At 36.8% G+C, this 71,822-nt stretch overlaps 6 protein-coding genes across 8 annotated transcripts; 4 read left to right on the plus strand and 2 right to left on the minus strand.

Annotated features, from left to right (window-relative positions):
- Positions 1-12,494: 12,494 nt before the first annotated feature.
- LOC107789648 (GCN5-related N-acetyltransferase 1, chloroplastic-like) lies at positions 12,495-13,284 on the minus strand. Its single transcript, XM_016611510.2, has one exon. It carries the CDS (start codon positions 13,200-13,202, stop codon positions 12,612-12,614), a length of 591 nt encoding a protein of 196 aa, XP_016466996.1. The 5' UTR covers positions 13,203-13,284; the 3' UTR covers positions 12,495-12,611.
- Positions 13,285-16,565: 3,281 nt separating this feature from the next.
- LOC107789656 (6-phosphogluconate dehydrogenase, decarboxylating 2) lies at positions 16,566-19,633 on the plus strand. 3 transcript variants are annotated; one of them, XM_016611518.2, is made up of 2 exons: positions 16,566-16,711; positions 17,910-19,633. In XM_016611518.2, the coding sequence occupies exon 2, from the start codon at positions 17,918-17,920 to the stop codon at positions 19,373-19,375; it is 1,458 nt and encodes a 485-aa protein (XP_016467004.1). In that variant the 5' UTR covers positions 16,566-16,711; positions 17,910-17,917; the 3' UTR covers positions 19,376-19,633. The 3 variants fall into 3 exon arrangements, with proteins under 3 accessions (XP_016467004.1, XP_016467016.1, XP_016467009.1); XM_016611530.2 differs by having other exon boundaries at positions 16,566-16,707; XM_016611523.2 differs by having other exon boundaries at positions 16,632-16,822.
- Positions 19,634-21,940: 2,307 nt separating this feature from the next.
- Positions 21,941-22,805, minus strand: LOC107789677 (uncharacterized). Its single transcript, XM_016611539.2, has 2 exons — positions 22,659-22,805; positions 21,941-22,573 (listed from the first exon to the last, which is right to left on the minus strand). Exons 1-2 carry the CDS (start codon positions 22,669-22,671, stop codon positions 22,158-22,160), a joined length of 429 nt encoding a protein of 142 aa, XP_016467025.1. The 5' UTR covers positions 22,672-22,805; the 3' UTR covers positions 21,941-22,157.
- Positions 22,806-33,626: 10,821 nt separating this feature from the next.
- On the plus strand, positions 33,627-42,527 carry LOC107789687 (ASC1-like protein). The gene is made up of 7 exons (XM_016611545.2): positions 33,627-33,901; positions 35,662-35,891; positions 36,239-36,394; positions 39,082-39,267; positions 39,750-39,934; positions 41,680-41,746; positions 42,138-42,527. The coding sequence occupies exons 1-6, from the start codon at positions 33,764-33,766 to the stop codon at positions 41,703-41,705; spliced, it is 921 nt and encodes a 306-aa protein (XP_016467031.1). The 5' UTR covers positions 33,627-33,763; the 3' UTR covers positions 41,706-41,746; positions 42,138-42,527.
- A 6,326-nt stretch (positions 42,528-48,853) lies between these two features.
- Positions 48,854-53,323, plus strand: LOC107789696 (uncharacterized). The gene is made up of 2 exons (XM_016611553.2): positions 48,854-48,990; positions 52,341-53,323. The coding sequence occupies exon 2, from the start codon at positions 52,363-52,365 to the stop codon at positions 53,173-53,175; it is 813 nt and encodes a 270-aa protein (XP_016467039.2). The 5' UTR covers positions 48,854-48,990; positions 52,341-52,362; the 3' UTR covers positions 53,176-53,323.
- Positions 53,324-55,349: 2,026 nt separating this feature from the next.
- LOC107789704 (DNA-directed RNA polymerases II, IV and V subunit 3-like) lies at positions 55,350-59,737 on the plus strand. Its single transcript, XM_016611562.2, has 3 exons — positions 55,350-55,865; positions 57,294-57,528; positions 59,219-59,737. The coding sequence occupies exons 1-3, from the start codon at positions 55,417-55,419 to the stop codon at positions 59,489-59,491; spliced, it is 957 nt and encodes a 318-aa protein (XP_016467048.1). The 5' UTR covers positions 55,350-55,416; the 3' UTR covers positions 59,492-59,737.
- Positions 59,738-71,822: the final 12,085 nt, after the last annotated feature.

The following is a 71,822-nucleotide window of genomic DNA, read 5'->3' on the forward strand; positions in this document are numbered from 1 at the left end:
ACAAGAAAGGCTGGGGGCAAGGTACTCCCTCTTCGTGCTGCTCTGCCAATACCACCTCGAAAGCTTGATAGACCGTATGCTCGCTCCCTTCTCTTGGTTCAAGATACGGGATAGATGGGTCCCGATAAATGGCATGTTCATCTTCTCCATGGACCACGATCTCTTGGTCTTCATACTCGAACTTCACCATCTGGTGAAGAGTAGAAGGCACGGCTCCTGCCGCATGGATCCAAGGCCTGCCAAGGAGGAAATTGTAAGATGTGTCCATGTCGATCACTTGGAAAGTGACTCGAAATTCGACTGGTCCTATGACCAGCAGCAGGTCTATTTCTCCCATGGTGTCTCTCTTGATACCATCGAAAGCTCTTACGCAGACGTTGTTGGGTCGGATTCTTCCGGTCTCAATTTCCATTCTTTGCAGCGTGGAGAGCGGGCAAATGTCAACACCTGATCCCCCATCCAGCATCACCCGCTTGACATAGTAGTCCTCACATTTGACTGTTAAATGCAATGCCTTGTTGTGTGCTGCTCCTTCCGGGGGTAGATCGTTCTTGCTGAAGGAGATTTGGTTGACGGCGAAGAATCTTTCTGTCATCCGCTCTAATTGCTCCACCGAGGTTTCAACCGGCACATATGCCTCATTCAGGGTCTTCAGTAAGATCTTTTGATGCTCGGCCGACCTTGTCAATAATGATAGCATGGACACCTGCTCAGGGTGCTTGCGCAACTGATCTATCACTTCGTAATCCGGCATCTTCATTTGTTGGAAGAACACTTCCGCTTCTTCAACACTCACGGGCTCCTTTGGAGGGAAGCGCCTTTGTGTGGCGTTGTTCAGTTCTTGGGTATTTGAGTACCCTCCAACGAAAGTATTTTCTGGAAGTTCTTCCATGACCTCCTTACCTTTGTATGTTACCAAAGTCTTTTGATAATTCCACGGCACTGTGGACGGGTTGGTCATTGGCTTTTGTGGCACGCGTCCGATAACCACTGGCTCATTCAGCCGAGGTGGTTGAATCGTCCCCCGGACCACATAGGCCCCTTTTGGCACGTACATAGGTTTTGTCTTTTTGATCCCGAAGTTCTGCGTCTTCTTGGCTTGACCCCGCGGTATGTAAAGAACTCCACCCTTTGCTGGTACCACTTTCTTCTCCACCTTCTTTTCAAGCTTGCTTTCTGCAGCCTTGACCTCCTCCCCCTTTTCTGATTTCTGGTCTATTTCAGGCCTCCTCCCCGTGTCGACAATGGCAATTATGGCTTTCAAGGCAGGGTCGAACTCTTTGTCTTCACAAATCATGCCGACCAGCGGCCCATTATTGTGAGCGGGCAATGGATTGTTAGTCACATTTGGGATCTCTTCGTCCCTTAGCACTATTTTTCCCTGCTCTATCAAATTTTCGACCACTCTTTTCAATGACCAGCAGTCGTTTGTATCATGTCCTTCGGCCCCTGAATGATAGGCGCATCTGACTCCGGCTTTATAAGAAGGAGATGTCGGGTTTTGCCTCGTTTGGGGAATTGGTTGCAAGAAACCCAACTGGACTAGCTTAGGGAACAATGTGGAGTATTGTTCACCGATGGGCGTGAAAGTCCGCCGTCGAGGTGGCTCCTGGGGGCGGTAGTTATTCTGCGGGGGTTATGGGTTATAGTGGTTGCGGTAAGGAGGCTGATTTCTGGGAGGTGGAGCTGGGCCTCGGTTGGCTTGTTGTGGTGAATGGTTATAAGGTTGGGCATTCATGACCATATAAGGTTGATGAGCATATGCCACATTTGAGTGGGGGTAGTAGTGTTGTGGGGCCCTTTCCGGAAAATGGGGCCTGGGATGACGATACTCCCTTGCTTCAGAGGCTGCCATAGCTGTTTCTTCCTTCTTCTTCCCCCTTGTCGTCCCTCCAGACCCGCTTTGGACGGCCTGGGAGGTTGCCCTTAGGGCTGCTTCACTCAGAATCCGACCCGTTTTCAGCCCATTCTCTACCATCTCTCCTATCTTGATTGCTTCCGCGAATGGCTTACCCATGGCCGACATCATGTTTTGGAAATAGTCAGACTCTTGAGCCTGGAGAAAGGTAGTGACCATTTCCACTTCATCCATGGGAGGCTTCACTCTCGACGCCTGTTCACGCCACTTAATAGCATACTCTCTAAAGCTTTCCGAAGGCTTCTTCTTCAAATTCGACAGAGAGTTTCGGTCTGGCGCAATGTCGATGTTATACTGGAATTGCTTTACAAAATCTCTGGCGAGATCATCCCATATATGCCATCGGGACATTTCCTGATCCATATACCATTCCGAAGCTATCCCTACTAAGCTTTCCCCAAAATACGCCATTAGCAGTTCTTCTTTTCCGCCGGCTCCCCGCAATTGGTTGCAGTATTTCTTAAGATGTGCAATGGGGTCACCGTGCCCATCGTATTTCTCGAACTTGGGGGTCTTGAAACCCGTCGGCAGGTGCACGTGAGGGAACATGCACAGGTCGGCGTAAGAGACGCTCTTTTGTCCGCTCAACCCTTGCATATTCTTCAAACTTTGTTCAAGGCTTCTCATTCTCTTAGAAATCTCATTTTGTTCTGCAATCCTGGGGTTCTGATCCTGTCCCGGTGCGAGTTCGCACTGAGGCGGTAGAGGATTATTGTTGGTAGCGAACCTGGTTGGTTCCATTGAGAACGATGGTGCTTGGAATGTAAAAGAGGATGAGTCAAAGCTTGGCTTGTATGTGGCAGGCTGTGCCGTAGCTGGGCAAGGAGATGCAGTAAAGATGTTCATGCTTGCATCAGTGGCCGACATTCGGGGATGAGGCTCAGAAGGTGATCCTGCGGAGAAGGCGGAGTTGGCTGGGTACCCGAATGGGGTAGCAGGGTAATTTATGGGGACATTAGAAGTCCCACCTGACCTGGAGAATAATTCAGGGAATCCGGGGACGACACTTGGCGGCTCTTTCCCATTGTTCCAGTCATCCAGCATTTCCAACATGCGGAGCCGTAGGATTCTATTTTCTTCCGCAGTTGCGGATTCAGGCGTGAGGACGGCTGAGATTGAGCTCTCCTCAGAGACGGGGACTGTTTGCAATGGAATTTCCGAAGACATTTCCACACTTCCTTTTGACCTGGTGAAGTAAGTGTGAGTACTGCTTCTAGTCCTAACAACAGGTAGTTGAACACCTCTCCTTGATCTCGTGAAGTATGAATGCGAGGCCAGACTTTCACCAAACCAACCGTCTTTTCAAAAACCCTGGAGAATGCTCAATGACAAGTGCACGGTTAATTTGCAGCAAATAACGGATAGTTAATCTCACGTTGGGCATGATGCACCTATACAGTTAAGTGGATTGCTATATGTCTGCTACGAGAGCATGCGTCATTCCGGTATTTTTCCTCTTATTTCCCCCTTTTTTTTTCTTTTCTTTTGTTTTCCTTTTATTTTATTTACATTTATTTTTCTTTTATATATATATATTTTTTTTTGTAGTAAAAGAAAATGCGATCGGATCCGATGAGGATTGCCTACGTATCACGATACTCACGTGAATCAGATCATTACGTAGTTCGAAGACACAAATGAGCGTGAAAGAAGCAAACTCTTTATTATTGAAGCAGTCTATTACAAACTACATTTTGCAAAAGAAAAAGCAAACTTTGAAAATAAACCTAGACTCAAAAAATAGACTAAAAATCACCCTGATGAAAAAACAGGCAGAAGATGCTAAGGTACAGATTTGACCTATGAATGCATTATGGTTTTAAAAATTGGTTTCTGCGGGGCGTCGTTCGGCCTCGCCACGGTCCTAGGCGTGAGATCCCTCTCAAGTTGCTCTAGCTCGTGCATAGTCTGCTTGACATAAACCATTACTGCCGAGAGGAAGGTAACACTAGACATGTTCTCACATCGTAGACATCGTCTGGTGATGGCGTGGGCAACGGCTTTGATCCTATCTCTGGTTTGCTTCTTCTCTACAAGCAGGTGCTTTATCTGATCGTTGCATATCTTGAAGACTTGAACATCTTGCACGTGTTGATGCTTCAATCGCCGTACTTCCAATTTCATATGGGCTATTGTGTCATACCAGTATCTGCTTTCCATTTGGAAATCCTTGGCCTGACTAGCTTCTTTGATTTCAAGTGCTGCCATCTCTCTCTTTATTTTAGCAACAGTCTTCTCGTGGTCGCCTTCCAATTGATTCAGGTGTCTGCGATGCTTATCTGCTCTTGTATCCCACTGTGCCCTGAACTCTGCTATGATGTTTTCAGATTTCTCCAAACCATCTCGCCATTCCCTGATTTCACCTTTTAGCCCTTTTATCAGCTGCTCGTCCGATCGACGCCTTGGTTGTCTATCTGCGTCCAACCTTACTTGTTTGATCTGAGCTCTGAGCATCTCATTTTCTTGAGTTAACCTGTTCCGCTCTCCCAGATCGGTAGCAATTTGCACGCTGTGCTCGTATTTCATGCCTTCTACTTGTTGTTTTAATCTGCTGATTTCGGCACAATAACCTCTTTCCTTTGCTAACCAATCCCAATGCCTTTTCGATGACTCGGTGAAATCCCGGATGTGGGGTCTCTTAGCTGGCCTTTCATGCTCGAGTTCCCTTCTATACCATGCAAGGTAACCTGGCGCCGTTTCTCCCTTGGCTCGATCCCGCACGCAAGTATCTGATTTCAAATATTGACCCTCATTCCAGATTTGGCGAATCTTCGCTTCTGGGAATTGTCCGTTAGGACTTATCTCAACTGTTTGAGTGCTAAGATCTTCCTCATGAGGTACTGTCTGGCACCTTCCGAACTGTCTCAAAACTCGGCAGGGTGCGTAAGGTTGAATGCTCTTAAGCCCCATCAGTAAGAAATGAGTTTTAGCCGCCGACATATATAAGATCTCATCAACAGGTAACCATCCCAACGCCCATTGTATTTGGCTGGCAGTAAGAGCTTGCAAGAACGAGGTCCATGCCAGGACTCCTTTAGGCCAAGTGATCTCTCTGGTTCTCGTGTAAGATTCTTCTATGCGGGTTTTTTCCGGGGAACCATGGCTCAATACCCCGGAATGATGGCAGAGGTGCTCGGTCATCCATATCTGTAGGAGCAAGTTACAACCTTCGAAGAAATTTCCCCCAGCTTTACAAGTTGTGAGAGCTCGAAAGATGTCAGATACCACCATTGGCGCGAGAGTGCTGCCACTTTGCGTGAGTAAAGTGCTGGCGACCCCAGATATCTTCAAATCAATGTTTCCATCTTTTCTCGGAAATACCAGAAGACCCAGAAACGTTATCATGAACGCCACCCGTCTGTGCTCGTCCCACTTCTGACGAACTCCTTTGCTGCATAGTTTGTTGATTGGATTATTGAATCCCCCCTCGTGACCGTATCTATCATATATGAAGCATGGAGTACAGAATCCGGCTGCTAGATCCGGGTTGTGGACCGTTCTAGGTATTTTCAATGAATCCAGGAACCGATGTACCGTGACGACTCTTGGGGCGACCAAGTATTTTTCCCTCAACGGGAGTTCAGTATTCCCGATGTATCCGGCCATTTCTTCCAAAGTTGGGGTGAGCTCAAAATCAGAGAAATGGAAAACATTGTGCGCCGGGTCCCAATAGGTAACCAAAGCTCTTATGATATCTCCCCGAGGCTGGACTTCCAACAGACCCACAAGACCTTTCAAATATTTCTTAACCTCATTTTGTCCTTCAACACCTAGATCATTCCACCATAGTCGTAACTTGACAGGGATTTTTGGTCATTATTGAAAAATGTTCATTTTGCATCGTGCTCATCCTGCACATTTATTAAGGTGATTTTAACAAAATTGACTGACTCAAAAAAAAATATATATTTTTTTAGAGAGGATCAAGCTTTGCCCACGGCCTTTAAACACTTCGGAGACAAAGATTTTAAGGCTGTGCGGGTCTAAAAAAAACGCTAAACAAGACCCAAAGGTGGCTGTTTATGCAAAGTCAGCCTTCCGGCGTCCCTTTCGGGAACATTTGGCTATTTATGATAAAACAATGTCACCTGACTTATTTACGACTCTATTAAAAATTTTGACACATCTTTTATTTATTTATTTACTGATTTTTGGCTATTTAGAAAAATGGGGTTGAACCCGACGAGGGTTGCCTACGTATCTCACATCCGGTGAGAATCAAACCGGCGTAGTTCGGGCATATCATGAATAGAGAAAACCTAGAAATCAAGAATAAGTATTATTATTTTGAAAAAAGATAAAGGCTCAAGAAAAAATTTTTTTTTTTTTTTTATGCAATATTTGGATCATTAGTCTGAATTTATAAAAGGGGTACTACTAAAGAAACAACACACTTTTTTGAATTATGGATTTTCCATTTTTCTTTTTTTACTTTTAAAATAAACACTTTTTTTTCTTTTTTTTTGATTTTGAAAGTGATAAAAGAAATTTTATTTTTTTTTATTTTTATTTTTTTTAATAACTCTCAATAAAAGACAGTTTTTTTTAGAAAAAATTCCGGCGAGGTTTTGACACTACTTGGACATTGGTTTTATTCTCCAAAAATAAGTAATTATCTCCCCTACGCTGCTATTTTCCCCTTTTTAGGAACCGGTCGACATGCGGAACCGAAGCAAATAAATGCACAACACAAATAGGATGCACCAGGGGGTCTTTTTCGTTTCAGGCTGCCTGTCCTAGACGGACCCAACCCCTGTGTTGAGTCCCCTAAGTCAAATGCAACATGATGCAGATAAGCGTTCCTACTAGGGATCCGGCATGAAGTCAAGTTATTCTAGGTTCGTAACCTGGGTATTTGTTCTAGACTGTGCACCCGAGCGGACAACTCGAGTCGAGGAGGGGGCTACGTACCGGGGACCCGCGAGATCGTCCGGCTTTGTAACTTGTCCGTCCTCTTTCTTATTTTAGGTATTGACATTAACAGAATAGGGAGTCCCGACCAGCGAGCTTCTCCCCGGAAGTAAGAAGAGAAAGGTTTCGGCACAGTTTATATACAGTTCAGATAATATCAAAGCGGTAAAAGACAACATTTAGCACGTTACGCAAAAAACATGTAATAAAAATCAGATAATAAAGCCAAATATAACAATTACTCTAAGCTCGAATTCTTGAACCCTGAACCAGTGGTTCTGGGTCTACAAGTCCCCAGCAGAGTCGCCAGAGCTGTCACACCTCCTTTTTGCGCGCCCGCCCCGAAGGGTTAGAAATGCGCGGGTGGAGTTTTTCCAATTTAAGTGACAATATTCGAAATGGGATTATTTATTTAATTCAGAGTCGCCACTTGGGAAAGGTTTGGCTTTTGGTGTCCCAAGTCACCGGTTTATCTTGAATCCCAAATCGAGGAAATTTTCGACTTTTCCATATGAAGTCTGCGAACCAGAAGTTCTAAGTAAGGAATTCTGTTGACCCGAGGGAAGGTGTTAAGCACCCTCGAATCCCGTGGTTCTAGCACGGTCGCTTAAATTGTTATAATGGCTAGATATCTGATTTAAATACATGTTGTGACTTATGTGCTTTTATTAAGTTTTAACCGCTTTTATTATTATCATTTATTTTTATAGAATTGCAACGTCGTGAAAATGTATCTCGAACCACGTCACAATCAATGCACCCGTAATTGTTAACACATTTCGACTCCATTGAGATTTGAAATTGGGTCACATAAATGCGCACCCGAATTTAGGAATGTAATTTGATTAAGTCGCGCCTAAAGAATCTAACACGTTATTGTCTTCGGGGAGGGGAGTGGAATTCACTAAACAGCCCGTCCCAAATTCTAAGTATTTATTATGACCAATTATTGAGGGCCCCGCAATTTGCCTTTTGATTCGGCGAGGCTCGTCTCATTATTTTAGAAGGGTACCCTACAAGGACTACATTTTTACTACATTTATCTTTAAAGGGAAGGATGATGCCGAATTTTGCTGGTTTAGACAAATACGGACTGAATCCTTATTATGTTTACCGAACCTAAACTTGTTTGATTACCTGATTGATTGTTCATGAGGTGAAAGCTACGGCATTCTTTGTCTTCAACAAGTGAATATGCTTATTAATTCGCTAAGTGAGATTGCAAACAAACTAACAACATATATTGAGTTATGTTTTAACGACCTCCAAGTTCTATTCTTAACACTCTAACCTATTTGAAATTGATAAAAGAAATTGGCTGTTTTATTAGGAAAAATTACTACTAATTGAACTCAAAAATGATTATTAGTTTTTCTCAACAATCATTACATCATTTCGAAACGAAGAATCTGTACCGAAACCTGATATCAAACCGGCATTGGAACGAATAAACTGACAAGCGAAACTGGCATTCATAGCCAGACTTTTAATATGACTGCATGAGAGTTTGTTTGGGATACATCTATCCCAGACCTAATACCACAGATTTGTCGATTCAGTGGTCTAGGCAAAAATACATACAAGTGTTTGCCCTGACTCTATGTTATACAGTCGTAACTAAACCAAACAGTATTATACTGAACTGAACGTATCCCAAATCAAACATGCTGTCTATCATATTGTTATTGCTATTGAACAGCGCTATCTAACAGTCCATCTCAGCAGAATGTATGCTAGTTTTATACAAAGTGTTTGCAGTTTGCAGTAAAATACAATCCCACTAACATTCGACCTATTTTTAACACCAATGTTATAACATGAACAGCTGTTCTTTTCTTTATTTCAACTTCAAACTTTCAACAATACAAAGTTTCAGAGGTTGTGTACCTGGAAATATTTGACAATTGAAGGAAAGGGGGAGTCAGCAGAATATAATGACAACAAAATGCAGCAGCAATCACAGCACTATCAGTAGCAGCAGGGCAGAAATAGCAGCAGACAAAGCAATACAGCAAGAACCCAGCTCGAGTGCAGAGATGCAAATATAGCCAATAGAAAGCAATAGCCAAATAACAGCAACACCCAGTGGAGTAGAATCAGAAACTCCAGATAGTAGTAGACCAATGAAAGCACTCAACTAATAGACACAACTGAGATTTCAAAGGATTAGAATTGGCTTGAACAAATTGAAACAACTGAAAACCCAATAACAATAGGAGGAAGAAGGTTTCTGATTGTTGGTTGTATAGCTTCTATCCCTTAACCTCTCTATCTCTGTTTGTGTTTTTCCTATTCAGCTCTTAAGGTTCAATGTCTATCCTTTTGTGTGTGTGTGTATGTATTTCTATCTCTCAATCCTGTCTCTAATTCTGTCTGTATCTCCAAAACTTCAACTCTCCTCTATCTATGCTCTCTCTGACCTCTATTATCATATGGTATCCTTTTCCTCCTCCTTTTCTATCTCTGTATGTCCTCCCTTTTATAAGCTTTCACATTACCCCTTTTACAGCCTGTTTAGACCAACAGAAACCCCCTCATGTGCTGCCCTCTTTTCAGTTCCACTTAGTCATTTAAGTATTAACCAAAACCCCATCATATTCCCTTGGCAGGGTTACTTTTGTAATGTTTATTATTTCTGAAACTAAAGTAGGGTGTGGGCAGCAGGATGTATCTGACAGCATATGCTGTCAAAACATTTTTAAATCAAACAAAAGCCTTTATGCACATGTTGTGCACAAGTGCACAAATGCACATGTTGTGCACAAGTGCACATGCCCTCCAATTCTGACTGCAACTTAAACAAAATCAAACCCTTTACACTTCTGATTCAGATTAACAACTATAAGTAGCTAAATTCAATTCCCAACTGATTCATACAATGCTAAACAGGAGCAAATCAATTTGTATATTGTTCAAACATCTGAAACTAATTGACGACATATGTCGACTCGACTATACTAGTTATAACTCGTACAATCGAGACCAAAGTCAAACATTTAACAGTATCGAACACATGATTCGAATTGTACTGACTACGCAAAATTACATGGGAGGAATCAGTTGGTCAGTTCACATTTGAAACCCAATTAATTGCACAACAAATACATACATACAAATTATCAGAACAATTAGAAGAAAGACTCAATCAAACAACAAAGGTTCAGGCGAGATGGACAGGAACAGTTGATAAAACTCAAAACACAGATTAAAAACAAAACCAGAACAAATCTTTTAAACGAACATGGACTAACATAAATAAGCAAAGAGAATCAAAACTCACCTCAAATCTTGAAAAATCAAAAACCTTAACTCGGATTCGGACAGACCTTTCTTAAGGCTGAACGGGCTTTAATCGAAGTGTTTCTCAGATGAGAAACACTTCGATTAAGGTCCATTAGACCTTAATCTTTTAGTTTGAACAAAACACGGACCATCGACGAAGACCTTCAAAGTTCCAAAAATTAGATCCGGGATTCGTGCTTCCCTGGTCAGATTCGGACCAAACCAAGCATGGTTTGGTCACGAGGGGGGTCTGGGGACTGTCTGGTGCGAAGTTGAGGTCGATTGGTGTAACTCGGGTTCCGACTCGAATCTTCAAATGAAGATTCGAGAAGGTGGGAAGGGATTTGAACTAAACGGCCAACAGATCGATGTTCAGGGCGGTGAGGGGGTTCTATGGTGTTCAGGCGGAGGTCATCGGCGTTCATGCCGCCGGGATTAATGGCGAGGGATAAGGGGGCGGCTAGGGTTTCGTGGGGAAGGAGGTGAAGACGGAAGCTGGGGTATTGGATAGGGGGCAGGGTGTGGTAGGAGGCTTATATATGGAATGGGGGGATTGATTTCAACCGTTGGATGAGACGAGATGGACGGCTTGGATCTGAAGGTTTAAACGAAACGTCGTCGTTTGGCTTAGTAGGGGTCAGAATTGGTTCGGGTAACGGGTCGGGTAGTGGGGTTACGGGTGAAAGATCCGGACCGTTGGATCGGCTTGGTTTAAACGGTTGTGATGGGTTGGCATCGAAACGACGTAGTTTTGGTGTTAAACTACGTCGTTTTATGGCCTGGGGGTGGGCTGTTTGGACTGGTGGCTTGGGCTGTCCGTTTGGGCATTATTTGTTTGGGCCAATTTTAATAAATTGGCCCAAATCCGGAAAGGCAAGGCCCCCCCTTTTTTTTTATTATTATTATTATATAAAAAAAATACAAAACTAAATAAAATCAAACACCCAATACAATTATTCACACACACGTTAAAATAATTCAAAAATGGGTAAAATTAAACAAAAAATAAAATCACGGACGAAGATGCCTATTTATGATTTTCTATTTAACGACCGGATTACGGTTTGAATTATGCAGGACACATATATTTTCGAATTTTATTTTTTTATAAAGTAAATAAATAAAAATGGGCCGAAGTCACAAATAAATCAACAAGGTGCCGCACAGAAATTCAAAATTGTACAGCAGGGCCAATTATTATTTTTTATTTCTTTTTGAAGCGATTGTCGCGCGAAACAAAAATTACGTGCTCACAATTGAAATCCTTCTTAATCACGCAAGGGCCGGGGGTGATTTCTTCAAGAGTCGGCGGCACCACCGGTTTGGTCGGTCGGGATATAGAAGAAGGTGACGCTTTATCTTTTTTAGGAACTGATTTGGAAGTTTTAGCCATGACTCTAAGCTAAAGGGTACGGACGATGGCAGAACGTGGTGTTTTGCAAGAACTTGGCATTTTTCGGTGCTTAAAGGGGCAGAGGAAACTGTTGATTGTAAGAAGAGATGAAGAAGTGAAAGATGAGATGAAGGAGTAAAGTTCCTTATTCAAAGGAATAGCCTCATATTTGTAGAAGGGCGACGGCGGTTCGGCGGCGCTAGTGGCTGACCAGTACTGGCGTGCATTTAATGTTTTGGGGAAGCGAACTGATATGACGTTTCAGTCACTTCAAGCGCCTACATCACGGGAATGACATCATCATTGTAGACTCCGAAGGATCGAGGTTCAAATCGTTTCTTATCATCTTATTCTAAGAAACGTGGGGACTATCTATATACGGTCAAAATCACATGCCTCCGATTTATAGGCTCGAGGGTCCGTCTTAGGTCCAAGTCCGGGCGAGTTCGAGTTCGAGACCAGACTAGAGCTCGAAGACAGAGTGCAATGCCCGAATGTAAGAGTACGAGGAAGACCGAAGTCGAGTATGCTCGACCCTGAAATAGTACCGTTATGGATTTGTAACAGAATGAGCTAGATTCCTGCCACGTCTCCAAGATCATGGCGCAAATCTCGGAATAGGATTGTACGATTCTGTACTAGGCGGTTAGACAATTGTATCAAGAATATTCCTTACTGTAAATAGAAATATTCTTTAGTTAGGGTTCCCCTATTATATAAAGGGTACTACAATCATTTGTAAGACCATCTAATCATTGAGCAAAGAATATACTCTCTACTTTTTCGCCTACTGTTCATCAGAATTGTCCTTAGCTCTACTGCTCTTACTTACTTACTTTTATTGCCTTATTGTTCTTATCCTAAGCCCACCTCGAGGCCACTAAATTCGAGGTTACCACTGCTGAGTAACGTTGGTTTGATTCTGTTATTTCTTTCATTTCTGCTTCATATTTCTTGATTATAAATTGGTATTGAACTAAATCACATATCTTTAAAACCACAAATCAAATTTAATTGTTATTCGTATTTTCGAGGTAAACAAATCACTTGACAAATTTTCCTTAAATAAATTACAATAAACGAAAAAAAAAATATCTCTCTTTTTCATCACCTATTCTTTTTCTTTTTCCTAGAATACACCATACCTCGGATCCCATCCGGATCCGCAACAAAACCCAAAGGCCTATAAAACCCAAGAACCCGGGGCTCCGAATAAAGAGCAATATTGTTAATCCCTTTTCCTAACAGCTCGGTGACTAATCTTTCCATCACAGCTTTACCTAAACCAATCCCTTGGAAATTGGGGTCCACAACAACATCCCAAATTATCGCATTAAAAACGCCGTCGCCTGTAGCTCTAGCAAACGCCACAGGCCGTTTAGTTTTCTCGTACTCGATCCACATAAGTGAATCTGTGTTCTCTAAAGCTAACTGAATCTTTGTCGTGTCGCGTCTTGGGAATCCGACGGCGACGAAGACGGAGTTGAGGTGGTCGAGGTTGAGGTTTGTGATTGAACGGTGGAGATTGAATCCTTTTGATTTGAGAGATTCATCGGAGATTGAGATGTTTACGGTGGTGGGGATGGGTTGGTATTGAGAGGAAACGATGACGTTTCGATGGTGGATGGTGGTGGGTTTGAGAGAGAGGGCGGTGGGGGTTGGAGGTAGGTGGGTGGAGATGGGGTTATAGAGAAGCATTGTACATGATGAATTTTGGAAAGAAGAAGTATATGGCTAAGTTATGGGTGAGTTAGTAATTGAGTATACGTAGATAGGCTTTTCTGGTTTTGAAGTATGTGGTTCTCATGCAACGTTGTCTTTGTCTTTTTTTTCTTTTTTCTTTTTAAACTTTAAAGCTTGTGTAGGATTTAGGATATGGACATTATGAGTTCAAGCTCAGTTTTTACACAACCTTTTCAACGACAATAACATATTCAGTGTATTCTCGTAAATAAGTTTCGGAAAGTAACGAACACAGACCTTACCCCTACCTTGTACCGATAAATATATTTGTTAATAGGCTAACGGCTCAGGCAAGCAGAACCATAGCAGTTAAAAAAAGGAAATATAACAATAAAGAAGGAAAGGAAATATAGAAGCCAACTTCCACCCGACTCGATCTCGTTCAGAGGCGAATTCAGAATTTTAATAATATATATTCGAATTTGAGATTTTACGTATAATTTATTTGATTATATTGGGTGTAAGATTAATTATTTATAGTAATGTAGTAAATTTTTCATATATATACAGGTTCGAGCCCCACATAGAATTCGAGCCATAAGTTATACATTCAGGGGCGGAGGCACGTTGAGCCAAGCGGTGTCATCCGATACCGCTTGGCCGGAAAGTTTTATTTATTAATATATATGTAAATAATCTGCAAAAGGAAATATAGTCTAAATATAATAAATGACACTACTTGACGTTAACAACTATGTTGGTCCGTTGGTGAAGTAATCCAGTTTTTGCTTGTGGTCAGGTGTTCGACTCCTCACGGTGAAAACAACTTTTTTCTTAATATTTTAGTATTCTTCTGAAAATTTATTGAAAGAAGCAGCGTCCTATGGATTCGAATGGATAATGAGCTATTGAGTAAACGTTTGCTGTCTTGTATAGGTTTTTTTTTTGGGTAATATTTGTACTGAGTCTATTATGAGTATATTTTATAAAAATAAAAATTCGTGGGGAAGAATTGTACTATTATATTTGAATTGTGTTTTTCTAAAGTATGATTTTATTAAAGTAACCTCTTCATTTGTACGCCTCTCTAAATTTTAATACCACTTACAAAAATTCTGTGTACGCTCCTGTATACATTAGAGCCAAAACCTGTCAGTGGTGGATCTATGTATCACATTTGGGGGCTTAAGCATCCATTGATCTTTACATGGTGTAAGTAGAAAAGTTGTTTTCGATAGACACTCAGGTCATGCAAGCATCGTTATAGTAATTTAGAAAAAGAAATATAGCAGTAAAGAAAGAAAGAAGGAAATGAAATAGTAGCTTGCGGTAACGAGATAATGATAAAACCGAAGCAAAAGTAACATCAGATAATAATAAAAATCTAGGAAAAATGAAACACGAGAGTAGTAAAGCCATTTTATTTATTATGTTTGAAATCTATCATTTGTATTTAGTAAATTTTTCATACATATAGAGAGAGAGAATTCGAGCCATGATTATTTGGATGAACCCATAAATTATACATTAGAGCCAAACCTATTCATCATAAGTTCATAACTAAAATGATAAGTTTTTTGGCATTATAGCACAGTCCAAGAAGCCATCTAAAAATCTCGAGCACTTTATAAAAGATGAACTCTTCAATCGACAAGCAGCAAAGCGGGAGATAGCTGGGGAAGATAGAGAAGGAGCGTAGAATATTCTGATTTTACATAAGAAATTACTGTGATTTAACTTTTTTGTCCACAATATACAATTAGTTGTTTTTAGACAAAAAATTGAGACTTAAATATTGTTTTAAAAGAGAAAATAATAATATTTGTAGCCTGTTTGGCCAAGCGTTTTTTTTTTAGCCAAAAATGTTTTTTACACTTTTGGCCAAAATTTGAGGTGTTTGGCCAAGCTTTTGTAAGAAAAAAAGTGCTTTTGAGGAGAAGCAGAAGCATTTGGAAAAGCAGAAAAAAGTAGCTTCTCTCCAAAAGCACTTTTCTGAGAATCACTTTTGAGAAAAATACACTTAGAAGCAGTTTTCAAAAGCTTGGTCAAACACTAATTACTGCTCAAAAATATTTTTTTATTAATTAATCAAACACAAATTACTTCTCACCAAAAATATTTTTTTTAAAAGTACTTCTCAAAATAAGTTAATTTTAGAAGCTTGGCCAAATAGGCTACTTTTCACCTAACCTCGTTGGGGGATCATGACCGTTTGAGTGTATTTTTCTTACCAACCAACCCAGCCACAAATAATAAAGGTCCGTTTCTGAAGTCCCACTCTGCCACTCAGACAAACACTTTTTCTAAATCAAAAATTAAAAATTAGATTAAAAAAACAATTTTATTTAACAGTATTTATATGTTGGTATAAATTATAATGTGAAAGAATATTCTAGATCAAGAGACATATGCTTGGTTGATATTCGAGGTACTGTATATATTTGGGATCCCAAATGAGGAAAACTTGACAGAATTACTGGAATACTATTGTATTTAATCCTTTATGATCACCATTGACTTTTTTTTAAAATGATCCGATTAGGGGTGTTCTTTATTTCATTCTCTTACATTTGCCAAAATGAGGAAAATCTGCTTACTTTCTTTCATTCTCTTACATTTGCCATTGGCCAAGCTTGCTTAAATTGAAATACCAAACTTTGAGCTAGGTGTTCAAACTGAATCGGAAAGTTGCACCAAATCGAAAAGTTAAATTAAAATGATTAAAATGATCCGATTAGGTTTGGTTTGATTTAGTTTAGCATTAAGTAGTTAAAAAATCCGAACCAAACCGACATATAAATATATAATTTTTATATATATTTCTAAGACTTTATATAGAATTTCTTTAAAAAAATAGAAATATTTGGGATTCTCTTATGGTATGTAATAATTAATGGAATATAAAGTACTCCATTTTTATTTACTTTAAATAATGAGTCATATCGTCACTTTCTTATTAATATTACTGAAATGCGTCAATCGCTTTATTCTTCCATATTTATATGTCAAGTCTATTAAATTTTTATATTTTTTTCGAATTTGAAAAGGTATTTATAATTTAAAATTAAATAAAATATATTATTATTTATGTATCATATTAATTTTTATGTTAATTACTAAATTCGGTTAATCTTGAATGCGTACATCAACGAAAAAGTATTGTTAGATGATTAAAAAAACTATCATGTGTTACTAAGAAAATTCTAGAGATAAATTTTTTAATAGATCATATATTTTTAATTTTTACTAAATATATATTTACTTATCAAAACTTTAACAAAGTAAGATTGAAATAGTATTCATGTAACAAAAATATCCTAACGAAAAGGGAAATATCAGAAATATTTGAAAATTATGATGTGAATAGCCATAGCCCATAAGACAACATTCTTGGAAACTCAGAAATATATAAAGAGCAGTCGTGCTTTGACTGCAATACGTAAACCACAGTGTTTATAAAAGAGAATCAGACCCCGTCACCTAAAGTTTGTTTCTTTCCATCCATAAAAGTTCACATTGGGTAGGTGAGTTCACTCATTAAACTTATATTTTTATATGCAATCACTATTTATTTGAAGATCTTAACAACCCCAGATCGCAAATTCTCCTTTTTCTTCATTTTTGGACTTATTGAGGTACTTATTACTTTTTTTAATTTGGTTTATCTATTAAAGTTTTGATCTTTATTTTGTGGCAGTTTAGTACCTGATTAAAGTGGGTAGCTTTAATTCAGGTTTAATCTGTTAAAGTTTTGAACTTTGTTTTCTGATTGTTTAGTATTTGATTAAAGTAGGTAGTTTAATTCAGGTTTAGTCTGTTAAAGTTTTGATCTTTGTTTTGTGGGAGTTTAGTATTCATTAAAGATGTTAGCTTTAATTCTTGATTTCTGAGATGGGGTTTTCTCATTGCTTCATTTGGTTGTCTTATGGTTGAGTAGTTTTTTTTACTGCAGGATTTTATAGTACTTGCAGTTCTGAATTCTTGGATCACTTAGTTAGAATACTGAAACCTTTTATTTTTTAGTTTTTCTCTTTTCTGGTTACTTTTCTTTGATTCTTTTTGTGCTTTTGGCCAAAAAGTTTGGAACTTCTCTTTTTATGTTTCATCCAGATCTGATCTAGGATGTTTTTGTTTCTTTAGTTTAAAATAATTCCTTTTCTTGGCACCTTTTGATAACTTTTTTGGGATTGCTCTGTCATCTGATTGTTCTTCCGTCCTGCATCCGGATCTGTTTCACATTTGCTTCCATGAATTGGTTTTGTAATTTGTTCCTATACCCTTGTAGTTTAAGGTATCTGTATTGCCATTTCCTTGATTCTGTTACTGGTTTGATAAGCAACAGAGTTGTGAATGACAGATAATATAATTAAATCTACGCCTAACCATTGACCTTTCTCACTCATGGTGTGTCGTTGCAAGACTTCATATAGTCAAGTTGTTGCCTTTCTTGAGCAAATTTTACCTAATTGAAGTCAACGTGTGGTTTAAACTCGTGAGTGACGGAAATACAGCAGGAATCATGATTTTTGGATCTTTTATTAGCTTAATCCCAGAAGAAATAACCCATATGAAAAGTGATAATGAGAGTCGATGCTAGTAGAAATGCCCCCTCAAAATGTGTTCTAATTATCTGTTCTCATTGTTGCTATAGGCTATTCCTACTTGTACCTTTTATGCTTTCAGTTTCATCCTAAGGATTTATTTCCCATCCTCTGATGACAGGTGATAACATGGCTTCTCCGACAAGAATTGGTCTTGCTGGCCTTGCTGTTATGGGCCAAAATCTTGCTCTCAATATTGCTGAGAAAGGATTCCCTATATCTGTTTACAATCGAACCACTTCAAAAGTTGACGAGACTGTTGAACGAGCTAAAAAAGAAGGAGATCTTCCTCTTTATGGCTTTCATGACCCAGAGTCCTTTGTGAATTCTATCCAAAAGCCTCGCGTGATAATCATTCTTGTCAAGGCTGGAGCACCAGTTGATCAGACCATCAAAACCCTTTCGGCTTACATGGAGAAAGGAGACTGTATCATTGATGGTGGAAACGAATGGTATGAGAACACAGAGAGGAGAGAGAAAGAAATGGCTGAGTTAGGTCTTCTTTATCTTGGGATGGGAGTTTCAGGTGGTGAAGAGGGGGCTCGAAATGGACCTTCACTGATGCCTGGAGGCTCTTTTGAAGCCTACAAGTACATAGAAGATATCTTACTAAAGGTCGCTGCTCAAGTTCCTGATAGCGGACCTTGTGTTACATACATTGGTAAAGGTGGTTCTGGCAATTTTGTTAAGATGGTTCACAATGGTATTGAATATGGTGATATGCAATTGATTGCGGAGGCTTATGATGTTCTGAAATCTGTTGGGAAGCTCTCTAACGATGAGTTGCAACAAGTTTTCTCAGAATGGAACAAAGGGGAGCTTCTGAGCTTCTTGATTGAAATCACAGCTGATATATTTGGAATCAAGGATGACAAAGCAGATGGATATTTAGTAGACAAGGTTCTGGACAAGACTGGAATGAAAGGTACTGGTAAATGGACTGTTCAGCAAGCTGCTGAACTGTCAGTTGCTGCTCCTACTATAGCGTCATCACTGGATTCAAGATTCCTTAGTGGATTGAAGGATGAAAGGGTGCAGGCAGCCAAAGTTTTCAAATCTAGCGGGGTTAGCGATATCCTTGTTGAACAGTCTGTGGATAAGAAGCAATTGATTGACGATGTGAGAAAAGCACTCTATGCATCAAAAATATGTAGTTATGCCCAGGGAATGAATTTGATAAGGGCAAAGAGTGTTGAAAAGGGATGGGACTTGAAACTAGGGGAGCTTGCTAGAATTTGGAAAGGTGGTTGCATTATCCGTGCTATATTTTTGGATCGTATTAAGCAGGCTTATGACAGAAATCCAGATCTCGCTAACCTGCTTGTGGATGAAGAATTTGCAAAGGAGGTAGTTGAACGACAGTCTGCCTGGCGAAGAGTGGTCTGCCTTGCTATAAGCTCGGGTATCAGCACACCTGGTATGTCTTCAAGTCTTGCTTATTTCGACTCATACCGGAGGGAAAGGCTTCCCGCAAATTTGGTCCAAGCTCAAAGGGATTACTTTGGTGCTCATACTTATGAGAGGACTGATATGCCGGGGGCATTTCATACTGAGTGGTTCAAGATTGCCAAACAGTCGAAGATCTGAGTTTCTTCTGGTTACATTCTTGTCATTGACCTAATTGAATAAAGCTCTTGTTGTCACTGAATCTGGGAAGAGAGATCCTGTGGTATCACATCTTGTCATCTGGTCTCTCAGGTGTTGAAATTTTCCTATGTTTGTTGTGGAGCCTATTTGTATTTCTAGTCCTTGGCGGCTTTTTTCTCGTGTTATGTTTTCCAAGTTACTGAAAACTCTCATACAAGCAAAGAAAGTATTATCCTTGTTTTGGATAAAGTTCTTAAATCTTTTTCTGTCCTTACTTTTGCTCTATCTTGACTTGCATTCTCATTTTCCTTAACCATTTAATGCATTTATCTTCTTCCTTCACTCGACATTGTTCGGGTGTGTTACACGATATTATCTGATTCATTTGAAATATCTGTGCTAGTTTACTTGAGGATCTTGATTAACCTCTGATGTTAAATCAGAATCACAGAAGATCTGGTCCAGTATATTTTTACAGCATTTGTACATGGTAATTGACCTTTTGATAAGTTGCTTTACATACGGGGATATCCATCTTTTGCAGCTATGCTGCTAGCGATCCTTTCCTTTTTGGGAAGTTACATTCAAGTTCCCATGTCGTCTTTAATTAGCTAATAGTTGGAAATGTCAGAAGATTTTCATCACCGGATTTCACTTGGAACTAGGGACCTCGTAATTCAACTAATGATCAGTAGTAAATGGACACACTTGGTCCGGTGTTTTCCAGGAGTCTTCTTATATTGGTTGAAGACTTGTATATCAGTGTTGGGATAAGTGTGAGATCTAGAGAACCTCTGATGTATCTTTAAAAAACAAGTAGTTTAGTATTGGAATGAAATGGGCCCAAATAAAGCGAAATGATAGAGGATTCACATCCAACGCCAACTAATCTTTGATTAAGGCGTAGTTGATTGATCGATTGGTAGTAAGTGGACATTTACTGCAAGTATCATACATCCGATCTGGTTCTGCTTATATGGTGCCAATTTTTAAGCTCTGAATACTAATATTTCACATTTGCTGGATTCAAGAACCTTGCCTATATATTTATCAGATTACATAGACTGGGAAAAAAATTAATCAGTCCAATAGTTCATAGCATATATCTAATCATCCCTAAATAATTGGAGTATTGGACTTATCAATTTTAAACCTCTTTCCTTATCCCCCCAAAGAAAGAAAGAAAGAAAGAAAAACACCTCTTTCAACTTTTGTCTGTTCAGCCCAAGTTGGAGTCACTTGCCAAGGAGCAGATGCAGAAAATTCTGCCTTCAATTCTCATGAGCAAATTTCAGTAAGCTCTGTCCTTATCCAAGTATCCATGGAGCCTGTACATTTCTCCTTTTAATTCCATTACTCTCTACACATATTGTACTTTTAGAAAATCATCTGTTTGTTGGTTTCTTATATCTAATTGGGTCACTTTAAAATGGTTGTGCTTGAGTTAATTTAAAATGGTTGTGCTTGAGTTAATTCGCTAACTGTTGTTATAGACAACTCATGCTTACACCTTCAACTTGTTGCAACATGAGACATGGCTTTTGTAAACATCACCTGAGGACGCATTTAGCCTGAACTCAAGATGTTTGCTAGCTTATTTGACAGATGTTTGAATTGTCAATTCTGCATGTCTTCTCTACATGGTCGGTTGTTCCATCAAAAGCTTTAGCTATATCATCTTGCTACTTCTACTTATAGCCTCATTAAAGTAACGAAACGTGATGTCATTTTCACTCTGTTGTGAGAATCCTGAATGTGAGGTTTTGCTTCCGTGCATAACTGCATGTCATTGTTTTAATGGGTATCACACTGCAGAGGATCCTGCTTTAATTAAATACAGCACGTTGAGAACTTTTCAGTTGTTTAAGTACTGCTGTAACTATCTTGAATAGTTTTTGGATTTGCAGCATGATTTGTTCTACAGTTCATGTGTAATTAGCAAGTCTGATCTCTAAAACCACCACCAAAAATAGCAGATAAAATTTGAGATATCAGACTAATTAGGTCTTGAACTCATTCCTTCCCTTTCGTTTGATTCTTTTACACATAACTTACTTTTCTTACTACATTTATGTAGCAATTCTTCCTATAAGGTAAGTTCTCCTATCAATAGGTTGAAGAAGCTGCACAACCAGCTTAAAGGGCAACCTGGTGTACAAAGCATCCCGTGTTCACGCAGGGTTCGGGGAAGGGCCGCACCCCAAGGGATGTGATGTAGACAGTCTACCCTAATGCAATCATTAGTGGTTGCTTCCGCGGCTCGAACCCGTGACCTATAGGTCACACGGCGACAACTTTACTGTTGCTCCAAGGCTCCCCTTCCTGCACAACCAGCTTAGTGTATCTGAAAACAAGAACTCATAATACAAAGACACTTATTTTTAAAAAAAAAATGAAAACATAAGAACCTTCCACAATTTCCGGCTTCTTTTATTGGAATTCCAGTAGCCATCATAGGCTGACTGGATTGAGGAAATTTATCTGTTGAGAAGAAAGAGATGAAAATTTGATATTAGAGGATATGCAAATATACCTCATGGACGACACTCTTAAATCTTGACATTATAGGATATGTGATGCATTACATTTGTTGTTCATGAGCTAAGTAGGTTTGCTCAATCTTTTACATGATTTCTTCTTTCACCATCGGAACCAAAATAAAAAGTGAAATACTCCTTTCAAGATATCAACCCAAAATCTGATATCAGAAATGGACTAATGGCCGACGGTGAAGAATCAAACAAGAAGGATTTACATTGATTATGGTGTCTCAGTTTAGCCCTTAATTCACATGCTTTCCCCTTGTTGTTGATCTGCAATAACCATAATTTTTGCCACTCTTTGCTTTATGGCCTGGATCTTCTTTTGCTGCTTTTACATTCTTATCAATCAGTTTCTTCTTCGCCTGTCTTTGTTGTTCCTTGCTTGTGAACTTCTTGTTGTCTTTTTCTGCATGCTTGAATTCATGATTCCCGTAACGTTGCTCTACACTTGTGCTTACTCCTTGTTGACTTGGACCAGATGAAGCGTCAGAAGTCATGGAGTCGTCACTGCCACCACCTTCTTCAATATAATCAAGATTTTTGTATCCCCTCCTCGGAGTTACTTCATCATCGTCGTCATCTTCACCATGATTATAGTCACGATAAGGTGAACCGATATACATTGTCCAACCGGACTCATTACTGCTGCATATTTCTGTTATACCTCAAAGTTGTTTAGGATACTCCATTACCTTAACTGGAAAATGAAAGGCATTCAAAGAAAAAATAAAACAACTAACCTTCTTTACTCATTCCTCAATGCATGTTTAGCTGGTGCAGCACAATAGCAAGACAGACTGGAATTGTAGGATTCTGTTCTTTCTTTCACTTATTAATACTTATCTGTCACACCTGAAATACCATCCTCTTTACTCTCAGTGTCTACCTCATAAATAGAGAAACAGCTTCTGAAATGGAAATACAAGGAGGGTGTCCCACTCCAGAAATAGGTAAGAATGTGTAACCCCAATGTTCTTGATTAGATAGAAGAGGTCCTGTTACAGTACTCTTTGGTTGTAAGAACCTTTAAATTCCTTGTCTGTTTCATACACCAAAGATCAGCCTTTCATGTGAGATATATGCATTGAAGCCAATTGTGTTTTGGCATCTTATATGAGGTTAAAAAATATAAAAAAAAGGACAGCCCGCTAGCTCCCGCTATGCGCGGGCTCCGAGGAAGGGCCGGACCACAAAGGTCTATTGTACACAGTCTTACGCTACATTTCTGCAAGAGGTTGTTTCCACGGCTCGAACCTGGTCACATGACAGCAACTTTACCAGTTACACCGAGGCTCCTCTTCGAGGTTAAAAAATATAGCTTAATGTAAAATCCCAACTTCCCCCTATAAACAGTCAAGTTTTTTTGGTACTTTTGTCTTGTCCTTTGTCTGAGCTTATCTTTCACCTCATAAAGCAGGCATTTGTCTTTTGTTTTCTTTGGGGGGTAAAACTGAAACTCACAGTAAACTTCCTGAAATTTTTTTGACTTTTGACAGTAGCTAATGAGTCAGCTATGTGATTATAGTTTGTTCAGTACCCCTTTGTGACTGGGGCCTTTGATTGGCAAAAAAGTTATTGGAGTAATCTGTTTTTTTACACTTTACTCATTTCATTTGTTTTTCTCTTGCTACTATATCATGATTAGAAATTTGGGTTGTTTGTTGAATAAGTCTGACCTTCCAAGAAAAGGGAGAACTTTGCTCTGATTGTTTACTTCTTGTCAATTGTAATCCTTTTGGTAGTATTCTAAAGAGTCTTCCCCACTTATATTCTTGTTTTTGGCCTTATTATCTCTTGAGGTTAGACAGCAAAGGTCCCTTTGCATATTTTTCACTATATACATATATAGTGGCTATGAAAGGGAGCCTTGGCGTAACTGGTAAAATTGCTGCTATGTGATCGAAGGTCACAAGTTCGAGCTGTGGAAACAGCCTCTTGCAGAAATGCAGGGTAAGGCTGCATACAATAGACCCTTGTAGTCCGGTCCTTTCCCGGACCCCCGCATAGTGGAAGCTTAGTGCACCGAGCTGCCCTTTTATATATAGTGGCTATCTTCTTTGATTGAATCTTGAATTTTTTTCTTTCTCACTTCTAGGCTCCATAGGGGAGCAATGGTAAAGTTGTTTCCGTGAGACCTATAGGTTACCGGTTCGAGCCGTGGAAGTAGCCAATAATGCTTGCATTAGGGTAGGCTGTCTACATCATACCCTTGGGTGCGACCCTTCCCCAGACCCTGCGTGAACGTGAAATGTCTTGTGCACCGGGCTGCCTTTTGTTGACTCTATGAGCTCCATATGGGGGTCAAGTGTTTGGAAGTTTTCAAAAATAATGGGACAACATTTCCTTAGCTGGGGATTTGATTCAACAGCTTGTTTGCTTTCATCATGTGTTTCAAGATTTAAAATTTGGAAATCCAGGCCTCATGTGCAAGAACATTGATGCCTTTTGGATTGCAATTATGTGCATGTGTTATCATCAATATTTTTTTGTGGAAGTCATTCTTACACATCACCAAAATTCTATTCAGATATCATTATCTTAAATCTTGGTAATTAGGCACTTTCTAAACAGCTCAAAGACAGATAATGGAATAATTATAAAGCACTTAATTATCTGGCAGTATTGAGTCATGTCTTATAATTAATATTAGAATTAAGTATAGTCATCTTTATGGCTTTGACAAATTGTTCTTTTTTAGTTGGAAATGAAGCTTTTAAAATTCTATTCCTCAATGTGACAGGTGAGGTTCATGCATTTTAACCTGGCATTATTAGGTTTAATCATTCATTCATAAGTTCCATTACTATTCTAGCTTTCATTTCACTAATAGAAATATTCTTATCAGAAATGACCAACCAATGGCATGAGTCATGACAACACAAAGAGCAAAGAGCCATGGCCAGTCTGTTCTTTAAGTATATTCTCATTTAGTCTATTTCTTGATGGAAATTGAACATGTTAAGATGAATTAGAACATGGGTTAGTTAATTCTTCTTTTATTTTAAATTCCCTTTATTCCGTTGGGTGGTGGAGGAAGTAAAGAAAGGCAACCCGGTACACAAAACATCTCATGTTCGTGCAGGGTCGAAGGAAGGGCCGCACCCCAAGGGGTATGATATAGACAACTTACCCTAATGCATATGATTTATGTAGCATTTGGTTGGTCATAATAAAAAATTCCTACATAGTTTTATGCATTTCGTTTACAGTATTACGTAATAGACGTATTAAGTCACGCGAGAATTTATGTATTATTTATATGAGAGAGAATGTGAATAAGAACATATGTACAGCTATTTTACAAAAATTGCCTTAAAATAGGTAATCTCTTCATAATACTATAATTAGAGGCGTATCTAGTGTAGAAGTTACAGATTCAATTAAACACATTGCACATAGCTTTCGTTCATATTTTGTATTTTTGCCCAAAAAATTATTAAATATGTACAAATAATAAATTTTGAATCCATTAAATTAGATGAGATATGGTAGAATTACAAATTTGAACACATTAATTTAAATTCTGGATCCGTCTCTGATTATAATTATCCACCGGATATCAATTTCTACAGTATTAATCATCAGATTACTATCCTTTCAGTATTATTTTAAACGACCGCTAACTGTTTATTTGGTTTGAGGGATATATAATTTAATCTTTGTATAAAACTTCGTTTTGATTATACCAATATTTGGTTTCAAGTATATAAAACCTTGCATTACTAATATAATCTTAACGCAGTTAATACAACTTTATGTGGATTTAATACCGGCAACTAATTTCTAATTCAGCCAATTGAACAGCTCGTGATCATGTGATTAATTACGGATTAATTATACAACAATATAATATGAAGACTGTAATGCAGTCAATAATAATAGAAAAACTATCATGTAAGGAATAAGAAAAGAAGTCATGTGAAATAAACAATTTATTGTGTTAATTACACTCGGTTTCATACTTACTAGCAGTTGATTTATAGCCTGAATATAATCTATCATAACAACCATGCAAAAATGATTTTAACTTGCAAAATTCATTTTTATAGAGGCGAAATAAGGAGAATTATTCCTTTTAGGAGTTTTTTTCCCTTCCATTAAGAAAGAGAATCCTAATAGATTAAAAATTCAGGATAAATTCCTAACTATATATACATATATATATATATATGTGCAAGGACCTAATAGCTCCAATTATTAAATCTAATTTCTCGATTTGACAAGTCTAATTTGCTTGTTCCATCAAAAGCTGTCATTCAAGGAAGGATATATAAAGAGCAAAATCCAGTCCATGTTTGCTTTCTTGGGGAAAAACAATTCTACTTCTAAATATATAAATCAATCATATAGCCAAATTAATTGATATTATTGATCATGTATAGTTATCCTTGTCCATGTTAATCTTAACATGTAATGTTGCTATTTAATTTGCAAGCCTAAAACCTAATTATCTTAACTAAAGCATGATTATTTTTGTTCCACGTCTTATAATCATCAACAACTCCTCTGATGATAACGCATATCTACTAATAATATCCAAGCATCAATTATGCATTATTAATTTCTCCAAAATTTATTATTTGTAATCTCAACATGTAGTGTTGATATTTCATAATTAGTATAATACCTAATTATCTGTACAGCTAATAATTCTTGAATCGTTTTTATTTTACACGTCTTTATGATCATGCAACTGCTCCTCTAATGACAACGCATATCCAACTATATTATCAAAGAATCATATATCCATAAGATTTTCTTCAAGTTAATAATATGTTAAATATTGTTTTGCTAGCCATCTGTTGATCGGTCCATACAAAAATTGTTGCACTACTTTTGCTCCAAATATTTCCTTAAACTTCCCCCTCCTTTATTACTTCTCCAAATTTTACAAATGCATAAAATTATTTATTGCCATAATGTACAAAGTTATGGTTTCGTATGGGTTGTCTTTAGTGTGACGATTATAAAAGTTTCTCCAACTAGTCAAAAGTACGAGGTTTGGATTAGTAATTTCTTTTACTTTGAATTAGGACTAAGGTTTTGAATTCATCTTGATGAATAACAGATTTTTTTTATTTTTTAAATGGACTTAAATGGGCTGGTAAACTAATTAATTATTGTAGAAATAGCATGGGGTAGCCACTGTTTAAGCTGGTATTTACTTTTTATCCAGCATTTTTAATACTTAGCAATAGTAGCCACTAGTCTATTAAAATTAATATGAAAAGACTGTGTTATCCTTTCTTCTATCTCTTTTCTCTCTAATCCCACGTATACAAATATCTACTTGCAACTTATTAAGACAACTTTTACACCATACAAGATCTGAATTGATCGTATCCTGATAGTAAGAAAGTGAGATATGGAGCAGAGTTAGTAGACCTTGAGCCACACTGGAGGAAATGAGTTACTAAGAGAAACAACTCTTAGAGGGACAGTCAAAGCATATGTCTTAGACTTCCATTTCTCTAATGCTGCTTGAAGCTCTTCATCGTCGTTATCTTTCACATTTTTCGATTTTCCAACTCCAGTGCCTATGTAATTCAAAGTCCATGGCACCAAGTAAAATAAGCAGTAAAAAATAAAGAGGGAAAGAGAGAGGAGAAGAAACTTTAGACGAGATCTTCAGGCAACATTTATTAGTATCAATGATATCAAAAGCAATTAGGCAAATAATGACACTAGTTCAAGTTCAAAAGTTAAGTTCAATAGTTAAGGACACTAGTTCAAAAGCTAAGGACATGCAGTCCTTAACTTACTGTTACAAGTTCTAAAGTTAAGGACAAGCAGTCCTTAACTTATAGTTACAAGTTCAAAAGTTAAGGACAAGCAATCCTTAACTTACAGTTACAAGTTCAAAAGTTAAGGACGATAGGTCCTTAACTTTCATTTCCAAGTTCAAAAGTTAAGGACAGACAGTCCTTAACTTACAGTTACACGTTCAAAAGTTAAGGATAATAGGTCCTTAACTTTGACTTACAAGTTCAAAAGTTAAGGACGTTTGGTCCTGAAGTTTGAGTTCCAAGTTCAAAAGTTAAAGACATGTAGCCCTGAAGTCCTGAACTTAGAGTTACAAGTTCAAAAGTTAAGGGCATGTGGTCCTAAAGTCCTGAACTTAGAGTTCCAAGTTCAAAAGTTAAGGACATGTAATTCTGAAGTCATGAAGTCCTGAAGTTAAATACAAAAGTTAAGGATATGAGCAGAAGGGTATTTTCGGCCGGGCAGTTAAAGTTTATTAAAGCAGTGGCTAAAGACTAAAGACATTTTAAACGGTGGCTTAAAAGTAAATACATATGTTATTAGTGGCTAACCGTGCACTTCCTCCTTAATTATTCGTTTTCTTTGTACAAATTTAACAGATTAGCCAGTATCTCAAACATGGGAGAAGGAGTGTTGGAAATGAGCATGGGCCAAGTCGGGAAGGCCTAAATAGTAAAGATTGCTTTACCTGAAAGCTTTGGGCCTGAATAAATAGCCCAGTTATGTTTTGTTTAGAGGTCTTTACACAAATAGCGGTCGGATAAACAGTAGAATGAAGTACACAAATAGCCCCTTTTAGTGGATGATCTTAATTTTTTGTCCCCACCTTCTCCATGGGCAGAACTTCAAGTTTAACAAGTGTTTCCCTCGCTTACCTCAAGGGCAATACTTATAACTTTAGACCTTGAAGTTCTACCCATAGAATAAATGTGGCTCAAAAGTTAAAGATCACCTCAAAAGTTGTTATATTTCTATAATTTTTTTGTTTATTCTCTAAACCGGCACACACACACACACACACACACACACACACACACACACACACAAATATATATATATATATATATATATATATATATATATATATATATATATATAATTTATTTTTTTTCTCTTGAGATGTTTATGTGAAGAGATAGAAAAAGTTAATATGGTCAATTTTATTGCTAATTAATGCTCAAAGGTGAATTTCTTAATATGTGTGAAAACAATAAAAAAAATCACTTATTTTGGATCGGAGGGAGTACTAAAGATTACTCTTAATTAATGTGTGCAAAATTCTGCGTACGATATTACTAAAGACGACTGTTAATTAATGTGAAGTACTTTAGGACAACAAAAGTACACAATTGCTAAAACATAGAAATGCCACTGTTAGATGTTCATGTAATACCAAATGAACCTTACCGTTACAATTGAGATATTATTAAAAAGGGCCTCATTCTTCTATTCTCTCCGCTATTAGAAATGTTTTGCTAAATTAATATTTAAACTAAGTCAATAAAATATATTTAAACTAAGTCAATAAAATATACTATAAATTACTACAGTTATTATGCCTAAACTTCTGTCACAGACAAACAAGTAGACTGACTTTTCATTAATTATTCTTCTTCATTTATTGGTGGAACATGTTTGCTTAATACTTTGAAATTTAATAATTATAATATCAGTTTGGGTTCCTTTAAGTATGATTTGCATGTGATGATGTGAACCGATATCTGACATGCATTCCTGCATATTCTTTCCTTTTCTATTTTTTCTTTTCTCTTATTGATCAAGGGAGAAGCAAATTATATACAAATATTTAAAAATTTAGAATATGTTTTTACGTAATAAATACTTATTGTTACACAACACTTCCTCCAAATATTAGATATTTTAGAAAATTAATTTGCTTCAAAATATTTGGCACTACAGACTTAACTAGAGATAATACACAATGAAATGAAAAGATCCATAAAAGTAATATTTGCTAGACTTGTTAGAGAACTTATACATACATACATACATATAATAGCATATAATAACATTTCACCCTTATTACTCCATATCAATTCATCATTATTCCTCCGATTGCGGGGTGCAACCCGATCCCACCGTATAATAGCATTTCACCGTTATTCCTCCTCAATATATCACTCTTATTCCTCTTCCAACCAAGAGGTTGTGAGTTCGAGTCTCCCCAAGAGCAAGTTGGGAAGTTCTTGGAGGGAAGGATGCCGAGGGTCTATTTGGAAACAGTCTCTCTACCCCAGGATAGGGGTAAGGTTTGCGTACACACTACCCTCCACAGACCCACTAAATGGGATTATACTGGGTTGTTGTTGTTGTTGTTGTATTCCTCTTGTTGTGGCCCGCAATCCGATCCCACCATATCAACATCAGTTACTCAATAAGTACAAAAATTTCACAATTTAACTCAAAACTCTTCACAATATTTAAACCTCAAACCAAAGCAAACGGAAAGATTGTACATTATGAAATTTCACATAATTAATACTACTCAGCAAAGCCAATCCAAAATATACCATAAAACATCGATAAACCAGCCTAAGCCAATAATATGAGATAATGAAGCTATGGGGTAGCTAATACCTTCAACAATGAAAAGCAATGTCTGACAAATAGCAATTAAGCATGGAAATACCAGTAAAGCATGTAGCAGTTAAGGCAGGGAAAGGGCAATATAAGAAGAACAGAAAGGAAACATGCAAAATAGATAAATTGGTGGCGCATAGGTACTCATCACCTCACCTATACACTACTCACATGGCCTCGAGTCAAAGTTAGACACGGCACTTATCTTGCTCCAACGACCAAACTTAAAGCTCAATCACAGCTTTTCCCTTCACACAAGCCTCCAGACCAATAGAATCTAGCAAATTACCAACCAAATAATCCAATTTAAGCCTTAGGAACTACCCATAATAGCAGAGAATTCAATTTAGGCCATTTTTTTAAAAGTCAACAAAAGTCAACATCCGGGCCCACTTAGTCCAAACCCGAAATTCGAACCAAAACCCGATTACCCATTCACCCCCGAACGCGGATATATAATTGATTTTGGAATCCAACCCCAATTTGAGGTCTAAATCCCAAATTTCGAAATCTCTAGTTTTTAACCAAAAATTCCCAATTCCACCATGAAAGCCTTAGATTCTAGGTTGAAATCTTGTAAAATAAAGTGAAAGATTGAAAGAGACTAGTTAAGAATCACTTACCAATGATTTGGGAAAGAAATGGCCTTTGAAAAATCGCCTAGAGGGTTTCTTGTTTTGAAAATTTGGAGAAATGAGCAAAAATCATGTCTAAGTTAGATTTTACACAGCTGCAGATGTCGCATTTGCGACCTGAGCTTCGCAAATGCGAGATCCTTCACATCTCTATTGCCTTCGTAATTGCGAAGATAAGTTCGCAATTGCAAATTGGTACCTTCGCAAATGCGACTAAATAATCGCATTTGCGATCAATGCCCTCCCAGCTTTACTTCGCAAATGCGAAGACTGTTTGGCCCAACTAATCTTTGCACTTGCGACTTAGCTTTCGCAAATGCGAACTTTGGTCTCGCAATTGCGATATCAGAGGCTAACACCAGAACTGGAACACCAGCAACATTTTTCAAGTTCAAATCACTGTGAAGCCTATTCAAAACTCACGCAAGCCTTTGGGGCTCCAAACCAAACATGCACACAAGTCTAAAAACATCATACGAACTTGCTTGTGCGATCAAATCACCAAAATAACATTTAAAACTACGAATTTAGCACCAAATCAAATGAAATTCTCAAGAACACTTTGAATTTCTATTTTCTCAAACGGACGCCCGAATCACATCAAACCAACTCCGTTTCTCACCAAATTTCACAGACATGTCATAAATATTATATTGAACTTGTACCAGACTCCGAAACTAAAATACGAACTCGATACCAACAAGATCAAATATTAACAATTACATAAAAGTCATTAAATATTCAGACTTACAATTTTTAACAAAAAACCATAACTCAGGCTAGGGACCTCCGAATCCGATTCCAAGCATACACTCAGGTCCCATATTTTGATACGGATTCACCGGAACTGTCAAAATACGAGTCCGGGTCCGTTTACTCAAAACGTTGAACGAAGTCAACTAAAATCATAAAGGCAAAAATTATTATTTTCATCAATTTTCAACATAGAAGCTTTCCGGAATTGCGTCCGGATTGCGCACACAAATCGAGAAGGGCTAAAATGAGATTTTTAAGACCTCGAAATACATCATTTATGCACTACATATTTATTTTTCTTTTCAAAATTTGACATGACAATATTTCACTTCAATAAAACTTAATTATAAAATTTAGATCAAAAACCACACGATTGTACTACTTTTGATTTAATTTTTAGCATTATTGTTCACTTATTACGGTTAATTTTTTTTTTTAATCTTCTTATTCTGTAGAAACCCTGATGAATATATATGCTATTCAAGCATGTGTTTATCCCCAAAATTCAATTTTCATCAAAGAAGATGAAAGATATCCTCTTAAATATGTCTACAATTAATTGCACGTATGCTTGTGTAATGAAAATAATTAAAATATATAGCCAAATAATTTTAAATGTTAGACTATATTTGATGCAACATATTTTATTGCATTAACCATTAGATGTTATATTTTCAAGAGGGATATCACTGTCGAGAACGAGAGTTCTCATCATAACAAAGCAACCAAAGTATCATGAGGAAACAAACATAAAAAATATCATATATAAAGAAGTATTAGGTAAGATACGATTATATCTCTTATTTTATAAGTACATATATTATTCGTAGGTTCAGACGATAACGTCGAATCATTTAAATTCAAGTGTCATGTAAGTGTAATAACATTTGAAAAGTATGAGTGTTTTTTTACGATCGGAACATCAACGTGCAATTGTTATCGTACAATGCACACTCATAGAAACTAGTTAGACATACATACACACACACACACACATACACACACACACACACATATATGTCTCATCTGTCATTTTTTCTCTTATTTGATATATATGATGATAACATGGTGAATTAAATGAAGCAGTGATTATTCATATAGTCAACTCCAACTTATTTAAGACTAAAACGTTGTTGTTGCTGTTTTTGCGGAAAAACAATAAGCATTTATCATTTTTTGCGAACTTACCATTGCTAGAATATTAATTACTTGAGACATTTGAAAATGATAATGATAATTGAATAAATTATGATTAAGGGTGTGTTTGGTACGATGGAAAGTATTTTTCTTGAAAAATAAGTGGGATTTTTACTATATTTTCGGTGTTTGTTTAGGTAGCACAAAATATTATTGGAAAATATAATTTAGGTAACACTGTATGAGACGAAATGGGTAAAGGCTGGGAGGGTCATAAATCGGGGTCTAAGGGCTGAAGTGGTGGCAATATTAGGGGAAAAGGGCGGCGTTGGTAGGCCCGGGTTAGGGGTGAGGGTGTGGGTAGGAGGGGGAGGATGGGGTGAGAGTGAAGAATAGGACGAAGTAAGATTGAAAAGGAGTTTTAGTAAATGTTTTCCATAGAAATGACACCACGTAGCCACTATAAAGGGCTGCTATTTAAGAATTAACCAATATGTTCTGAATTTTAGTTTTTCAGTGCAATTTTGGGATCTGAATTGTCCTATAATTCAGATTTTTAGTTTAAAATTTTAAAACAAAATAAAAGCTGACTAATCTCTAAATAACATCCATGAGAATATATGTGCACTTGGCTAAAAATATTTTTCTTTATACCAAACATACCCTAAAAATATAATAGTCTTTTAAAATGTCTTTCGTGCCATATAATAGACGGGACATAAGTCAATAGTTTAATGACCATTATTTATTAAAATTAAATGTGCTTTGGCATGGGCCCCACCATCCTCCACTTGATCCAATCTTTCGAGCTAAACGAAGCTCCCAAAGTCACACTCCAACTCAGACTCAGAAAAGGGTCTAAAAAAACCGGAATTTTCTCAATTCACATGCAAACCCATCAAAAATTTCACATATAACATATGCAAGATTGAATCTTTTGGGAAATTGAGATAATGGGTATGCTTCAAATTGGGAGTTTTCTTAATTGGGAATATGAATCTTACCCTGGATATGAAGATTTCGCTGTTCTTCCACTGTTTGCCCTCTTCTTTCCCACAATCAGATTCTTGCTTGATAGATTTGTTTTTGAGGTAACTTTCCTTTTTTAAAAGTTTGTTCTTTTTTGGTAGATTTTGTTCAATGATTCAGTATTGAAACTTGTGGATGCTTGGCATTTTTGTGAATTTTTTGGTTGTTTTTTTAGATGGGGTTTTGTTAGTTTTGATGATTTTGGTTTGGATGAATCTAAATGTAAATTGTAGGATCTCTATGTTAGTAACTTGGTCTTCTGAGTGACACCACCACTATTTTAGTGGAGAAGGGTAGTGGGACCGGGCAGGGGCGAAGCCAAGATTTGAAATTTATGGGTTCATGATTCTAGCAAGTTACTGGTTTTTAAATTAATAATATATATATATTAAATGAAAATTTTAAGATAAATACAGAGCATGGACCAAGTTTACTAGGCTCGGCCGAACCAGTACCTTGGTCTCTAGCTCCGCCCACGGGGACGGGTCCATTATCCACTGAGTTTCGAATTGTGTGCGACTGGCGTTGGGGGATTTCTGGGTTATCAAAAAAAGAAGAAGAGAAAATTGGTCTTTTGAGTGAGTTGAAGTTTTTAGCTATTCAGTTAAAACTGCTAGTTCTAGAAGCAAAAGTCATATCCTTGGCAAGTGCATGTAACAAAATAGGAGGCTGAGATTCATGAGAATGAGTGTTTTGATTGGTTCAAGGTTCTAAGCACCCATTGAAATCTTTTAAGAAAAATCTCTACGTGATTTCTTTCCATCTCCTAAGTCATATGGTGGCATAGTCGAGGTGTGTGCAAGTTGGCGCGAATACCGCTGTCATAAAGAAAATTTACATATTAAATTGGTTAACCAATCTTGAAGTAGGAGAAGAACTCACATTCCTGGGGTATCGTTTGCTTATGTGTAGAGTAGGGGAGTATACTTTGGTTACCATTGATGCGAAGTTGTTGCGATGCTTATTGTGATATTATCAGATAGAGCTTTACTTGCTTAATTTTTAGTTCAAGTATTTGCAATAGAAGTAAAAACTATAATTGTGCTCAAAATGATGCAGATTCCCTTTTCCTTTCTATATTTCCTTTTCTTGCCTAGCAAATAAAGCAGCTGGCACAAATATTTTGCAATTAAATGTTGCCATCTTACTTGGACAAGTTTAGCTAAAGGGATGTTAAGATATTAATGCGGTTAGGAAGAAAGAAGTAAGCAAATTATAGATATTGAATATACAATTCCTGTAAACCACCACCAACAACAATTACAACTACACCTCGATCACAAGCACGTTGGGGTCGGCTATATGAATTTTCACTAACTTTGTTGCTTCATTTAAGCTCATCTCACTCCGATATTATACAGAATTAAAATAAAAAATAAAAATAAAAATAAAATAGAAAGATACAGTTGCTATAGGGAACAGAAAAGGATTAAAATGGTCTGCACTTAATAAAAAGCTTTTCTGATTCACCAATTGAAAGAAGCTATGCTTTAAAAGAAGAGGCAGACTGACTAGAAACGATAGAGGCACGAAGCAGTTGATGAAAATGAGGCGTATTTTCTCTAAAGAGACGTGAATAGTTGTGTTTAGAGTCATCAAGTTTGAGGCGAACTGGCAAACTTAATCATGTAAAGTCTAACTCTTGCTATATCCTTTTCTAATTTTCCTCCTTTCAATTTTCTCTAGTCTTCACTTGGAATTTCTTTTCTATAGAATCATGTGATGCTGCTTCTAGAATAGGTAGTACCTCTCCACTTCTTTCTACATGAATTGTTCTTCTTGATGATCTCCTTTCGACATGGAATTTATGTACATATTGCAGAAAGTGGCCAGAAGGTTAATATTTGGGAAAGGACAAGAAAGGATAGAAAATGAGACTGATGATCGGAGGAAAAAGATACGGAAATTCAAGGAATCAGCATGGAAATGTATATATTTTCTCTCTGCGGAAGTTTTTGCACTTGTGGTGACATACAATGAGCCTTGGTTGACAGAAACCAAATACTTTTGGGTAGGGCCCGGTGATCAGGTCTGGCCTGACCAGATGTACAAGTAAGACCTCTTCTATTTGCTTCTTAACTTCTGTCCTTTGTGTTTTCTTGTGTTGCATTTGAAAGGGGGGGGGGTTGAGGATGAGGTGGTGACTGCTAATATTTTGAGAAATAAGTGGTAAAGTTTGCAGGCAAGAGTAACTGGTTTGTTTCAGATTGAACATCCTATATGTTTTCTGGGAAATAATTGTGATTCTTGCAGACAGAAGCTCCTGGTTTATGGCCTCTTTTTCCATAAATCATAGTAACATTTTCAAAAGCTAGAGCTGATGAATTTTAGTTTAGCTTACATGGTTTTGATACTTAGTAGTCTCTGCCTATCTGAGTGACTGTCTTGTGTAAATTTAGGTCCAAACTGAAGGCACTTTACATGTATACTGGCGGGTTCTATGCATACTCCATATTTGCGCTAATATTTTGGGAGACAAGACGCTCTGACTTTGGAGTTTCGATGAGTCATCATCTTGCCACTGCGATTCTTATCGCCTTTTCCTATATATCCAGGTGTGTTTCTGTTGAGGTGAGCTTATAGCGCTAAATAAAAGGTCATTTTATTTGCTGAGATTGTGCTGGTATAAGTCTATCTTTTGTAAAGGGACAGAAATTTTCAGGGCATTCAACTTCTTGGAGCCAAACACGATTGAAGCAGGGGGCTTATGTGTTATTAGTTTAAAATTCTTACTGGAAGCAGATGCATGCCAAAAACATTATAGCAACTAGTTTCCCATATCAGATACAGAGAAGTAAAATCCAAATTCAACGACGATAATGAACGTGTAAAAAAATGTCAGGCACATGGATTTTGTAAATTATGTTCAAATTTTCGTGCTTCTCATGGAGTTATTTGATTTAGGGGATCTTCTAGAATGCAGATTATGGGTTAGTTCTTGTCTTTGTCGATATTTTGATTATTTTGAGATAAAAAGTAGATATAAACTAGTTCCCGGGTATTTTGTCTAGTAAGAGTGCAACATATATTGTGTGATTAGGCACGTCATGAGTTTGAACCGTGCCACAGACAAGAGCCTAATATTTAAGTGGACACCGGTAGATGGACGAGCTCATTATCCGTTGATTTTCGGACTGTGCGCCACTAGCCCTCCGGGATTTCGCGGTTATAAAGAAAGTAGATAGAAACCAAGATCCTTGTTGTATAAAGCAATAGGTTAATGTTGGGACATATTTATAATAGATTGGCAGATGATAGGAAAGTGGTTTCAATGCAACCTAGCATCTCTGCCTACTTTTTTTTGACGTCGTTTCCTCCATCTTTTTTGACCTTTCTGCTCTTATTAATATAATTTGTTGTCTTGCACGGAGAAAAAATGAACAAGAAAGAAAAAATACATGAACAAGAGTCTAAGGATTAAGGCAAACAGCCAGCAAGCACATAAGTTTTGCACCTGTCTCTATGTTGGGATGGATTATTAAATCGGAATACTTACTGGGTCAAGGAGTAGCTCAGTGGTAATAATTGAAGTGTCTAACCATCTCATTTAAAATCTTAAGCTCTTAGAGAGAGCACACGTTTATTTACTTAATTATGTCTTCAATACGCCCCCTCACATACGGGCTTTAATTCTGTTTGAGGATAACATTTCAAAGTTTTAAGGGGGAAATAATTGGCATCCTAATCGACAAAGTGCAACAAAGAGGGAAGTGAGTAGTGGGGAGAAGAAGAGGGGTTAGTGAGACCAAATGCAATAAAAGAGGGACTTGGGGTGATGAAATTAACAGGTGAGTTTGGGAGAGGATTGTGAATAACGTATACGGAGCTCAAAATAGTTTTGTTCATGGAATGTAAAGGGATAAATCACCCAAGCAAAAGGTTCATTATCAAGGTGGGGCTGAGAGAGCTAGGGGTAGATTTGGTATGCATCGAACATACAAGGATGATAGAGTTGGTATTCATCAATGAGACAAAGATGGATGTACTTTTCAACCAGTTTTTAGAAGCGTGCAAGTGTGTGAAAGGAAGTCGGTCAAAATGAGATGATATCAGCTAGAGCAGTGTCGGAGATACTACTATTATATGATGAACAAGTACTAAAAATCTATGTTTACACTACTTGAGAATGTTGGCATTAAGGTTGGGTTGTGGGTTAGTAAGATCGATGTTGAAAGGAAATTCTAGGATGAAATTGTTTTCATTACGTAAGGTGGGCCATAATAAGAGAGTGCAGTAATATTTGGTACAAATTTTTATCGACTTTTTGTAAGATAGCACCAAGTCATGTGAGTTTTTTTTTTCTCCCTTTTGTCCATTTCCAGGACGGCTTCCCTCATTGCTAGCCAGAAAGAAAATCATAATTTTCTAATGGCTCGAGGAACACGCACTAATGAATAATGAAAGTATATATATACATACTCATCAATAGTCTGTGATCATTATGTCCTTACTATTTTCATATGTCCTGATCCGTTAACGATCAAGTATTTATTTACACTGGACTCTTCCACCCTATACCAAATGAGTTTTACACCTTTCAGACAAAGATCAACTATGTGATGGTTATTGAAGAACTCTTAAAGACCTCTCCATTATGCTAGTAAAGGAGACACATCCAAATCTTTCCTTCAAAAATATAATTGTATTAAAGCCTTCTCCGAATACCCAAGAAAGAGCATAGGTGTGACTCCTCCGACACTGATGCTAACAATTTTGGAAGGAGTCATATAGCTTTTGTATATATATCGTTCATCTTTTTTCTTATGTTGAAAAGCTTTTCGAGCACCTGAGGTTCCGATTAGTGTAGATGACTGGCTGCAATATGTAGAGTGTCATATTTTGGTTTGATTCCCTATTTTGATGAAGCATATATGTTTTACTTCCATTTATCAAGACATATTTACTTATAAGAGGAATTGTCAAAAGTTATAGTACAAATTATTCTTCATTTTTTATAGCAAATGTGTTCTTCTACTGACAAGGTTGATGCTCTTTGGACAACTGTCTCAATAATGTGAAGTTGAATTTTAATTGCCTTGATGATTCATGTTCAAAATATTTTGTGGTGGAGAAGAATCACAAAAGCAATAAAGATTTTTGAGGTTTCTCAGGGACGAATTACAAACTGTGAACTACTGAATTTCATGATGCCATCAATACGTAAAGCTATGAATACTGTGCTATCATAAAGATAAGTTATCAGCATGTAACATTATTGGCTTTCTGTTTTTATTATATGCAGGTTTGCACGTGTCGGTTCAGTAGTTTTAGCCCTTCATGATGCCAGTGATATATTCCTCGAAATCGGAAAGATGTCCAAATACAGTGGTGCTGAAGCTCTTGCTAGCTTTTCATTTATTCTTTTTGTTTTATCCTGGATTGTACTTCGCCTCACATACTTCCCGTTCTGGGTTCTTTGGAGTACCAGGTGAATCATAGGTGCTTTTTTTCCTACTTACAAAGAAGCTGCTTTCTGTTTTCTTGTCGAACCCTTCATTTCTTGATTTAACCTTCTTAAAAAAGAAGCACTATCTTATGTGTTATTCACTTCCTTAAGTTCCAATTTGCATTATCATTTGTTGATGATGGAGTTCAAAATAATATGCTTCTTTATGCTTTATATCAGCTTTCCCTGCATTGCTTTATGCCATATCCTTAACACATTGGTTGCCAGCAGCTAAGTAAGCTGTGTATTAGTGCTCAGTTCTTAATTCAGAGGATTTAATATGGTCAACTAGTGTAGCATTATGGAGTTGTTGATAGATTGATATTCACACTTAGTTCTCTTTTGAAAACTTCATTTGTGTTTTCTGCAGAAATATGAACTTACCAGTTAATGTTACCCTTTTCGTGAGAAATAGTTGTGTACGAGATATATGTGAAAGTTCTTTTATTTTTCTGTTAATGCAGTTATGAAGTTCTCCAGACTTTGGATAAGGAGAAACACAAAGTGGATGGACCAATCTATTATTATATCTTTAATTCTCTTCTATTTTGCTTGATGGTTCTTCATATATATTGGTGGGTGTTGATATACCGGATGCTTGTTAAACAAATCCAAGCAAGGGGCCAACTGAGTGAGGACGTTCGTTCTGGTAAGTTTAAGAGCCACATGCTTATCTTGAACATCTTGATCTTACATTGTTCACTGCAAATCATGGCTAAAGTAAAGCCATAGCTTAAATTTTATTTCAAGTATTTGCTCCTTGCATGGTGAAAGAGACAGGAAAGTGCAAATGTAACGTTTCCATGCATTTCACTTACTGGTCGAGGGATAGAAATGTAGTTTTGTCCTATTCAGCAATTAGCTTGTGGTTATTTTTTTCCCACCTCAAAACATTTACAGTTTCTCTCTGTCCAAACTTTGGAGTCCAAATATGGCATTTTATGATGTTTTTATGTTTTCTTTTATGTGAGATAATAAGGTGATGTTTTCATGTTTTTACGGATCAAAGATGATGAAGCGGTTGTAAAGTTGTTTGCGCCTTGCTTTTCTGATCGAAAATTGACATAATAAAGATAATAAGAGAAGAGGAATATGGGATCTAGAACATGCGAGGAAATCAAGTTCTCTTTTTCATCTCTTCCTCTTGAATTTCTGACCTAGTAGCACATTTCTAACAGTTCCCGGCATCACCTATGAACACCAAACATTTTCCACGCGCACCATAGTCTGTATGCATTAGACAAAGAACTGCAGAGGATTGACGTCCTCTCCTACCTTTTTGCACATAAAACACCATATGATCTGAACTCTCGTTCCTTTCTTCACGTTCTCTGCGTAAAATGGCTTCCCATGTTGCTACCCACACAAAAAATAATATCTGCCCCGGGGCCCTGGGAACCAATTCATGTATGAGGAAACTCTATGTTCTCTCACCTTAGAACTCGCTATAGGAGGATTTCACTGTGAAAATGCTGTCCTTTGGTCCTTCCCATTTACACTGTTTGTGTCTGTGACTGAGAGATAAGGAATCTTGTTTGTTTTGTGCTTGGAACTTGACTCCTGATGATTTCCAGAACTCCATATAGACCCCTTCCTACTGACCCATAGACTTCCATAAAACCCCAGGCGCTTGTGCTACCCATGCTCTTAATAACTATGACAATGGTGAAATTTCCTTTGGTTATGTCGCAGAATTTATTTCCAATATGTACCTTCACGAAGTTAATCAAATTCTACGCAATGTTACCAAGTGATCTCTACTATGTTGAGTTGCTTCATCCTAGGAGAATTTTTTTTTATCTACTTTTCAGAACACAATTCAAATAGGATCACTTGTTTTTTGTGCATAGCCTCAAATAGCTTCTAGTCCATACCTCTATGTGCATCTGTATAGTACTTCTATTTTAATTAATGTTTATAAGAGTGTCAACACTTTTTAGGATTAAAAACAAGGAGTTAAACGGATTGGACTGTTTTTACTGCTTTCACAAGCTGGGTTCGATGTGGGATTGTAGAAAACATGTTTGCGCACGTCCATGTCTGCAAAGTATAGAAATAGGAACTTCAAAAACTTATACTGTCATTAATAAGCAGTGACGCATTTCAAAGCTGTGTGAATAACATCCAATACGAAGAAAAGAGGTATCCGTTTTTCAACATATGTTTATTCTAAGCCCTATATTTACCTGTAGACACTGACTAATTTTGCTTCTGTTGTTCACTTTCTAGAGCTCATAGCGAGTTTTCCTTGCTCTAGTGGTCAATGGTGTAAGGTCTTCCCATTAAAATGTTATTGGTCATAGCAGTTAAGAAACTAAATGACTCCTTCAGTGGAGCAAACTGTTTTTTCCCTATATTCAATTACGGTCCTTGATTGTGTTCTACCTCATGCAGATTCTGAAGATGAACATGAAGATTGACCGTGCCCTAAGACTTCTACTGGTGTGATGTTCACGTGAAGGTAGTTGATCAATCTTAATTCATTTGGATGCTAAATGGGGAAAAAGATAAACAAGGGTCACAATGATCAGTTTTTATGAATTATATGGTATATATATAATACATGTACAATTTTAATCTATTAAAAAAAAAGCGTATGTAATTGTTTATGTTCCTTCAACGCCATGAGAGGTTTTTGAGGACATTCCTGCTTTAACTAAAATCAGAATCGCTGTCCCTTTCGTTTTAATCGCAAATATGTTTTCAATAATTGCTGTGAAATTCTACATGTATGCTAAGTTCTTTGTGAAATAACTTTCACGTTGTGTTATTTTCTTGGCTATTTGAGCTCAGCTGATGAGGAGGAGTCTCTTGATTTACTTGTTTATGTTTGTTGTGCTTTTCTTTTGCAGAAAGGAAACAACCGAATGCTCTTATGAACTTGTCGATGAGCTGAGAAATTGATGCTTTGGCTCATGAAAGCTTGTGAGTAGTTGAAGGTAGGTTGAAGGAACTGCATTATGGAGCAGAAAGCTAATTGATCATTTGAAGTTAATTTAACTCACCATTTTCTGGTTATTGAAACTGGCACAGGGACATTTCCTTTTTCTTTTTTTGTAATTTTTTTGGCACCGAGAATGTGCATAGTGACTTCTAATGTGATATAGAAAGACTTGAAACTGCTGCCAGCTTTTCGCGCCCGAAGGGAGTTGAGTTGATGTAAACTTATTCATGGAGCTTCAGCAGCAGTTTCCAGTTGTGCTTGGAAATCACATTTTATTCTTGCATGGTTTTTACAGAAATTCCATCTGCATTATAAGTCCATAAATCCCTGGTAGGCAGCGACTCCCCTTTAATGAGCCTTATACAACGTAAATTTGGATTAATCGGAGTGCGTACTGGATATGAGATGTGTTAGCGGAAACGTAAAAGAAAGAACACAAGATTTAACGTGGTTTGGATCAAAATAATCCTACGTCCACCAGAGAACAATTGCCCTTTTTAATATTAACAAAGGAAGAGGAGATTTCCCAATTACACTTAAGAGAATTTCTCTCTTAACTCTCTACTCACTACAATGTATTGTATTATTTTGGGATGATTTCTACAAGTGAAGGAGTGTATCTATTTATAGAGGTAGAGACCTCCTCTTGATGTCATGGGTGACATCAAAGGAGGAAGCTTCCTCGTAGCATCCACACCAACTCTTTCCACCAACTCTTTCAATTGGCATGCCATTGTTGACTAAACATAAACCAACATTTTCAGCATGCCATTGTTGACTAAACATAAACCAACATTTTCAATCTCCACCTTGGTTTGTGTTTCGAGCGTGTGAACAACTCTGGCCAAAACTTCTAAGCTTACTGGGCAACCCCGTTGTAAGAAACAAGAAGAATCAAACCATTGTTGAACATACCACCTCCACCTAGCAACTGTTCTCTTCGGAGTTGCATCAGTTGATGCACACCCCCGCCAAGTCCTTGCAGTGTGCAAACTTAGCGAGCGGGACTATCTTGGTCAACATGTCTGCAGCATTATCGTCTGTGATAACCTTCACGACCTTGATAGTTCCCTCATCAATAACATCTCGAATAAAATGAAATCTGACATCAATGTGTTTAGTGCGCTCATGAAATCTCTGATTTTTCATTAGGTGAATAGCACTCTGACTATCACATCTAAGAGCTGATTCCAGCTGAACCAAACTCAATTCCGCTACTAAACTTTTCAACCAGATAGCTTCCTTTACCGCCTCCGCTGCTGCCATGTATTCTGCTTCTGTCGTAGACAAAGCGACAATCGACTGCAAAGTCGACTTCCAACTGACGGCACTGCCAACGAGGGTAAAAATGTATCCAGTTGTGGACCTTCTTCATCAAGATCTCCTGCATAGTCAGAATCCACATAACCGAGAATTGAAATACCTGTACCACTTTTTCGAAAGGTAAGACCAACACCAGAAGCTCCTTTGAGATATCTCAATATCCACTTGACAGCTTCCCAATGCCTCCTTCCTGGGTTGGACATGTATCTACTTACCACACTTACAGATTGAACAATATCTGGACGTGTGCATACCATAGCATACATAATACTACCAACTGCACTGACATAAGGAATCTTTGACATATGCTCCACCTCATCCTCGGACTGAGGCATTTGTGACTCTGAAAGTTTAAAATGAGGAGCTAATGGTGTACTTACCGGCTTGCACGTTTGCATATTGAATCTCTCGAGAACCCTTTCAATATACCTCTTCTGAGAAAGATGTATAACATCGTCTTCTCTTGAAATCTCCATACCAAGGATTTTCTTTGCAGCTCCTAAATCCTTCATGTCAAATTCCTTACTCAATAGTTTCTTCAAAGCATTTATCTCTGTAATGTTGTTAGCAGCAATAAGCATATCATCAACATACAACAGTAAATAAATCATTGAGTTACCAGACATCTTCTTGTGATACACACAACTATCAAATGCACTCCTTGAGAATTCATGTGTAGTCATGAATGCATCAAACCTCTTGTACCACTGTCTAGGGGATTGCTTCAAACCATACAAAGACTTCTTTAGTTGGCATACGTGATCTTCTTTTCCCTCAGCTAGGAAACCTTCAGGTTGATCCATATAGATTGTCTCTTCTAGATCACCGTGTAAGAAAGCAGTTTTGACATCAAGCTGTTGAAGCTCCAAGTCAAATTGTGCAACCAATGCTAGTAGCACGCGAATTGAGCTATGCTTCACGACCGGAGAGAAAATCTCATTGTAGTCAATTCCCTCCTTTTGGCTGAAACCTTTTGCAACCAATCTCGCCTTGAACCTAGCATCTTCCACTTCAGGAATTCCCTCTTTCTTTCGGTAGACCCACTTGCATCCAACTGTCCTCTTCCCCTTTTGTCTTTTCACTAAGACCCATGTCTGATTCTTGTGAAGAGACTCCATCTCTTCAGTCATGGCTAACCGCCATTGTGCGGCATCCTTGCAAGAAGTTGCTTCAATATACGAGGAGGGCTCCAGATCTTTAATCTCTTCTTGTGCAGCTACGAACGCATATGCAATCAAGTTTGCTTGATTTATAAGGCGTTCCGGTTCTCGTGTCTGCCTATTCTCCCTCCCCTTCTCAATTGTGTATGGTTCATTGACAGCAAGTTCTTCAACGCCTACATCTTCTGACTCATATTTAACCTGAGTCTCTTGATCCTTTTCCTTGGCAAGCTCAACCGGAAGCTCCACCTGCTCGTTGTTCTTGTTTCCTGAAAACTCCACGGAAACTTTACGGGGATCAAGTATAGAGGATTCATCGAAGGTGACATCTCTACTAACTATAAAAAGTTTGTACCCTTTTATTCCATCCACATACCCTACGAATATGTCCTTCTTAGCCCTTGGTTCAAGATTTCCTTCATTAACGTGATAATAAGCTGGACACCCAAATACTCGTAAGTATGAATAATTAGAGGGTTCACCTGACTATACCTCATTCGGAGTCTTAAAGTCAATTGCCGATGCTGGAGATCGATTGACAATATGAGCAGCAGTGTGAACTGCTTCAGCCCAAAATACTTTGGACATTTTGACTTGTAGGAGCATACAACGAGCCTTTTCAAGAAGAGTTCTGTTCATTCTCTCGGCAACTCCATTCTGCTGTGGGGTATGCCTGACAGTCCTATGTCTTGAGATCCCATGAACCTTGCAGAATTCATTAAACTCTTCATTGCAAAACTCCAAGCCATTGTCTGTGCGAAGATACTTGATTTTCCGCTCCATTTGATTTTCAATCAAAATCTTCCACTCTTTAAATGCTTCAAAAGCATCACTTTTTGCCTTCAAAAAATACACCCAAACCTTTCGTGAGAAATCATCAATAAAAATGAGAAGATACCTCTTTCCGCCCTTCGATGAAAGTTTAGAAGGACCCCATAAATCTGAATGGATGTAGTCTAGCACTCCTCTTGTCTTGTGTTTGCCAGTGCTGAAGCTGACCTTCTTCTGCTTCCCTAGAACGCAGTGCTCACAGAAGTCAAGCGTGCTGATCTTCTCACCTTCCAAAAGTTTACGATTGCTCAACATCTCCAGTCCACGTGCGCTCATATGACCTAGTCTCATGTGCCATAGTCTTGCCTTGTCATCATTAGATAACTGCACTGTAGATATATTTGCAGAGCCAACAATGGTGCTTCCGGCCAATGTGTAAAGGCCGTTCTCCAGCTTGCCTTTCAGCATGACTAAAGAACCTTTAGTCACCTTCATAGTTCCTGTTTCGCTCATGTACCTGTAGCCTTGTTCATCCAGAGTACCCAAGGAGATCAAATTCTTCTTCAGATCAGGAACATGACGGACTTGTGTAATAGTCCTCACGATTCCATCATGGTAGCGAACCCGAACTGAGCCAATGCCAACTATTGCACAAGTTGCATTATTGCCCATTACTACGGTTCCTCCACTTTTCTCGTAGCTGCTAAACCAGTCTTTTCGGAACGTCATATGCAGAGTACAAGCAGAGTCTAACACCCATTTGTTTTCATAACTACTATTATTATTACACGATGTTGTTAGTACATAATCATTATCAAAATTATGTACCTGTTCAACTGTAGATGCACTCGCCTTTTCCTTGGACTTTGACATTGGGCAATCTCGTTCAAAGTGCCCCTTCTTGCCACAACCCCAACACTCTGTATTCTTCTTGTTCACACGAGACTTTGATCTGTGCTTTGATTTGGTCTTTCCCTGTTGGCTAGTCCGGCCTCTTACAAAGAGGCCACTTGCCTGGTCATCTCTATCTCTTTCAATGTGCCTCCGCACATCACTAGAGTTAAGTGTCTGCCGCACTTGCTCAAGCTTGATAGGCTCCTTGCTATACATCATTGAATTCTCAATATCACGATATCCTGAAGTCAATGAAAATAGCAAAGCACATGCAAGCGTCTCCTCCTCCCTTTTAATTCCTGCAATCTCTAAGTCCATGACAAGTTTATTAAACGCATCTAAATGATCTTGTAACGAAGTACCTGACCCCATCTTAAATGTGTGAAGACGCCGTTGTAACAACATTCTTGTTGTCACTGATCGGTCTTGGTATAGCCCTTCTAGCTTTTCCCACAACTGTTTGGCCGTATCTTCGGTACCCGTACTCACTTCACAAAGCACGTTAGGTGCAAGAGATAGTTGGATTGCACTCAATGCATCCCCTTCAATCTTCTCCTTGTCGGGAGCTGATATATCCGTAGGATACTTTCCGTCAATAGCATGGATTGAACCTTCCCTCCGCAGTAACGCCATCATCTGGATCTTCCAGATATTGAAGTTGTTGCGTCCATTGAATCTATCAATTTCAAACTTCATGGAACTCATATTTGCTTGTTCTTTCTCCTTGGATCGTTAAAGAATCCTGTCGCTCTGATACCAATTGTTAGCGGAAACGTAAAAGAAAGAACACAAGATTTAACGTGGTTCGGATCAAAATAATCCTACGTTCACCAGAGAACAATTGCCCTTTTTAATATTAACAAAGGAAGGAGAGATTTCCCAATTACACTTAAGAGAATTTCTCTCTTAACTCTCTACTCACTACAATGTATTGTATTATTTTGGGATGATTTCTACAAGTGAAGGAGTGCATCTATTTATAGAGGTAGAGACCTCCTCTTGATGTCATTGGTGACATCAAACTACTTCCTCTTGATGTCATGGGTGACATCAAAGAAGAAAGCTTCCTCCTAGCATCCACACCAACTCTTTCCACCAACTCTTCCAATTGGCATGCCATTGTTGACTAAACATAAACCAACATTTTCAGCATGCCATTGTTGACTAAACATAAACCAACATTTTCAAGATGGTTATAAAATAACAATTACACCCCAGTTCCAAACAAGTTGAGATGGTTATAAAAAAGGGCAGCCCGGTGCATTAAGCTCTCCCTATGCGCAAGGTACAGGAAAGGCTGGATTACAAGGATCTATTGCACGCAGCCTTACTTTGCATTTTTGCAAGAAGATGTTTTCACGGCTCGAACTTATGACCTCCTGGTCGCATGGTTATACCAAAAAAAAGTAAATTTATCCAGTTTAGCTAATGTAGGATAGATGGAACGTATTCTACCAGATTTAGCTACCTCTAATTCTAGGTAATGTAGGATAGATGACTTATATTGTTATCATTGCTAAAATGTTAAGAGATTTTTGGAAAATAATACAACATGGAAGAAAAAAACAGCTGTTTTGAGCAAGGAAACGTGGATACTTTGCTTAACTAGCCTCAATAATAAAATTTCGTCAGTAAAATTATGAAGTCGTCATCATTTTCGTATTAGTCTTTATTTTTTGTTTGTTTAATTTGATTTTTTTTTTTGGTTTCTACTATACACATGTTAACTCAAGTGGTACAAATATTCCATATAAAATTAAAAAAGGTTCCAACTATGCCCATGTACCATCTCAAATTGTTCAACTTTGTCATCAGTTTAAACTTTTAGTTTATTCATACTTTTACATTATCAAATTGTCTCATATCTGACCTTGTAATTGCCCATTAATGTAGAAATTATATCTAAATGAATCCCTTAACTTTTAATTAGGGTAAAAGTTACCCTCCAAGTTCCAAAAGGAAACTTTTACCTTACGGTGAGAATAAGAGCTTGTTTGGACATAAGAAATTTTTCCTTTTTTTTTTTCCAAAAAAATTTCACTTTTTTCGAAATCAACATTTGTTCATAAAATTTTCAATTTTCACTTGAAGATGCATTTTGGTAATTTTCGAAAATTTGAAAAACTCCAAAAAGCTATTTTCCAAAATTTTCATTCAAATCACTCACAAAATTTCACAAACAACCCAAAATTATATTCATGTTCAAATACAACTCTAAATTTCAAATACCTTTTTCACTTTAAAAAATTGTTCACCCTATTTTAAAATTTTACAATTCTTATATCCAAACGCGCACTAAATATTACGCCAAAAGTGACAAAAAGACAAATTTGCTCAATTTGAACTAGTACACGAACAAATTTGCCCCCTTTTCCTGAAATTGCTCAGGTTACACAATTGTTCTCAACTTTCAGAAAAAGCATGAAAAAAAGAAAAAAGAAAAGAAAATGTCAAAACTAAAATTCCTAATTAAAAATAAAACAAAAGTTAAAAGAGGAAAAATGGTAAAAAAAAATAAAAATAAGACCGGCATTCTGACTCAACCTTGAATGTTCTGCAAGAAACATCTTCTTCTTCTTCCTCTCCAACTTTTTTCCGGCGGAATCGACTTGTGTAAGTTCCTTATTCTCTCTTGTGCTCTCTCACTATACAAATACCCTAATCCCTTTTTTTCCAATTAAATTGTGTTCCAAACTTGCAAATTACAATTATTTTATATAAAGAAAGCCTCAATTTCAAATTTGCATAGTCAATTTTGTCCCTTTTTTACAAGATTAAACGTACTTATTTGATTTCACCGTGATTTCCTGAAAAAAGGGTTAATAGATTTAGTATCTGTCTTTACATTTTGAGTTTCATTTAGTACTTTGGAAGAGACGGATCCAACACACACACCCTTTTTTTTTGCGTATATATACAAAGTTCGAGCTGAAAGCAGTGGGTTCAGTTGAATGACTTAGCTCCACCTCTTTACTTGAGGCGAAAGCGAAAAAAAATAAAGTTATTTGCTGAACTAGAAAGGAGATTTTTTCATACAGTTTTTTTTTTTTTTTTTTTTTTGTGAATGGTGCTTGTAAATATGCCAAATGTAGCTGCTCTTCATCTTTTTTAAACACACAATCGCTTTGAGACAACGGCAGAGCTAACTTATGCCAATGGGGTTCAATTGAATCCCCTTCTGGGAAAATTGTAGGGATTTTTACACAAATAAGCGTCCAGATTCAATATTAACTTTTTCTAGCCGGTATACATAGATTATACATGAATTATACATATTCTGGCTATTTTTAGTGTAAGAGATTAGGTGGGCGGCTATTTGGATTAATTCTTCAAAATTTGTATTGTGTAACTAGGGGAATAAATTTTTAGGAATATATATAAACAGTTGAATCTCCTTGACATAAGGAAAGACTCTATTTTTTATGCAAAGGGGATTCAAAAATTGCTTCAGGTAATAGGTTTAAATCCTAAGCGTGATATTTTAGTATATTTTTGAATCCCTTTGTTGGAATTTCTGGCTCCGCCGCTGCTTTGAGACTTTTGTCAACTAGGTGTTTGGGATGGATGATGGCTAACAATTTATATGTGTTCTTGTTGTTGTTGCTGTGAATGAAAGAATTATCTTTGTTTCTTTCGAGAAAATGCAACCATTTTATTATCCAGACCACTAATTTCAAGGTCTGGTGTTTGAATCCAGACCAGTTAACTATGGTTTTACCTAAATTCTATTCACTCCCTCGACATTGGCCCTTGACTCTTGAGTTAAAGTTACTATGTTAGATAATTTCTATTTAATATCTGTAACAACAAATAATCCTTTTGTCTACCAAGAACACTAGTTATACGAGAACCCTTATGAGGATTACAAAGTAGAGGAGTAATGCACAAATAACAGAAGCAGTTTTACCCTTTCATTTTCGGTGAAGGTTCACCCTTCTGTTTTCTCCTATCCTAAATAACAAGGAGTTTCACATTTTATGAGTATGACCCTGTTGATTTATGGGGTACTCTCTGTTATCTGATTAAAAAAATACATTCTTCTCAAAAAGGACAAAAATCTTAGCAAGTTTATTTTGGTTGTATGAGCTAGTCACTGCTTATGGCAATTTAAAGCAAGTGTGGATGACATGTCATTTATAGGAATGCAAAAAACTGAGTCTGGAACTTTCTTTAGTAAGGAATCCAAGTCTGGAATTAGAATCGATGATTTTATGTCTTCAGTCAACTATTCCAGTCAGTGACCATTTCTACAGAAGATTAGCTGTCTTTTGTAGAGAACTGGAGTATCTTTTCCTGTAGGTTCTCTCTTTCTGGTGTAGTGCTTGAATACTGTTTTGTTCCCACATCTTTTAGATATCCAATAACTTTTCTATTCAAGCCAGTGACCAATTTGCATAAAATCTGGAAGTCTGCTGCTTTCCTTTTTCCGGTTCTCTTTTCTTCTTTTTCTATATCTTCTGCTGGATGTTGACGAACGAAAATAATTTTGTGGTTGTAGCTCATCTAAGTTGAGGTTAGTGCTTGAGGAATCTTCTTGAACATATTCTTGGGTTAAGTTGAGTTTGAAAATAAGCTTTAATGCAGCTGTTTCACCCTAAAATAGGGGAAACTGAGCCAAAACATTGTCATTTTTTTGCTCACGTTGGTTGCATTCTTCATGCTAGTTTTATTTAGCTTCCTGTCAAGTTTACACTTGCCATGGAGCTGTTTATCTTTTCCTTTTCTTATGTCATGCTGATTCAGGAGAAGAGCCTTGGCGTAACAGGTAAAGTTGCCTCTATGTGACTGGGAGGTCACAGGTTCGAGCTGTGGAAATAGCCTCTTGCAGAAATGCAGGGTAAGGCTGTGTACAATAGACCCTTGTGGTCTGCCCCTTACCTGGACCCCACGCATAGAGGGAGCTTAGTGCACCGGTTGCCCTTTATGTCATGCTGATTCAGTTTTTGGTCTCATAAAACTGTTTCTTTTTACTTTTCATTTTCATATTATTGTTTTGTTATTTTTTCTTCTCTGTCTTCACTTATTCGTTTTTTTCCTTCCGGAAAGGTGTTTTTTTTCTTATGGAAGTACTTTAGAATCATATGCTAGTAAGAAGTACTTGATTATCCAAACACATTCTTTAAAATTGTCGACCTCATGTTGCCAATCAATCAGTTGGGACTCCTCTTGACATTAGGAAAGTTGATTGCCACTGATCATGTGTTATTTAAGATGGACAAATATTTGTAGAGTTTTCTTTCTTGGGTTATTTTCTCCACTAATTATCGTAGTCATTAAGCTACTCCCCAGTCTAGTCCATGTGGGCCAGCTAGCCTCCTCTTTTTAAATACAATTATTGCGGAGTAGTAATTTGGATGAGGGCATCTACAAACCATAGTATTGAAGTGAATCTCCGCAGCTTGTTAAGTAACCAGGTCTTGTTCTTTCTTCCAGAATGTGGTCTTGTTCGATTCTTTCTTTTTTATCTTTTCTTCAAGTTCATATTTTCAATGGTGTTGGCGAACGAGATAATAAAGATGGCTGGATACTATAAGCAACTCATTTGGAGAGATGTCATTGATCACCTCAAAATTTGGAAATCAATCCGAGTTAGAATACATGATAGCATTGCTAACATACCTCCTAAAACTGAGATTTGGATTGTCTTGCCAATTTGGCGATCTCCAATTGTAGTTGTGTTATGATCTCGATTGTTTGTGCTTGGTCTTTCAATTTTTTACACTGACCTTATGTCGTAGAGCTTTGTGGCAATTACTCTCTAGCTTTTGCCCTTCTTGCTATAAGAACCTACGCTTGATAGATGGCCTCGCTTCATTTGTTGATCTCCAAATTTTGTCGAAAGGCTATGTTCTTAAGCTCTTTGACTTGGTGATGTGCTTTGGCAATTGAATTTATTTATAGCCTATCAATCATGGGATATGTGTCCATAAGTGACAAATACATATTTTGTTGAATATTTGCAGGTGAGAGCTTGACCAAAGAGAGATGGAAGACGTACTAACAGAAATCCCTCCACCTTCAAGGTTCTTTTTGGAAGATCTGAACAACTTTTGTCCTCCGTCTCCTCCTCTTCCCTCTCCATTCCTGTTGTTTGCAACTCCTAAACCGGAGAAATTTTCTCGCCCTTCTCTCCTCATCATTGCCCTGTCTTCACCATCACTTCAAGTTTTACATCATGTGTCCTCCAAAACCCTTGTCGGAACTCTTATCCTTCCTGAAATCCCATTCTCTGGCAATTCAGTCGAGCCCTCTCTTAAAGATAAATCGTGCAATATATATGCCCTGAATGAAGCTGATAACTTGATTATGATTGTGTCCGTACAATATCCAGTTACTGCAGAGAGATCTCATACAGTGGCAAAGCTACTGATTGGAGAACAGATTATTCCAGAAAAGGTCTTAATCCTGGACTCCATTCGTAGTAATAACTTTCGAGGAAAACTTTCACCTGATGAAGCGTTTGCATTTAAGCTGGAATCATCTGCAGAGAGAAAAGCAAAGGCTGATGGACATCAAGATTCACCACTGGTAAAATGCGCAGACTATCTTCCATCAGGAAGTGTTGTCGATGGCTTGGCGGCTGCTTTATTGAGCCGATGTCAGTTGAAGAAGATCAGAGGAACCCTGTGTGTTTCATGGCCTGAAGCTGGTATTTCAGTTATATCACTTGTTATATCTCTACTGCTCAAGGATGTCCTGTCCGGCGTGAATCATATTAACGTTGGGGATCTTGAGGAGGAATTCCTAAAATTAGGTAGGAACAAGGATTTCCTTCTTGATTCTGAACTCTATACATGATATGATGTCTTTGATTTAAAACAAATGGAACCTTGTTCCTTCTTTTTGTTAGATTTCGATGTAGTTTGAACAAAGCAATATTTTCATCAGTTCCTGGATTACCAACTTGAACATGGTTCACCATGTCAAATTAATTTCATGTTTTACAGCTTTTAGAGAGTGATTTTCTAGGTGTTACAGTCAGACTTATCTATAACAGCATCTCTATATAACAACACTTCACTATAAAAGTCAAGTTTTTTCCTGAACCAATTTTCATGGTATGTTATAATATATGTTTTGTATAACAACACTTTTTTATAACATCCAAAAATATTCGGAACAAACGAGGTTATAGGGAGGTTTGACTGTAGGATTGTTTCCATTTAGTTCATAGACTTGGATGCTCAGATTATGGAACTTTATAAACTTAGATATTTTAATATATATTTTCAACATATCTTTTACTTTGGCTTGATTAAACTTTCAATATATGTTTTTTGTTTTTAACCATTGGTATCCGGAATTCACTAGTTCGACTAAGCTGGAATCATGGTGCTCAAGAATGTTTTTATTCTTAGGGTTTGAACCAAATAACGAGGAACATGGAAGATGTGAGAGAAGATAGAAAAAGATCCAAGAAAAATCAAATCTTGTATAAAACGATTAACCGAGAGAAAATGCTGGTGAAACACTTATGCTGGTAATGTTTATGTAACCTTTTCTTTTATTACGACAATGTTCAGTTCAGATTGTGCATACTTAAGCTATTTCATCAGTACCAGATAACTCTATTTATCAAGACTAAAGAATTTTTTTTCCTTCAAAATATGCAATTTTGGCTTAACAATTTTAGTGGCATGGCTTTTTAATAAAAATGAAAAGAAAATTATAGAAGAGATAAAAGCATAACGGAAGAACAAATGGAATCCGTTGTTGGACATGCTATAAGTCACGCATACCAAATGCGATTTATAAGTCTGATGTGTCATGACTCATAAGTCGCATTTGCATAATGCAATTTATTAGTCGCATTTCCCAAAAATGATTTATGAATTGCATTTATGGAATGCGATTTATATTTGCAAATAAACACCCCTAATTTTTTTTATTTTCGATCTTCGTTGTGACCATTATTTGTTACATGTAATTTTTTTTCTTCAAAATTGTAGCTCTTCATTTACATTCTGTAATATAGAATGACAAGAAGTTTCTCCCATACATGTAATGAGTTATTTTTCAATTTAGTAAAGCACATATTTACGGGAGAAATTCAAAAATAGCCAGATTTATAACTGGTCGTTCAAAAATAGCCCAGTTTTAAAAGTAATCGAAATTTAGTCACTTTTCATGTAAAGATAAATCTGAGCGAAAACACTATTCAAAACCCGGATAATACGCCAGTATATTATGCTGGAGTTCTAGCATAAGTATACTTGAACTCTAGCATATTATACTGGAGTTCCAGGATAAGTATGCTGGAACTCCAGCATAATATGATGGAGTTCCAGCATAAGTACACTAGAACTCCAGCATAATATACTGGAGTTCCAGTAAGTATACCGGTCCAACATAATATACTGGAGTTTGGAGCACCAGTGCTCCAGTCTCCAGTATATTATACTGGAGCCAGCAAAGTATACTGGTCCAACATAATATGCTGGAGTTCATACACAGGTGCACCGAGCTCCAGTATATTATGCTGGACCGGTCTCTGTTGCAGCAAAATAATGACTATTTTTCATTGACTTGGTAAACGTTGACTATTTTTGAATGACCAGTCCGAAAATTGGCTATACCGTGCTATTTTTACCATATTTACTAATGACTTAAACAAATTCAACTAATAAAACACTGTTGACTAGATACATGTATTTGTAAATTCCTACATTTATCAAAGAATATTAGTGAATTTCTATATTTCTAAAAATTCATTGATTATAAGGGTTAACCATCAAGAAAAATTTATATTTTTAATTAGGGATTCTCTACCGGAGAATATAAATGAAGAGTAAAATTTGACAAAGAAAAATTTATATAATCGCTGTCACGCTTTGCGACTTATTAATAGCGTTTGAGGATGCGACTTATGAATCGCTTGTGTTGTCCGTATAAGGAGGTCCAATCTGTAAATATCCCAAACCAGAGGATCAACAAGCAAATTCCATACTCTTTAAAAATTTGCAAAACCCAGCAAAAGTATACCTCAGTACTATTTCACTTCCAAAACCCTCCCACCAAAAACACAAAGCAGAAGCAACAATGGAGGGCGTCTCGTACCAGAGATTCCCAAGGATCAAAATCCGTGAAGTTAAAGACGACTACATGAAATTCGAGCTGCGCGACACCGACGCCAGCATAGCCAACGCGCTTCGGCGCGTGATGATAGCAGAAGTCCCAACTATCGCCATTGACCTCGTTGAAATCGAGGTCAATTCCTCGGTCCTCAACGACGAGTTCATATCTCATCGTCTGGGTCTCATCCCGCTCACTAGCGAGCGCGCAATGAGCATGCGTTTCTCCCGTGACTGTGACGCGTGTGACGGTGACGGACAGTGCGAGTATTGTTCCGTTGAGTTTTACCTCCGTGTCAAGTGCCTTAGTGACCAGACGCTCGATGTTACTAGCAAAGATTTGTTGAGTTCGGATCATACTGTTGTTCCTGTCGATTATTCCGATGCTTCCTCCGGTTTTGATAATTCTACCAATAAGTGAGTTTTTTCCTTTCTTTGCTGGTTTATGGACTCTAACTAGTTTGGAACTGAAGCATTATTGCTGTTCTTCTTGTAAATAAGCCTACTTAAAATATGGGATATGTAATGTTGAAAAGAAGACAGCTTATCTGCTACAACAGGTAACTATGACCAGATGGTGTAGAAATTCCTTATACTGACATTGTATATAACTTAAACTCTGATACAATTTAGGTGCTTTATATAGCGTTTAAGTTTTTATGGACTGACGGTGTACAAAAAGTTGACACAACTAGGTCGCTTGATAGGTAATTACAGGTCAATTTCTTGATAAACATTAATTGGTAATTTATAAAAAAATGGTTAATCTGTTATCACAGGTTAAAGTTCGGTGTAAGTGTAAAAAAATCTTTAATAGTGTCAAAGTACATAACTTGTATCTTTTCTTTGTACGTATAGGCATTAAGCTTCTCGAGCTATGATAAATCTTCGAATAAGTTAGTATTTTCTTGCACACTTAGCCTACTCTAAGTAGTTTAGGTTGACACATTTTTGTTGTTGCTATTGTTGGTGTTATTGTGTCGAAATTTTTTATTCGTTTGTATTTAACCTTAAACCAGGTAGAGAGGTTTTTAAGTTTATTTTTCCAGAAATTGGGAAATCATATACGGTACTTGTCAAAGTAGGGTCGAGATGCTTTCGAATGCATAAATCTTTGGTTGCATAAGATGTAGCGCTTTCTTTGAGTAATTCGATGGTGAAAAATTATAGGAGTATTTAAGTTGGGACAGAGGGGGTAGTAAAGTTGCCATTTTTGGATTTGGGATGAGTGATTTGTTGATTTTTTTGGTGTCTTTGAATATATGGGTATTTTTTATCTCCATAGCTTCCAACAAGGAATTACATCATTCTGCTGTGGGATAGTTCTTTTCAGAGGTCATCTTTTTTGATAGAGATTGCAGACTGATGTTAGTGTTTTTGAGAAATTAAGTGCAGTCCAGTTTGGCTGAAGGATTACAAAAAAGGGTGACTTGATTCTTGTTTCCAGTTGGTGAATCTGTTTTTTGGGCAGATGCACATTAGGTGCCTTTGATATGTCTTATGTCTATGGACTGCAGAAGATTATCCTATAATTTAGTTGAATTATCATCTTGTGCATTTTCATAATAAAATGATCAGATATCAATCAAGCTCCTGATGAACTTAGTAAATAGTGTCACTTTTCTCGAAAGGATAATAGTTTTGAAGGTAGTGTTAATTAGAGCGTGCCACATGAAGAAGGATAGTAGTTTATCTTACTCAAACGTTTTTCTGTTCATTGATATTATGAGGAAATAATGTTCTTTCTAATATGCTTATTTTGGAGATTTATGGTGCTGAAGGTCTTGGTTTGTACGTGCTTACTATCCAGATAGGCTATTTACCGTCTTGCTTTCTTTTATGCAGGGGAATCATAATTGTGAAACTACGACGTGGGCAGGAGTTAAGGTTAAGAGCAATAGCACGGAAAGGAATTGCTAAAGATCATGCGAAATGGTCTCCTGCAGCAACTGTGACTTTCATGTATGAACCAGATATCTACATCAATGAGGACATGATGGAGACCTTGACTCTCGAGGAGAAAAGAGAATTAGTAGACAGTAGTCCCACAAAAGTCTTTGGCATTGATCCTGAAAACAAGGTTGGTTGAACTTCGTACTTTATATGTTTTATTGCTGTAAAATGCCATACTGTTATGTCTAAACTTTTTCCTCTGATTTGGTGAACACTATCTGTGGTTCCTATTACCTTTTTTTCAATGGACAACATGTCATGCTTTATTTGGTGAGGAACATGAATGAACACTCCCTCTGCCCCCGTTAACCTGAGGCCTAAGCTTATATCAAGATCTTTTATCATGCTCGGCTTCTGTTGTTGTTGCGCTCTTACCAAGAAAAGGCACTGTAAGTGCAGGAAAAGAATTCCTCTTTTCAGGAAATATTGAACACTTTCAGACGAAAAGAGAAAACACAAGTAGAAAGTTAATTTGGAATAGAGGGAGTACTTGAGTTTACTCGGCTGATACAGCTGTCCTTGATTGCTTGTGTGTATAAAATATGAGTAAGCTCCTCATATATGGTATAAATAACTGTGGAGCATGAACTGTTTTTGCATATTACCATTTTGTTTACTATTTCTTCTGATTGGTAACAGTGGCTGTAATTAATGTATAGAGTGATCCTTTTAGTTCCTTTTTTGTGCTTTCTGGAATCTGTCATGAATTGTAGGTTTAGTAATATTTGTCACAAACAACAATTTTCTTTCAGGGGAATGTTTTAGTAAGGACTATATGAGGAGAAATTTACTATTTATGCACAACTGAACTGACTTAGGATGATGACTTTCACTGGGATGCTTGGAGCTTGTTATGGTAGAGAAAATCATAGCAAGAAACTAGGGTGGAAGTCAGCCTAAGTAGTCATATCCCATCCACCTTTCCTGAAAACTTGATTTGGTGTCGTTAGTTGTTTGGGGCTGGGGGTAATATTGGCTTTTTATTTCTAAAGTTTTGTCTGCCAATGAGGTGAACTCTGTTGTGGCTCCTATTTAGGGGTAATGATAGAGAACAGTTTAACGTGCTGGAGGATTAAAACCAATATTTCCGTATATCTGTTAGCTGTGAGTAAGCAAAACTTTTCACGTGAAGCATCATCTTTTTGCCAAATCTGAAATGGGTCTAATAGCATATTGGTTTTTTTTCACTACACTGGCTTTCTAAGAGCTTATAAGGAAAATGCACATTGACTGTAAAGAAAGTAAAAAGAGAAGGCGCATTGAATTCTATCATTTGATTGCAAAGGAGATGGAATTTCAGCATTAGGGTCCAGTGATGTTTGTATTTATTGGTCAGCAATAACTTCATCGAATTTATAAAATCTGAAGATTTAAAATGTAATCCAAGGATGTTTTGGCTAAGAAAAACTAGATTTGGAGCCTTTTCAATCCTAGACAATGCCTTCTGGAAATGGGGGATGCTATAGCTTTTCGGCACAGATATGAAGATTTTAATTCTAAGAGAAGGCACCAAATTCGAATCCGCGTTACAAGTCAAAATCATGGTTAAACATTTTGCTTCTCAACAAGAATGGTAAAAATACAGAATTAATTCGTTCTACACTTACTCAGTGGTCAGTCTACTGCACCTGGAAAATGAGGGAGATCTCAGCTTTTAACCTAGCCAGATGATAAGGAAACATGGATTAATAGGTCAAAGAAGGAGGCGACTTGAGACATCTCAAATGAGTAGCTTTTGAAGTTTATTCAGATTGTGTTGTCGTATTTCTCGTTGCTTTTGAAAGTTAGGCCTTTATTTTTTATTTTTATCTTTGCAGGTTATTGTAGTTGATGCTGAGGCATACACTTACGATGATGAGGTGCTTAAGAAATGTGAAGCCATGGGAAAACCTGGACTTATAGAGATACATGCCAAGGAAGATAGTTTTATTTTCACTGTTGAAACGACTGGCGCAGTTAAAGCTTCACAATTGGTACTCAATGCAATAGAAGTGCTGAAGCAGAAATTGGATGCAGTACGCCTTTCAGATGACACCGTGGAAGCAGATGATCAGTTTGGAGAGTTGGGTGCACATATGCGCGGAGGGTAAAACCTCATTGGTCAATTTGAACTTCCTCGCTTGTTAAAACTGTTGAAAGTGTTGATGTTTAATATATGTCTTGTAAGGACAAGAAATCCATGAACTACTTAACCCATTTTCCCTTTAGGACTTAACTGGTGATGGAAATGTAGGAGACTGGTTTTGTTTGTTGAAAGTAAATGGTTTTTCCCATCATCTTGTACTGATAAAATGTTGTTGGATATCATATCTCAATGGATCATCAATTCCCAGCTATGTATTGACCGGCTATTGACTACACATGTGCTTGCTAAGGCACGCTATGTCCGCTGAGGGGTCGTTTGGTAGGGTGTACAAGAATAGTACTAAATATAGTGTATTAGTAATGTTGAGATTATTTATGCTGGGATTATTTATTATGATAGTTTGATTTGGTGTATTAAAGGTTTTGAAAGGGCTCTTTATACATGCTTATCTATGTATTAAAAATTATGGTATTGCTAATGCTATGATTTGCTATATTTAAGAGTAATACTGAATAGGGTATATAATTGTTATTTGTATTAGTTATACACTAGAGAATTTGCCCGGTTTAATAAATTATGTTGGATTTAACAATTTTTTTTTATAAATTCAATCCAAATAGAAATAAATTTTTTTTATTGATAAACATATATGGAATATTTCTACATATTGATCAAGGCACAAATAATTCTTATTAGAATTTGAGCTTAATTAATTGCATTTTTCATTGTCGGAATTTTGTTTGTAAAAGGGAATTTTTTTTTTAAAAAAATGTACTTTTGTGTGGTGATGTGCTTTTAATACTTGATTCTTAGTTTAATTATATATTAGATACACGAATGTATCACACATTTGTCTTCGTCCTTCCTCTAATAGTAGTATTTGATTTCTAAAATTTTTAAATTAAAAGAATATGAACTGAAAAATAAGAACTATAACAACAGTCATTACCATTGAATTGCATTCCAGTCATGTACTTTTTTGCCTATTATTTTTCCTCTAATTTTTCTTTACTGTTTTCTCTTTTTTATCTTTTCAATTCCCTGATCTTTCTACTTATTTTCGTCTCTTTTTCTACTTATTTCTACTTTATACTTTCTTTATAAATTTCTTCTTGCGTTTGAGTAACATGAATCATCAATCTAAATTTCTTACACTATCAAATGACCTTTACTTGTTGTAACATGTAATTGCTATATAAAACCATTAAAGAGGGGAAACATTTTCTTACATCATTTGATCTATATTTCGTAGTCACAATGTACACAACTCTAAATATAAAATGTTGGCCAACAAAAGATGCCACAAACCTTTTAATTAAGTAAAACGAGAAAAAATAAAATAATGTAGTAACATTTATTTGGTTTTAGAGTACTGCAAGGTGATCTCATTATAAATCCGGTACACGTCGTATTCTTTACATGATGAACAAGGAATCTTTTAGTAAAACTCAGCGAAGTAAAAATAATTTTTAGTTTATATTTTTTACTTTGCAAATAATAACAAAATAAATACAGATCAGAAAAATGCTTGTGACACCACTATCACCATTGCAATATCCATATAGACACTCCCCTCCCGCCCCAAAAAAATAATAATAAGAAAAATAATTTTGAAGTAAAAGTTGTATACAAGCACAAACTAATAGTGGATGAACTCCATTAAACAAAAGCTCGTCAAACTTGCCCACCAACTCTTCAAATTTGATAGTGATATTTATAATATCATCATCATCTTCTTAGTAGCGTGTGGTTACATGAATATTTGTTAAAAATACTTGGTATTTCAACAACAGATAATAAAAAATAATTTAGACCACAATATAGTTGGGATGAAACCAATGACCAATGTAAAAAGAGAGATTGTTTGGAAATTGGCTGCATGTCAAAAAAAAAATAAAATATATAATCTATATATATATTAAATCTAAAATTCGAATTTATAGATAATTTGAATTTAAGCCAAGTGGCAAGCTAATAAATGTCAATAGTATATGGTAACTTTATTCTATATTTGACTATTTTAGTTAAATACAAATATTTTATATATATATACGAAATATAAATTAAAAGATAATTTTGAATTTGTAGATAAAGTTCTAAAATTCAAATTTAAATTACAAATAAAATTTATCTTTTTTATCATGTTATCATACTTAATTTGGTTAATGATCATATACAATCATGTTAGGAACTTTTGTTAGTTTTTCTAATTATTTAAATATGAAAAAATACCAAAAATAACATGCATTGCATTTGGGCTTTATTTTTATATTTTTTAGGATTAATCAGCAATTATTTGTTTTATAGAAATTTTGAAAATCACAAAAAATAGCTCATCTTTACATTCTGCCTTTTAATCTTTAATTTATTGATTTTTCTCCTTTAATTCAGAATTAAGGGATGTTTGTAATTTTTATAATTAGTTAATTAATTTAATTTCACATTTTAGATAATTTAGATTTTCTTATTTTAGGATTTTTAATTAAAAAAAAAGAGATAAAAAGAAAAGAAAAAGAATAAAAGAGGTTAATTGAAGACAAAGATTTTAATTTGGGTTTGGGCCATTTTTAACACCCCAATTCCGTAAAAATTGCACGGGGCGCCCTATTTGGGCGTCCCTTTTTAACCTGTAGCCGCTTTGTCTTTCTGTTTGCACCCGTACCCGTTTTTTTTGTTAAAAGCCTTTTAAAAAGACTATATTGCCTTCTTCATTAAAAGACTACTTTCTCTCCAAGTATACGCTAGTCCTTTACTGATTAGCCGAAGTTTTTACAGATTAACTAAAGAACTTCAGCACCTGTGCTGAGGTTTTTTGTGCAATATTAAATTTTAATTTATGTTTTATTTTTTACCCTGTGTAGGAGGAAAACTTCAGCTCCATTAGCCGAAGTTTTTACAGATTAACTAAAGAACTTCAGCACCTGTGCTGGAATTTTTTGTGCAATATGAAATTTTAATTTATGTTTTATTTTTTACCCAGCGTAGGAGGAAAACTTCAGCTCCTCCTGCTGAAATTTTTAAATATTAACTAAAAAACTTCAGCACCTATGCCGAAGTTTTTTTTGTGCAATATGAAATTTTAATTGATCTTTTATTTTTTTATCCAGTGTAATAGGAAAACTTCAGCTCCTCCTGCTGAAATTATTAAATATTAACTAAAAAACTTCAGCACCTATGCCGAAGTTTTTTTGTGCAATATGAAATTTTAATTTATGTTTTATTTTTTACCCAGTGTAGGAGTAAAACTTCAGCTCCTCCTGCTGAAGTTTTTAAATATTAACTAAAAAACTTCAGCACCTATGCCGAAGGTTTTTTGTGCAATATGAAATTTTAATTGATCTTTTATTTTTTTTATCCAGTGTAATAGGAAAACTTCAGCTCCTCCTGCAGAAGTTTTTAAATATTAACTAAAAAACTTCAGCACCTATGCCGAAGTTTTTTTGTGCAATATGAAATTTTAATTGATGTTTTATTTTTTTATACCTAGTGTAATAGGAAAACTTCAGCTCCTCCTGCTGAAGTTTTTAAATATTAACTAAAAAATTTCAGCACCTATGCCGAAGTTTTTTCGTGCAATATGAAATTTTAATTGATGTTTTATTTTTTTTTACCGAGTGTAATAGGAAAACTTCAGCTCCTCATGCTGAAGTTTTTAAATATTAACTAAAAAACTTCAGCACCTATGCCGAAGTTTTTTGTTCAATATGAAATTTTAATTTATGTTTTATTTTTTTACCCAGTATAATAGGAAAACTTCAGCTCCTCCTGTTGAAGTTTTTAAATATTAACTAAAAAACTTCAGCACCTATGCCGAAGTTTTTTTGCAATATGAAATTTTAATTTATGTTTTATTTTTTCACCCTGTGTAATAGGAAAACTTCAGCTCCTCATGCTGAAGTTTTTAAATATTAACTAAAAAACTTCAGCACCTATGCCGAAGTTTTTTGTGCAATTTGAAATTTTAATTTATGTTTTATTTTTTACCCAGTATAATAGGAAAACTTCAGCTCCTCCTGTTGAAGTTTTTAAATATTAACTAAAAAACTTCAGCACTTATGCCGAAGTTTTTTGTGCAATATGAAATTTTAATTTATGTTTTATTTTTTCACCCAGTGTAATAGGAATATTAACAAAAAAACTTCGGCACCTATGCCGAAGTTTTTTGCGCATAGGTGTTTTAAATATTAAAACACTCATTTAATGTTTTAATATAATTTTTTCTTCGTTGTGTTATTTGCCAGCTCGTTTTGCTGAATTTTTTAGATATGAACTAAATAACTTCAGCTTGTTTCACCATATTTGTCAGATTTTGTAATTTTGAATTTGGAATTTGAATCTGGTTCAAATCTGATTTGTGAGAGATGATCTCAGGAGAGACGGACTGATGGAGGAGATACAGAGAAGATCTGGAATTTGAATCTGGGTATGCTTAATGCATCTTTTATATGTTTTGGAAGGGGTATAATGGTCATATTATTACGGATTTTTTGTTAGTTGGTTACGAAATCAATAGTTTTTAAAAATAGAGTATAGGTTAAAAGGTAGCATAAAAATAGGGTACGACTGCAAATCCCCCCAATTCCGCCCAAAAATTCCCCCCATATACAAGATTAACTCCCTAGCCCAAATGTCCCCCTACCCGCTGGTCCAACCCAACAAAAGAAACCGACCCACCCGTTTTCACTTCAAGTATAATACCCCTCTTATAACATTTTCCTAATTCAAAGCCTAGACCCAAATAACACAAAAACGGCGCTGCTCACTACTGTTCATCGTCTTCCTCTCCGATTCAACCTTCAACTCGCCTGAAACTTGTGAGCACGTGATTTTTTCCCTATATGAGAATTACTCCCAAAAATTAAATAAAATAATTTTTCTTTGTGTGCAATGTTTGAATTTTCGTGGCACTTTTGGATAATTATTTATATTTTGTTTGTGCATGTTTATTTGTTAAATTAATAAAAAATATAAAAATATGTCACATTTGCATTTAATATGTAATTTTACAATTAGGAGTAATTAAGTTTGTTTTACAAAATGAAAAAAATCATAAAATAATGCACGTTGCATTTTTAGCATTTAACGTTCAAATTGTGCAATTTTATCGTTAATTGCTATTTAAATGTGCGATAATTGTTGCTAGGAATTAATTAGTATTTTTGATAAGTCAATTTAGTTTATAACTTAATTTAGAATTTTAGTTTTATTAATTAGGAAGTAAAAGAAAAGAGAGCAAAAAATACAAAGAAAATCGGAATTGGGCCTCTTCTTCAATTTTGAACCACAGGCGCAAATATACCCAACCTTCCCCTATGACCTGGTCCATTTTAAACCGGGTCGATCCAGTCCGTAACCCCAAAGACCCAACCCCTTTCTTCATTTTTCATTTTTCTTGCATTTTCCTAACCCTAAACCTAACAAACACTACCCGCCTCCCCCCTCTCTTCTTCTCCAAACTCCAACCCTTAGCTCCCATGGCTGCCCCCCACAGCAACACACACACACACAACAACATATACACAACACATACACACACACACATCCCTCGTCATCAACACCCCTCGAACCCCAATCCTCCATGGCTGCTGCCTTTTCTTCTTCATCAAGCTCCTTCTTCGTCGTCGTCACGTTGCCGAAAAACCTTCGTCGAGACCCAGCTCCACCAAGCCAGCCTGTCATCTTGCTGCTTCTTCATCGTCTTCGACCAAATGACCCTACTGTGTCATCACTGCTGCTTCACCGCCTCCCTAAACCACCATGAATGACCCCAAGCAAACCGGGCTACTGCTGCCTTCTGCTTCGTCCAGCTTCGACGGGCTGCCACTGCTTCGTTTTCAAACGACACCAAACGACCATCTTCTTCGATCGTCCGTTCGTGGTCGTCTTCGGCGTCGAGTTATTTTGGTGCGATAATTGTTTCTGGGCAGATTTGTTTTCGTTCAAGTTCATCGTCGTTCCGATCCGGTTAGTTGGTTTAAGTTTCGTTTCTGTCCGTAATTTGTTTGATATTTTCAGATCTGAAATCATTATATGTTTGATATTAATTTCGTGTTTATCGGTTTTTTTTATTTTCTTCAGTTTGTTTCATTTTTTTTCTTGTGTAGAAATTGTTAGTTTAATTATAATGTTGTTAGATTTAAGTTGAAGTTCAATTAATTATTTCTTCAGTTTGTTTTTATTAATTTAAAAGGATTTAGTTTTAAGATAGAAATATGTTAGTTTGATAACTTGAATCCTTCGTCTTGACTGTAATATTGTTAGATTTAAGTTTGAGGTTCAATTGGTTATTTAATTTAGTAATTTGAATCTGTTTATTTGTTCTGTTTAAGTTTAATTTGAATTTGATGCTCAATGATTTGAATATACTTGTTTGTCATTGTTGTTGAATCTGAAAGTAGATTTGTTGTTTAGAAATATTGTTCAGTCAAAATAATTTCAGTTGTTTCTTTGATGTTCTTCATTTAGTTTGAATTTGTTGATTGAATTTGATTAGGAATTGGTTATAGCTGCTGTATTTTGGTTAAAGTTGATTAGTTGAATTGGTTATACCTGATGGGGTAGAATGGTAAATTGCAGTATTTTCAGGGGTAGAATGGTAATTTTAGTAATTTCAGAGGGGTATTTTTGGAATTGAAAATCTGAACAATTATTTATTTTGAGTGCTCTGTCCAATAAATTAATAATATTAAAATAATGTATCAAATTAATCAATAATGGGGGACAAGACATAATGCTGGAGAATAATGCATTTGTTTAATCAATAATGGGGGAACAAGACATAGTGGGATTGCGGGGCTCAAGAAAAGTTGATTAAATAAATAATAATTGTATTTTTTATGTAGTAGTGGGTTTGGTAAGAGAAAGTGGATGATTTTATAATTTGATTAGTTGATTAAAGGGTCTGTGATAAGACATAAATAGAGCAGACTTGGACAAAAAGGGGAATGAGCTAAAAATAGAGAGAAAAAAATTCGAATTTTTTTTAGGGATTCGAATTTGAAGAGAGTTTAAAAGAAAGAATTTTCTGAACATTAAGAGAGAATGAAGGGTTAAACATTAACTGGTCTTTCAATAAAAAAAAAGTTCACTTTGTTATTGCCCGTTGATTATTATTGGTGTTTCTGGATTTTTATGAGGTTTGTTTCTCGAGTTTAATTGGTTATTTGCTACTACTTCACTGCTTATTGCTGGATTTTGTTCGGTTTTCAAATCTGTCACTGAGTGTTCCGTTTGTTGGATATTGCTGGTTATTTGTTGCTGTTGCTGTGTTACATACTACTTTGCTGATCCTATTCTTCCTTTCCTTGTATTCAAATACCAGGTACACTACTCTGAATCATTTTGACATATGCATTGAAGCTGAAATGAAATGGCCAGAAGATTTATGCTTCTAACTATAGAATATTCATATTTTAGTTAGATATTCATTATGTGTTTCATGTTATATGAATGGTAGAATTATGTATAATGTGAAGCGTTAAATTGCGGAACTATTGGATGGGTGTCGGTATGAACACCATAAGTATTAGTTTCGACTTTTGTTAATTTTTTAGTTTGAGATCACATTCAAATCAAATTGGTAAATAGTCAATATGGGAAATCGATTTAATTTTGGGGGGAAGGGTTAGTAAAAATCTAGATTTGAATTTGCAAATATTGGAATAGAAGCAATTTGAGTTTTTTTTTTTATCTTTGAATCTTGTTAGGAACTAAGATCCGTAATTATTAGGCCAATAATTTTATAGAATCAGCAAGCTTGATGCTTTTAATGTGTGACTCAATATAGCAAGGCTAAGAACATTAATCCATTAGATGCGAGCTTGAGCAAGATGAGTCAACGTTTAAGTTTAATAAACTTTCTAATAAGCTTTAGTAATTATGGTTAAATCTAGTTTCAAATGGTTGTGAATAATTAATTCCAATAGTTTTTTTAACAATGTGAGATTTTAATCTAGCTATAATTGATTTCTTTTGAATATTAGTTGGCGAATTTCGTATTTTATTTACAATTTCGATTTTTTTTTAAAAATCCTTTCCATTAATATTTGTCTTAATCTGGCAAGTAGTATGTTACGTTTTCTTATTTTTTTTAAGCTCGTAATTAATTAGAATTTTCCTTTTATTTTAGAGACTAATTAAATAGAAATGTAGTCACTTTAGGATATCCTTAAAATAAAGGAGGCGTGTCTTGCCACAGTAAATCACAAATTGCGGGGCCCTCAATAAAAGGACTCAATAACCGGATAGACTTTGGAGTTGGCCGTCTAATGAATTTTCACGGCCTCCTCCCAAAACAACAATACGCTAGTCGCTTTAGGCGCATCTTTAATAAATTATTTTCTTAAATACGGGTGCGCATTCATGTGGCCCAAATCCCAATCTCAACGGAGTCGAAATGTGTCGATAACTACAGGTGCATTGACTGTGACGTGGTTCGAGATACGTTTTCAGAACGTTGCAATTCTCCGTAAAATAATAACAATAATAATAAAATTGATAAAAGCGGTTCAAAGTTGAAATTTGCATATAAGTTCTTAATTGTTAAAAATCAGATAAATAAGCCGAATATAACAGTTGAGCGACCGTGCTAGAACCATGGAACTCGGGAATGCCTAACACCTTCTCCCGGGTTAACAGAATTCCTTATCCGGATTTCTGGTTCGCAGACTGTTAAACAGAGTCAATCTTTTCCTCATTCGGGATTCGACCGATGACTTGGGACACCATAAATCTCCCAAGTGGTGATTCTGAATTAAATAAACAAATCCCGTTTCGATTGTCCTTTAATTGGAAAAACTCCCTTATACGCTTACGGGGTAGGAAAAAGGAGGTGTGACAACTCTGGCGACTCTGCTGGGGAACGAACCCAGAATCTCTGGTTCAGGGTTCAGAGTTCAAGCTTAGATGAATTGTTATATTTGGCTTTATTTATTATTTGATCTTATTATATATTTTAACTAAAATGTGCAAAATGATGCTTTTTACTGCTTTGATATTATTTGAACTGTACATATAAACTGTGCCGAAACCTTCTCTTCTTACCTCCGGGGATGTGCTTACTGGTTGAGACTCCCTATTCTGTTAGTGTCATACCCTAAATAAAAGAGGCTCGGAAAGTTTCTAAGCCGGTTGGCCTTTTGGTTCCCGGAAAGGAGCTCCTTCCTCAACTCGAGTTGTCCGCTCGGGTACATTGTCTAGAACATATACCCAGGCTGAACCTAGAATAACTTGACTTCATGTCGGATCCCTAGTAGGAACGTTTATTTGCATCATGTTACATTTGGCTTAGGGGACTCAACACAGGGGTTGGGTCCATCTAGGACAAGCAACCTGAAATGAAAAAGACCATCCTGCTGCATCTTATTTGTTTTGCACATTTATTTGCTTCAGATCTGCATGCTAACCGGCTTCTGAAATCGGGAATTTTTGAAAAGAAATTGTGAAAAAAAAAGAAAAAAAAGGAAAAAAAGAGAAAAAAAGAGTATATAACAATGTAGGGAGATAACTACTTATTTTTTTTTAAAGAAAAAAAAATTAAAAGAAAAAAAAACCAATGGCCAAGTAGTGTCAAAACCCTGCCAAAATTTTGATTTTTTTTTAGTTTGATTTATTGGGAAAGAAAGGAATATTGTTTACAAAGTTCAGTTTATAGGCGAACTATGCCGGTTTGATTCTCACAGGGCGTGAGATACGTAGGCAACCCTCATCTGGTCCAACCGCCCATTTTTGCAAAAATAGCCAAAAAACAATGTGTCAAAATTTTAATTTTTCGTCATAGAATCGAGTGATGCCGTTTTTATCAAAAATAGCCAAATGTTCCCAAAAGGAACGCCGGAAGGTTGACTTTGTATAAATGGCCACTTCTGTCATTTTTTATTTTTATTATTGATTGGTTAACTCGCATAACCTTAAAATCTTCATACCTGAAGTGCTGAAAGGTCGTGTTCGGAAGATCTGTTTGTTTTTAGGAAAAATGATCAAATCGTTTTGAGTCAAATAAATTTTCTTTTGTTTAATAATATTAATAAATGTGCAGAATGAGCATGACTCAAATTGAACCTTTTTCAATCATGAATAAAATCCCCCTCTAGTTGCGGCTATGGTGGAATGATTTAGGCAAAGAAGGGCATGACGAAATCAAGAAACATCTGAAAGGTCTCACGAGTTTGTTGGATATCAGGCCTCGAGGGGATATTATAAGGGCACTGGTCCCTTACTGGGACCCTGGGCACAATGCCTTCCACTTCTCGGACTTTGAACTCACCCCAACTTTAGAGGAAATAGCAGGATACATTGGCAGTGCTGAAGTTCCGTTGAGGCATAAATACCTGGTTGCTCCAAGAGCCGTAGCGGTGCACCGGTTTTTGGACTCATTAAAGATAGTGAGAACAATCCATAACCCCGACTTGGCAAAAGGTTTTTGCACTCTGAGCTTCATATATCAAATATACGGCCACATAGGAGGATTCGACAAGCCAGAAAACAAGTTGTGTAGCAAAAGTAACCGTCGAAAGTGGGATGAACATAGACGGGTTGCTTTCATGATAACCTTCTTGGGGCTTTTAGTGTTCCCAAGAAAAGATGGGAATATTGACATAAAGATAGCTGGGGTTGTCAGTACATTGCTCACTCAAAAGGATAGCACGCTGGCGCCCATGATTGTATCTGATATGTTCCGAGCTCTCACGGCCTGCAAAGCCGGAGAAAACTTTTTCGAAGGGTGTAACTTGTTATTGCAAATGTGGATGACCGAACACCTATGTCACCGAGCCCAGTTCCTGAGCCATGGATCTTCTGAAAAGACCAGCATAGAGGAGTTCTACACCAGAATTAATGAGGTCCGCCTACCTGAAGGAGTCTCGGCATGGACCTCATATTTTAGGACCCTCAACGCCAGTCAAATACAGTGGACACTGGGATGGTTACCGATCGACGAAGTCATATACATGCCAGCAGCTAGGCCCCATTTTCTCTTGATAGGACTTAAGAGCATTCAACCTTATGCGCCGTATCGGGTTTTGAGGCAACTGGGGAGGTGTCAGATAGTGCCGAAAGATGAGGATCTAAGCACCCAGGTGATTGAGATCAGTTCCGATGGCCAGTTTCCTGAAGCAAGGGTCCGCCAGATTTGGAGCCAATGTCAATACTTAGAGGCAAATACTTGTGTACTGAATCAGGCAAGAGGGGAAGTTTCACTCGGATATCAGGCTTGGTACAAAGGGGAAATGTCATCTGGGAGGCCGGCTAAAAGACCTCACCTTCAAGAATTTGCCAAGTCCTCACAAGAGCATTGGGACTGGTTGGCCAAAGAGCGGGAATATCTTGCCGAAATAGGCAAGTTGAAACAACAGATTAAGGATCTAAAATTTGAGAACAAAGTGCAGGTTGCTGCCGACGAAGGAGAAAAGAACAAACTAGCCAGAGAAAGCGAGATCCTCAAAGCTCAGATCCGGAAGATGAAAATGTATGCCGACAACCAACGGAGAAGCTGAGCCGATAAAAGGTTGATAGCAGGGTTAAGGAATCAGGTCGCTGAAAGCCGAAAAGGCTTGGAAAGATCCAAGGCTAGCATAGCGAGAATACGGGCCAGATGGGCAAAAGGTACAGCAGCGCGAAAAAGGCACCTATGGCAAGTGAGAAGGGATTATGAAGGGAGCGTTACAATATTAAGAGAAATAAATTCCACTCTTAGTGATCGGGTCCGTAAACAAGCCCGAGATGCTAGAACAGACAAGGAATGCTGCTATGATTCAATAGCCCGAATGGAAGAACAAATTGAGAGGTTCCAAGATCAGCTCATTGACAACACTCGAGTATTGGGACTAAAGAATCAATGAATAGAATAGCTGTGCATAGAAAGAGATAGAATCAGGGGTAGGATCAATGAGATTGGGCGCTACATCACCACGAAGTGCCTAGCATGTGAAGAAATTCCCCGTGATATCCTTTTTGCCTCAGTCATGGGTTATGTCCACCAGATCATGGAGGAATTAAAAAGCTTGCAAAGAGGCCTGGCACCAAAACCCGCGGAAAGGCCGAACGATGCCTCCCGGGCACCAAAATTCAAGGCTTTGATGTATCCCTAGTTCAAGTTTGCACTTGGTTGTTTTAAGAGTCTGTTGTCTACCCCTTTGTTCTCTTTTCATATCAAACAATGTTAATAGTGTGGAGTCTGTATTTCGTTTGTTCTTTTTCAAATAATAGCTTGTAATAGCATATTTTGGTAATAGAATGCAAAATTGTGTCTTTATTTTACTTATGGCAGAACTACGCCCGGTCTGATTCATGCGGGGACATGATACGTAGACAATCTGCATAAGATTCGACCACCACTA

This window comes from Nicotiana tabacum, chromosome 20 (assembly GCF_000715075.1).
Source record: "Nicotiana tabacum cultivar K326 chromosome 20, ASM71507v2, whole genome shotgun sequence".
Classification (NCBI taxonomy): Eukaryota; Viridiplantae; Streptophyta; class Magnoliopsida; order Solanales; family Solanaceae; genus Nicotiana; species Nicotiana tabacum.

Bases quoted from the DNA above. Each gene is read 5' to 3' on its own strand.
- LOC107789687 (XM_016611545.2), top strand. From the start codon at position 33,764: ATGGGTATGCTTCAAATTGGGAGTTTTCTTAATTGGGAATATGAATCT. The intron at 33,902-35,661 runs GTAACTTTCCTT...TACATATTGCAG, and splicing joins TTGATAGATTTGTTTTTGAG to AAAGTGGCCAGAAGGTTAAT. The intron at 35,892-36,238 runs GTAAGACCTCTT...GTGTAAATTTAG, and splicing joins TGGCCTGACCAGATGTACAA to GTCCAAACTGAAGGCACTTT.
- LOC107789704 (XM_016611562.2), top strand. From the start codon at position 55,417: ATGGAGGGCGTCTCGTACCAGAGATTCCCAAGGATCAAAATCCGTGAA. The intron at 55,866-57,293 runs GTGAGTTTTTTC...TCTTTTATGCAG, and splicing joins TTTGATAATTCTACCAATAA to GGGAATCATAATTGTGAAAC. The intron at 57,529-59,218 runs GTTGGTTGAACT...TTATCTTTGCAG, and splicing joins GCATTGATCCTGAAAACAAG to GTTATTGTAGTTGATGCTGA.
- LOC107789648 (XM_016611510.2), bottom strand. From the start codon at position 13,202: ATGCTTCTCTATAACCCCATCTCCACCCACCTACCTCCAACCCCCACC.
- LOC107789696 (XM_016611553.2), top strand. From the start codon at position 52,363: ATGGAAGACGTACTAACAGAAATCCCTCCACCTTCAAGGTTCTTTTTG.
- LOC107789656 (XM_016611518.2), top strand. From the start codon at position 17,918: ATGGCTTCTCCGACAAGAATTGGTCTTGCTGGCCTTGCTGTTATGGGC.